This window comes from Haliotis rufescens, unplaced genomic scaffold (genome assembly GCF_023055435.1).
Source record: "Haliotis rufescens isolate VD_foot unplaced genomic scaffold, xgHalRufe1.0.p SCAF_17, whole genome shotgun sequence".
NCBI lineage: Eukaryota > Metazoa > Mollusca > Gastropoda > Lepetellida > Haliotidae > Haliotis > Haliotis rufescens.
In genome coordinates this window covers 8,278,491-8,350,579 of record NW_025963857.1, presented here as the reverse complement: position 1 = coordinate 8,350,579, position 72,089 = coordinate 8,278,491, and the positions used below count along the sequence as shown (strand labels likewise).

The window sequence follows — 72,089 nt, the reverse complement described above, 5'->3', positions numbered from 1 at the left end:
GGTACACTATCAGGTGTAATAACCTGGTTTTCAGCCAGAGAGGGGGTTGAGGGCGGAGAGACAGACTGGGGCAAGATAGGGGGAGAGCACTTACAGATCTAGAGAAGGCAGGATAATGAAATAAAAAGAGAAAAGGTAGTTACTGAAAGCAATGATAGTACGAGAGAGAGGTGAGGTGAGGTGAGGTGAGGTGAAATTGGGTTTAACGTCGCGTCCAAGATTATTGCACTTATATAGCGACGTGCCTGTACGCGTGTGTGTTTGTGTGGCTGCTTGTACTAGTCCGGACTGATGCCGATATATAGTGCTAGCTCACTAAGATACCATGCCGCAGTTAAACATGAATACCCCACTCAGACACAGTATACCGAGCGCCAGACAGGGTAACAACAAGTACCATCTTTTAACGTCTTTTGGTATTACGCGGCCGGGGATCGAACCCCGGACCTTCCGCTCTCCGGGCGGACGCTCTACCACTAGGCCACGGAAGCGGTCGTACGAGAGAGAGAGAGAGAGAGAGAGAGAGCGCGCGCGAGAGAGAGAGGAGGAGGAGAGAGAGAGAGAGAGAGAGCGATATTTTATCTTCATGGTCATCCAACAAAGTAAATGCAGAGTCTCGGCCAAATCATAATATTTTTCTGAAATGCTTGTTGCATTGTTTACGTCTGTTCCATGTGATGACTATAAAATATCAGTTATGCACTCCAGGAAATCATATAAGAATCACCTTTTTCAAACTGAATCAATGTCTTTCCAAACGTATGGCTTTACAATGCTACGTATTTTGCATACCACAGTTGTCGGGTATAGTGAAAAACAAGATCAGTAACAAGAGCAGATTAAGCATCAATATAATTGTAAATTGTTCCTAATGGTATACAAGAACGTATCATCCTCACGTATCCAGGGTATTATATCTCCATTGTATTTCGATGCACACCTCGAACCTATTTACCACCTCAGCGTCACTTCGTAAACGCCTCTAAAACAGCACAGAGTTTATCTCGCTCGTGGGGGTAGTTTGATTGGACGGCTATTTACAGTATCGTGTTATTTGAATCGGACTCAAAACGAAGCTATGGATGTATACTGGATAATCGCGTATGGAGATAACGATGTTGTGATATATTGTTATTATAACCTGTCTTAAAATGACTTCATAAACCCATCACCTAATCGTATTTTTTATCAAGGATGAGAAATCTTACCAAACATTATTATCTAGACATTCCATCACAGCCGAAGCAAATTTGTGTGCCTAATTTATTTACTATCACAAACATGGAGCGTGGCCCTGGCATATATCAAATAAGGCGATTGAGAAAGTGGGTGAGGCTTTAAACAACCTTGAACTGAATTCATACCACATAAACATGGCGTACTGTGATTCAGCAATACCATCCACAGAGGCAAAGCTACCCGTGGTAGTGCTCGAATATTGTGTCTTTTCTTTGCTTAACACTCTGATGCAGCATGGCCTTCGCTGAAAGTGGGGCCTTCGCCGTGACGATGTGAGACATTTGACTCATGCTGCACGGTGATCTACTAAAACAGCATGGCCTTCACTGAAAGTAGAGCCTTCACCGTGACAATGTGAGACATTTGACTCATGCTGCACGGTGATCTACTAATACAGCATGGCCTTCACTGAAAGTAGGGCTTTCACCGTGACAATGTGAGACATTTGACTCACGCTGCACGGTGATCCACTAATACAGCATGGCCTTCGCTGAAAGTAGGGCCTTCACCGTGACAATGTGAGACATTTGACTCATGCTGCACGGTGATCTACTAAAACAGCATGGCCTTCACTGAAAGTAGAGCCTTCACCGTGACAATGTGAGACATTTGACTCATGCTGCACGGTGATCTACTAATACAGCATGGCCTTCACTGAAAGTAGGGCCTTCACCGTGACAATGTGAGACATTTGACTCATGCTGCACGGTGATCTACTAATACAGCATGGCCTTCGCTGAAAGTAGGGCCTTCACCGTGACAATGTGAGACATTTGACTCATGCTGCACGGTGATCTACTAATACAGCATGGCCTTCGCTGAAAGTAGGGCCTTCACCGTGACAATGTGAGACATTTGACTCATGCTGCACGGTGATCTTCTAATACAGCATGGCCTTCACTGAAAGTAGGGCCCTCACCGTGACAATGTGAGACATTTGGCTCATGCTGCACGGTGATCCACTAATACGGCATGGCCTTCGCTGAAAGTAGGGCCCTCACCGTGACAATGTGAGACATTTGTCTCATGCTGCACGGTGATCCACTAATACGGCATGGCCTTCGCTGAAAGTAGGGCCCTCACCGTGACAATGTGAGACATTTGTCTCATGCTGCACGGTGATCCACTAATACGACATGGCCTTCGCTGAAAGTAGGGCCCTCACCGTGACAATGTGAGACATTTGTCTCATGCTGCACGGTGATCTTCTAATACAGCATGGCCTTCACTGAAAGTAGGGCCCTCACCGTGACAATGTGAGACATTTGTCTCATGCTGCACGGTGATCCACTAATACCGCATGGCCTTCGCTGAAAGTAGGGCCTTCACCGTGATAATGTGAGACATTTGTCTCATGCTGCACGGTGATCCACTAATACGGCATGGCCTTCGCTGAAAGTGGGGCCTTCACCATGACGATGTGAGACATTTGACTCATGCTGCACGGTGATCCACTAATACGGCATGGCCTTCACTGAAAGTAGGGTCTTTAAATCTTGCTCCTATAGCGTGAGATACACGATTTACGAAACACAACCAGAGCGAAAATGAAAACGAAATGTAAAGAACAAAGATATCGAACGAAAATCAGATTTCCCCAAGAAATCCACAGCTAAGTCAACTATTCCCAAGTTGAAACGATTGTAATTTTAAAATTTCCAAACAGTATATCTTAATGAATTTCTCCTGTTTTGTTTCACGTGATAGATGGCGCGAATACCGTTAAGCCTCTTACGTTTTAATCCTAAGGATCAATTACACTTGAATAACCACAAACCCCCGCAATGCAGCACAAAGTTGTATCACTGCTCAGTGTCACAACCTCTTCGGCTTCTCTCCAGGGTCTCAGGCAGATAATGTTGATCTTTGCATACAGAGTATGACACAAAACGTACCTTTGACGTAGTTTCGTGAGTAATGATACGACACTAGAACCCATGCGCTGTGGGGGTATGCTAAGAGGGGTTTGCACCACAATCGGCATATCGCGGCTATCAGTAGCAGGTTCGTCCATTCAATCACTATTTCAACCATTCATGACCAACTCGTGTTATTCCGGGACAAGCCGAATAGCGACTCGTGCCCCTCTCGTGGCCATTTTTGCGACCGGGATCCGTCTTAGCGCAAACGGGTATACCTAAAACAATTGTCAACTCGATGCGTAATGGTTCACATATATTTCCCCATATATTATATATATTTCAGATGCAATTTAAAGCACATCGGGACGTGCGGAATTACACATTATGATTGAACACATTTAACTGTGTTTTGGGTATATTTTTAGATGCAAGACATATGTAGAGTCAAAAATTATTTCTGAGGGATTATTTGACAAAGAACTCGAAATCATTCGCGCATTCTGATTGGTTTGTCGTATTTTCGCACATAACATTCATCGATAGGGGGACGAGTCTTCTTGCAGGTCACGGAAAGGGGCGAGTGGTGACGAATGTATTTCAACCACAAGTAACGAGGTAGGATAAGGGTCTGTTTGTCCCAATGGAAATGTTAAATTTCGAAAATGTTATGGAAAACTTTATATGAAAATTATTAGACACTCACATAAATAAATTACAAGTGGTTCCGCTGCATTTGATCGGCTAACCAAACTATTTTCTTTGCGTTCACAAGTCATGAAAGTATTTAGGCCCCAAACGGAGTGATGTTGTCTAGTAGTATAGGTAATGATGGTTCTGCCGCAACTCCACTGGAGCTGGATTTATATACCGATACTGCTACTACAGGAGGAATTTTTTATGCCAAAATGATGATGCGATTCAACGATAGTCATAAGATTAAGTTAAATTGGCTCTAGGTGGAGTCAATGATATAAATTTTTATAGGTAATGATGGTTCTGGACCACTACCAATACCTGGGGCCAATCATTGCTTTAGATGAGTCTAAATGGTAATAAAAATATTCTTCAAGAAGGCGTCTTTTTCTTGTTCAGCACCCCTGATTTCGGCACCCCTACAATATTTTTTTCCACTAGAGCAATAGGATGTGTCCAAAGCATACATCTGTGCCCAACGAATTTCCAATTGAACATTTGTGCCCAACTACAGTATAGAACAAAAATGGAAGAAGCGAAATATACAACTATGGAGAGCATGGGAATACGCGCAGAAATGTCTATATTCCAACATATACTAGTGGAGAATGCATACGAAGACAACTTGCTACCAGATATATCCAAGGTAGACTATTTGGAAGGAAATCTGGGTAGAACACATCTAGAATCTTTGGATGGCCTGCCAACATTTGTAGACGATATGTATGTATTTGGCTATCTAGAAGAAAACGATATAGTATCTCTACGGGGATCTGTGTCTTGTACAACTGGAGAAAGTGGATCTGCAAAACGTATACTACAAGAAATACAAATAGCAACGCAGAAAGTATACGGATGTCGCGTGCATGCTACTATTGCAAATACAATTTCCTATATAGGAGGCTCTGGGAGCAAAATACGAGACACAATACAACGAATACAAAAACAAACAGAATACAAAGCAAGGAAAAAATGGATGGAAAGATTTTCCAACGAAGAACCCAAAGGTATATTTGTGTGCAAAATAGATGTCTCCGAGTTGTCCCTAGAGGAAACACAAAAAGGGTTGGATGCACTACACACGCAACTATATTCCTTTGGATACGAGATATATTCCATAGACTATACTAGAGACTTTTCTGGTGTACTAGATAGGAAAAAACTAGTGGAATACCTACAAAGCGAGGGATACTTTCTACAAGGTATACAATACGATTGTGGAGAAAGAGAAGGAACAATTCTAGACAATACAGCGTCTGTGGGAGAACATGTATGTACTTGGGTATACAGTAGGAACAATAGAACATTTTCCGCGAAGATATACAACAAAGTTGTTTCCAATTTCGAAGCGGGGGACGTTCGGAATCCAATAGGAGCACATCTTTGCGAATATGTAGATTGTCCAAATAGACACCTACGAAAAACATTTTTGCATCCAGACGTACAGAAAAGAGGTTGTTCTCGAATAGAAGTATCTGTGTATGCACCAGACGAAGACATAGGACCTTGGGTTGTAGACGAAATTCTAGAGTTGGTATCCCCCAAAGAAGAACCACTATTTCTCGAACAACCACCAGAAAACCAATGGAGAAACTTGGCAAAGAAATTGGATAGATGTTGTATAGTCGCATCTAGACCTCTTGGGAAGATATTTGTAGCATGGTATGCACACACAAAAACTAGGAGAATAGCAGGGATACATATACATCCGAAAAAAGAGACAGTAGAAGATACGAAGAAATGGGAAAGAGCAGTAGAATTTGCAATTGGAGACTTTGGGTTTCGCACTTGTCCAATATTTCGTATAGACATCCTATCTTCCACAAACGAAGGTGTAGAGTTTGGACCACTTCGATGCTATACAAAAGCAAAAGATTCCAAAACTATTCTTGCGCCATCCAAACAACCAACAAAAATATCCAAGGCAGATACAAACCCTTCCATGCTTCTCCCAAGCACAGAACACATAGAATGGATATTCCGGAAAAACAAATCCCAGAGAATAGGAAAAGAAGTTTCCCAATTCCAAGCAATAGAAATGGAAACCAAAAGACAAATATCCACTCTTTCCAGATCCACTAGAGAACAAAGATTGCAAGACATAGAAGACTGGTTGGATAGCAATCTATGGAAAGAAAATATTGCAAAAATACACGAACAAAGAATACAAAAAGAAAAGGAGGAAAGGAAAAAGAGAGAACAAGAAATAGAAGAAATACAAAAAACATACAAGAATATAGAAGAATATAGAACTGCATCTACAGATACCAAAAATATTGTAGAACAAAATTTGGGAAGCTGGGGTAGAAAGGTGTCCGAATTTTCGGGAAAAACTATTTCTATACTCAGATGGAAAGGAGAACGGGTTGTAGCTAGATGTATCGAAAATGTAGATGTATATTGTTTTCCCGCTATTTGGCAAACAAAAAGACTGCGAAAGATACTAGAATTGCTAGAAACAGCTGTACAACACACAAAACCGGATAGATATGGAAAGTCTATGTATTGGATCCCAATGGTAGAAGGAGACGAATTGTCTTTGCACGTGGAAGAAACAAAAATGTTCTACAACAACGAGAACGAGAAATGCTTGTAGCAAAATATAGCAAAATATAGCAAAATATAGCAAAAATATAGCAAAATATAGCAAATCTTATATTTTGCTATATTTTTGCTATATTTTGCTATATTTTGCTACAAGCATTTGCTTGCTTTTCCTAGGTACAGGATTCTTGGTGCGTGGAATTTCTATGGATAGGATTCCTATTGGAGACAAGATATTCTAGAATATATATACGATGCCGCAAAAGAAAAATCTATCCGAAGAAGAGTTGGAAGAAATTCGTGCCCTTCGTGGGAGCATCTCTGTGGAGGATGCGAAAAGAAAATATGGTATTGGAGCTGGGAGGTTGTATAGAATATGGAAAAACTCGGAGAACCCTGTAGAAAGCACGACACAGGTGGAACCATACAACCCTATAGAGCGTGTGTCTCGCGAAGATATATTGGGAGATATATATAGAGTATTGTTGGATATACGAAACAATATTGCGAAGGAGAAAGAAGAATTGGAGACCTTGGGGAAGGATGTGGAGGATATAGAAGAAGAAGTAGAGTCCTTGGAAAAGAATGTACAGAAAGCGCAATGGTTTGCCAAATACACGAATATAGCGGGATACATTCTCTTTCCAATTGTTGTACTATGGAAGCTACGGAGAAAAAAGGAAGCTCCCATTGTTCCACCGCAGGACCCTCCCACAAAACAGGATGCTTTTCGAATGCTATAGATTTTCCATTTGGATATATGCTATATATAGTATAGTATAGAAACAACGATCGAATATGTCCAAGAAAATGGTATGCCCAGAAGATTTTGTGTAGAAGATTGGAAGAAATACGATTTTGGAAATGCCAAACATGTATATACTGCAAAAGAATACATAGAGAAAAATAGAAAGCATCCTTGTGGAGAAGGGGGATGGGAAATAGATGGATACCTTGGAGAAGGAGAGGAAGAGAAAGTTTGGGGTAGGGAAAAATATGGAGGAAAGTTGTATATTGCTACAAATAGAATAGGGCACTCTAGACTTGTTTTGCCTTGTGGTATGTTTGCGTACTAGTGTTTTGCAGATATAGATACCAATCTATCTTTCTTCCTATGTATTGTTCTCTTTTCTCTTACTATTTTGCATAGTATTGGTGCTGTATATGTATCCAAGGGATCCAATTTTGCAACTTCTTCTTGCAAAAATGTTCCATATACTGGAATTTCCGATCCATCTGTTGTTTGTAGAAACAGAATAGTCCTTTCCAATCCTCGAAATATACCTTTGGCAAATTTTCTACATGTATATTCTCCTTCCAAATCCAATGCTTTTGTACATTCTTTCCATGCTGGCGCTTTTTCTATATATTGTATGGAAGAATTTTCCACTTCTTCTTCGAATTTGTCTATCTTTGTATTTGCTGCTAGTAGTTCTTGGTTTGGTGTTTTTTCTACAACTAGTGGATTGTATTCTATTTTTTTGTTCTCGTTGTTGTAGAACATTTTTGTTTCTTCCACGTGCAAAGACAATTCGTCTCCTTCTACCATTGGGATCCAATACATAGACTTTCCATATCTATCCGGTTTTGTGTGTTGTACAGCTGTTTCTAGCAATTCTAGTATCTTTCGCAGTCTTTTTGTTTGCCAAATAGCGGGAAAACAATATACATCTACATTTTCGATACATCTAGCTACAACCCGTTCTCCTTTCCATCCGAGTATAGAAATAGTTTTTCCCGAAAATTCGGACACCTTTCTACACCAGCTTCCCAAATTTTGTTCTACAATACTTTTGGTATCTGTAGATGCAGTTCTATATTCTTCTATATTCTTGTATGTTTTTTGTATTTCTTCTATTTCTTGTTCTCTCTTTTTCCTTTCCTCCTTTTCTTTTTGTATTCTTTGTTCGTGTATTTTTGCAATATTTTCTTTCCATAGATTGCTATCCAACCAGTCTTCTATGTCTTGCAATCTTTGTTCTCTAGTGGATCTGGAAAGAGTGGATATTTGTCTTTTGGTTTCCATTTCTATTGCTTGGAATTGGGAAACTTCTTTTCCTATTCTCTGGGATTTGTTTTTCCGGAATATCCATTCTATGTGTTCTGTGCTTGGGAGAAGCATGGAAGGGTTTGTATCTGCCTTGGATATTTTTGTTGGTTGTTTGGATGGCGCAAGAATAGTTTTGGAATCTTTTGCTTTTGTATAGCATCGAAGTGGTCCAAACTCTACACCTTCGTTTGTGGAAGATAGGATGTCTATACGAAATATTGGACAAGTGCGAAACCCAAAGTCTCCAATTGCAAATTCTACTGCTCTTTCTCATTTCTTCGTATCTTCTACTGTCTCTTTTTTCGGATGTATATGTATCCCTGCTATTCTCCTAGTTTTTGTGTGTGCATACCATGCTACAAATATCTTCCCAAGAGGTCTAGATGCGACTATACAACATCTATCCAATTTCTTCGTCTGGTGCATACACAGATACTTCTATTCGAGAACAACCTCTTTTCTGTACGTCTGGATGCAAAAATGTTTTTCGTAGGTGTCTATTTGGACAATCTACATATTCGCAAAGATGTACTCCTATTGGATTCCGAACGTCCCCCGCTTCGAAATTGGAAACAACTTTGTTGTATATCTTCGCGGAAAATGTTCTATTGTTCCTACTGTATACCCAAGTACATACATGTTCTCCCACAGACGCTGTATTGTCTAGAATTGTTCCTTCTCTTTCTCCACAATCGTATTGTATACCTTGTAGAAAGTATCCCTCGCTTTGTAGGTATTCCACTAGTTTTTTCCTATCTAGTACACCAGAAAAGTCTCTAGTATAGTCTATGGAATATATCTCGTATCCAAAGGAATATAGTTGCGTGTGTAGTGCATCCAACCCTTTTTGTGTTTCCTCTAGGGACAACTCGGAGACATCTATTTTGCACACAAATATACCTTTGGGTTCTTCGTTGGAAAATCTTTCCATCCATTTTTTCCTTGCTTTGTATTCTGTTTGTTTTTGTATTCGTTGTATTGTGTCTCGTATTTTGCTCCCAGAGCCTCCTATATAGGAAATTGTATTTGCAATAGTAGCATGCACGCGACATCCGTATACTTTCTGCGTTGCTATTTGTATTTCTTGTAGTATACGTTTTGCAGATCCACTTTCTCCAGTTGTACAAGACACAGATCCCCATAGAGATACTATATCGTTTTCTTCTAGATAGCCAAATACATACATATCGTCTACAAATGTTGGCAGGCCATCCAAAGATTCTAGATGTGTTCTACCCAGATTTCCTTCCAAATAGTCTACCTTGGATATATCTGGTAGCAAGTTGTCTTCGTATGCATTCTCCACTAGTATATGTTGGAATATAGACATTTCTGCGCGTATTCCCATGCTCTCCATAGTTGTATATTTCGCTTCTTCCATTTTTGTTCTATACTGTAGTTGGGCACAAATGTTCAATTGGAAATTCGTTGGGCACAGATGTATGCTTTGGACACATCCTATTGCTCTAGTGGAAAAAAATATTGTAGGGGTGCCGAAATCAGGGGTGCTGAACAAGAAAAAGACGCCTTCTTGAGATACCTTAGCCGTGGTGGCTAATTTTTTTATTGCTCCTACACCTTTCCAATATCCTCGTGGGCTATAGTAAATTTTATCCATTATTAATTAATATTGATATTTCTTTTAAAACGACTTTCGTTGAATCACATCATCATTTTTATACTAATTGAAGCAATGATTGGCCCCAGGTATTGGTGAGCTAGAGCCAATTTAACTTAATCTTATGACTATCATTAAATCGCATCATCATTTTGGCATAAAAAATTCCTCCTGTAGTAGCAGTATAGGTATATGAATCCTGCTCCAGTGGAGTTGCGGCAGAACCATCATTACCTATACTACTTGTCTTATTGTGTGACAATAGAATGGGCGGGGCTTGTTCGTCATTTTGTGCTGAACGAGCTCACTGAGTTCTTATTGTTGTCTTCAGGTTTGAGTGTGTTGATGATTAAATACGCAGTCTATGAAGTTGCTATTGTTGACGTATTTATTTATAAATATTTCAATATGGGTTTTTTCTTTTATGGACGCAATATATATTGACGGATATCCTCTACATAATCTAGCAAGTGCTGACATAAAAAAAGGTCAAATTATCCTTCATATCTGATAACTTTCTCAACGAATCCTTAAAGGTTTCTTCAATTCTCAAATTATGCAGATCCAGCTGATCAACTAACGGCCCTTATCTTACCCTGTTCTGTAACGAATTGTTTGTTTGTTTGTCTATCTGTCTGTCTGTCTGTCTGTCTGTCTGACTGTTTGTTTGTTTGTTTGTTTGTTTAACGACGCATTCAGCAATAGTCCAGCTATATCACGAGGGTCTGTAAATAATCGAGTATTTATCGGACAATCCAGTGTTTGATATCATGAGCATCGATCCATGCAATTGGGATACGATGACTGTCAACAGCTAACAGCAACCAATTCTTGGAAAGGCCAGTTGACATGTGGAATAAACAATTAAATGTTTACAAACATCAATATGAATTGTTATTACGTTTTTGAATGGGTATATTTGTGTTTTATTCAGTATGTTTAACTATTAATTGACATTTCGCAGCTTTTCGTTAAGAGATACAAAAGATATCAACTCTTTTCTTGATCAGAGGTGTTTGTTCATAATAGACCAATCAACGTGGGCCAGTAATAGTCTGATGATAGTAATAGTTTCCTATATATAATTTGTAAATTTGTACCGGGACATGTGCTTCATGATCTGAGTTGCCAAAGACGCTCAGGAAGTATATCCACACAGTGCACTCACGGATGTTAAAGTAAATAGTTCTTGAATATCTATTGGGTATGGGCCCACTTGCACAAAGCGATCTTAGCGCTAAGACTATCGTAAGCCTATGTTAAAGTACGGGAGTTAAGATCATCTTAGTGCTAAGATCGCTTTGTGCAAGTGGGCCCAGGTAATCAAAACAATTTTGTTCAGACATGTTAGGTGCTTACGTCCTTGGACAGGGCTCAAGTAGGTCAGGTCGGCCGTCTGTGTCTTAACGTTGACATGGTTAGTTAGACCCCTCGGTTAGATGCCTGTTCCTTGCGGACTAATCTGTATATAGCCCGACTTAATTCAACTACAGAAGCACCTACTTCAATAATAGTGGTGGCACGTGGTCCTGTGCACAGCGCACAGATCACAAATTAGGCGAAGTTAAGCAACGTCGGTCTCGGAGAGTAGTTGGATGGGTGACCACGTTAAGCAGCTTGACTCCTGAGAGTTTCTAGGGCTTCGGTCCTGCCCCCCACTGAAGCACATGTACCACTTGTGGTGTCTCCTTAGGCAAGTGACTTTGTTCGAAATGGTACCCGGTAGGATGAGATGGTAATGTGGCTGTTAACCTTCTAGCGCCTCACAGGCAGCTTGGGTTGTATACTCCCCAGGGAGCTGAGAGTGCTCACTGATCCATTGACCGGGGTAATAATAGTGTAACGCTATGAGCATCCACTTGGTGAATGGAATCTGGCGCATATAAACGCACTTATTATTAGAAATGCACTTATTAATAGCGACAAAACTATTCCGGTCCAGACATCGATTATTTACAGACCGCCGTCTGGAATATTGCTGAGTGCGGCGTTAAACAACGAACCGAAAAAAACATAATATCATATGTTAATGAATCACTATCAAATGGTTATGGTACAAGGTTTTCGCGAAAGATGAGCCTCACCGGTGACACAACACAAACACCTGCGAAGGCAAGTCAATTGTTCGCCTGTAAAAATACGGGAACATATTGCTCAAGTCAAAATGGTGAATTGCAGCGGACATCGCTTTGTGTCGCTGATCTGTCAAGTTTGGAAATGTCCTCAACATGTCTTTTTGAAGGCTTTACTCAGGCCTTAAATGTTGTAACCTTGATCAAACAACTTCTGAGCACGGGGGGGGGGGGGGGGGGGGGGGGGGGGAGGGGGATGTTTTATAGAAAACAGTTTTATTTGAATCAAGTTGGGGACAAGTGATACATGTACAAATATTTGCCCCCCTTGTCAAAAAAAGTTAACTACGGCCTTTGTATGACGCTCTTGATGGATTGAGGGTGCTCGATTGTGACTCAAAATATAATATAAAAATAATATATAAACACCAAAGGCTGGAGCTGCTAGGATATTGTTATGATGTCGTTAGTAGTTTATCCGGCATCATCAAAGCAGACACCGCAGTAGTGTAAAGCAGCTCAGTAGAGATAATATTGTAATGAGGAAGGAGACGCGCCACAACAATGGCCACACAAAATCTTACAACTATATATAACAATCTAGAACCACCGACATCTTCATGGAACACAATGAAACTGATATTTCACTATTTCATTGAGGGACTAAGAGGACGTGTGTGTGGCTTCTTGATTTATGGTTATGGAACTACGGGAACATTCTCAATGCTGATTGGTCAGTTGACGTCATTTAAGAACTGAACGTCAGTTTGGATGGGTTCATTGAAGTGTTAACGATTTAAAAGCGCTGGTTAAACTGTTTAACCTCCGAGCTCACCTCATGAACCATTCCGGCAAAAGTTCGCACGATCAATTTCACAAACATTGTTCACATCGCGTGAACCTTTCAGTCCGTTCACAGGCGTGTAAACTCCAAATATCAGATAACGTGACTACCCATTCAGTCAATCAGCATGAAAGAAACAGTGTAAACTTTAAAGTATGAAATTATAGTGTATTTATTGTTGGGGAAAATACTGTATGACGTAATCTATTGTTTACATTACATAATGTGAACAATAGGTTGCCTTCAGTGACGTCACACTGTGGGGTTGACATTTCATATTTCTTACCTTCATTTTCTCTATAAAAATATCAATAAGTAATAAACAGAATAACCTATTGTCACGGAGCTGTGCTCAAGTTACCAGGGGTGTCATTAAACGTGAGAAAGTAATAATGAAGACGAGGTAATAGGTTCACGAGTTAATTATTAACAACTAATTGTACCAACAGATGACAGTTAAAGGGATCAAATAAACCCAGTCTGCGCTGACGAATATCACTGATTAATCAAATCAGAGCAAATACACAAGTGGCTTAGCTTAGCAACTGTATTCAATATAATATAATGAGAGAAGTGTAAACAACTCTTTGAGAAGATACAGATGGATACCGCCAATAAAGTCGGCTGCGACCATTTAACACCTGAGTTAATTTACTCAACACTCTAATGTTTTTAGTACATTTTATTTATTTATTTTTTTTTTTTTTTTTTTTTTTTTTTTTTTTTTTTTTTTTTTTTTTTTTTTTTTTTTTTGGGGGGGGGGGGGGGCACTTGTAAGCTACTTAATGAATCGGTAAGTATTACAGTTTGGGGTTGTTTGTTTTTAGAGTATTGTACAGTGTACAGTGTAGATGGCCATCAACTCCGAAGTGAAGATTGATTGGCCATCGGGGAGCCTGTACGCCTTGTTCGTTGGGTGCCAAAGTTTCTAAATTCTGACCTTAAGGAAACAAGAACTGACATTGCCAGAGAAAATTTAGAGCTAATTGAGAAGCATTTCGTCAAATACAAAAGAGATTAGTTGCCGGTGTTGAAACATGGGTCTACCGCTATGATCCCGAGTCAAATCGTTAATCCATGGAAAGGCGCCATTCCACTTCTCCGGCATCAAAGAATTCAAGTCTTTAAGATAAGTGAAGAAAGTTACGGCCACTGTATTCTTTGATGCAAAGTTGATTACTTAAAAAGTCAAAAGAGGATTACCGGTGCCTACTGTGCTGATTTGATTCATCGCCTGAGAGATTCTATCAAAGAAAAGCGGCAAGGAATGCTGACTGCTGGAGTTCTACCACTTCATGACAATGCCCCTTTTCACACCTCTCGACTTGCAAAGGTTGCTGTGTGACCATGTGGGTTCGAAGAGCTTCCTCACCCTCCATACTCGCCAGACCTGGCACAGAGTGATATCCGATTCTTTCATATGACTATGCTTAATCAGCCATGAAAGAAAGCAATAGAGCGAGAAAGCGAGAAGGAGATATTTTCCATAATGCCGTACATTAAAAAGTTTTGCTGATATTCAGTGATCCATTACTATAATTATCACTGCCATTTTGTCTTTTATGCCCAGACCTTGCAACATATTGTAGTAGATAAATATGTTAGATACAGATACAGCTAGAACGCTATCTCGTTTACACGCATGTGTCAATTTTCTTGTAGTGTAGTAAAGATAGGAACGTTTCTTATCGAAATTTTAATGCGTTTTGAGAACTTTGTCTCTGCAGTTTAAAGTTTTTGAAAGCTAAAGGTAAATTTGCACAAGTTTTTCCAAATGATGAACCACCGAGAAGAGGTCAATATAGCCATGTTTTGTCTACAGCCCTCATATTTCCATAGTGAGAAAATTTGACGAGTCATCGCAAGTAGACAAGCAGGCGACAGGCGTCGCATCGATTTACAGCGTCTGATTTTATTATTTTATTATTTTATAAGGGTTGCATTGAGGTTAACAATGAATTGAATGCTGAATATAATCTATAACTTACGTTTGATAAGCATTTACAGGTGCAAGCGATCGAAAGGATGTGGGCAGAAGATCAAAGCTGCAGGTACCGTGATTTCTCGTTATGCACCGCGAGAATTATAATCAAAATATGGCGGATTTAAGTTAAATGTCGATCGAATTTGTGTCACTTGACAATACCGTAGATAGAACATGTCAAAAAGAGTGGTTGGTCCTTAAACAATCAACACATTCTTGCAGTGAAAGTTTCTATGAGTGTTTTGCGGTAAACAAGAAATGATAACTTATGATCTTTCTTATCCTGTCACCTCGTTCACAGCCAACCGTACACAGTAACCCTTTCAAAAAGGCGAAAATTCATATATCGGCAATTACTGTTAAACTCATGCTAAATCATATTAGTTACGTATATGACAACGTTCGGAAGTTTGCATGCTTCAGTCACATTTATAGGGACAGTTTAAGGTCACATCGCGATTTCATGTGACAATAATTTCTCATGGATTCGTTGAGACATTTTTCATAACGTAATCCATTTATCAGTTGTGCGGTTACTGGAGGCAAGGATGGCCCGGTGGACTTACTCATTCGCTTCACTTGTAAGCGGAGAAATTATCTTTAATATACATTTAGTTAAAGTTCATCTTGAAATTCGACAAACCACACCTTAATTTGATGATGGCTAAAAATGGAGAGAAAAAAAAGGTTATTCGAGAGTGGTGTATTTGATAAGGGTATCATATTTTGGGGGTCTTAAGTTTGCAGCCTAGTAACGTTTTTGATAACGTTTGTTATTTATTGGTAACATTCAGTTTTTAAGTGTATACTTTCTTTTGCCCTGACGGGTTAAATGGAAAAGCTAATGTGAAAAGGTGAGGGGAGGTGAAATTGGGTTTAACGTCGCGTCCAAGAATATTGCACTTGTATAGCGACGTGCATGCACGTGTGTGTGTGACTGCTTTTACTAGTCCGGAGTGATGCCGATTTATAGTGCTAGCTCACTGAGATACCATGCCGCAGTTTAACATGAATACCCCACTCAGACACTCAGTATACTGACTCCGAGCTGACCAGTCCTTGTTTTAGCCCCTCAACAACAAGCTAGGGTAACATCGAGTACCATCTTTTAACGTCTTTTAATATGACGCGGCCGGGAATCGAACCCAGGACCTTCCGCTCTCCGGGCGGACGCTCTACCACAAGACCACGGGGGCGGTCCTAATGTGAAAAGGTTAAAGCCCATAAGAAGAAGTGGAAATGTCCATTGAGTACAATTTTTACTTTTTTCCACACGATAGGGGGCACGTGTGGCAGAGTTGCATCCCTTGGGTACGCCAGAAGCATATGATTGTGGGTTCGAATCCCGGTTCGCCCCGATTATGTTTATAGGATTGTCAGCACCATAACCGTGCTCCTGGGTTTCATCGAAGTGGTAAACGTCTGAGACCTGCATCACTTTAGGCTTTCCTCCCACGTTAAGCTGACACGCCGTGATATAACTTGAATACTGTTAAAAACGGCGTTAAACCAAACTCACTCACTCCCAATTTCCACACGATAGCGATGTTTCTTTTCTTTGTGTGTACCATGTCTGAGATGCGGCTATAAACATTATTTACTCACTCTCTTATTTTGTACATTTGAAAATTGCATGTCAAAATTTGTCAATACGGTTGAGTGTCTCTGGACAAATGGATTTTCAGAATTTAAAAGGGGCGTTTTGTGTTTTATCTCTTCCTGAAGAGAAGATATTTATGCTACAAAATGCTGGAGGCACATGAACGAGAAGTGTTAGACACGGTACTCAGACATTCATAGTTATATAATTTTTCAATTTGGTTACACGATATACGGCTTTTCCATTGGACGAAAGGTCGGTCACGTGACCGCGATATTGGCGTCCATTATTGTATAAAGGACACACTTTGACATTCATACGTTTGTCACGAGACCGCATTCTTGAAATGACGTAAACACTGGGAATTTCCAAGCACGAAAACATACAGACGCGTTCTGATCATTCAGATACTTTAATCTTGAGCTCGGCGTTTTAGAATACGTTGAGAAACATCAGAGAGTTTGTCTGTATGATCGTTTACGAACATCCTCGCTACGACCTATCCTAATTAACAATACGAAGAAATGCACTTCCCAACTATCGTAGTATCGATTCAATCCGTGTCTGAATGACAGTGACAGCCAACAGCAATCTACGAATTTACCTTAGTATCTACTCGACACATCTTTAAAATCACCTTTCAATGATCGGCCAACTGATCCATGATGACCAACACATGTAACCGCCACAGGTTCAGTAACAGCTTCGGAAATCTCTCCTGTCAAGTTTATCGTGTCGGCCATTTTGACGTCTTGCATTTGATGTATATGTATTAAGACGTGCTGTCATTGTGACTGACTTACTGAGGTCGTACTTAACACACCTTTTCATCCAATAATGATGCTATTTGAATACATTGGTAGACACAAACTACAACAAATGTTCCAGTAGAGCAATGAGCACACATACTCTCACGTCAACTCTCTGAGGAACTATTTTATTCCGCGAATCCAGATGGTTGTTGTATGGCTGTCAGTGTAAACATGAAGTCACACGTACTTAATAAAATTGTGTCTAGATATAGGCCTATGTCATTCCAGGTACAAAATAGTGATATAAAAAAATAAGAATTGACTCACTTGTAACAAGCAAGCTCCGACGTCGATACAGTTTGGCCCTCACTCTATGGAGGTTCATACTCGAATTAACTGACACAAAGTGAAAGCAAATTCTTAATACTCACTACCAACACATAATATTCCGCAGTCAGATAGACATCAATGCATTAAAGTTTCTGTAAAATGATTCCATTTTAATAACCTATTTTTTAAAATTATTTTCTAATCACTCTCAAAATAGTCTTTGATGTACATGTATGCAAGGCAAACATAGTATGATAATGTTCATGTTTCTTCTTCTGAGATGATTCAGAAGAACTGAACTCATACCTCCCTTTCCTGAACTGCCTTTGCATTGGGTTGAAACTAGACGAAACAGGTATTTTAAATAATTGTATGCAACGTATTCTTTTCCATTCCCATTTATATATTGTACAGCAGTAAAGAGGACACAGAGCTATTATTTCACCCCGATATTTTCAGTTGTTTGATTTTTATTGAATATATTACGTGATGTTTTGGGAACTTTTCAAGCCACTATAAGGGGACATAAAGAATACATTAGCTGTTAAATGAAGTTGTATTGCATCCTATGCTTCCTAGGCCGAGGAAGACTTCAAAATATTTCCGTTAGACCGAGATTTCTATGCACTCGTAAATCATCACTGCAACTTCATTTTAACAGTTATTATTTTTAGTATATGTATTTGTATCTTATATAGAGAGTTGTATGTTGTATTTTTATATGTTATATAACTATTCTGCTCCATAACCCAGTTCGAATGAGTATTTGTCTGTAAATGGGTCATTGTCTGTGTGATGTTTCACCCCCGTTATCGCGCGGGTAATCGCGACAAAAATGGCCGTCCGAAAACGTGTGACGTCCGTAAACCTATGATCCGACGTGGCCACAAGGGCATTGTGATCTGTACTTGCATAGATAAGCGTATGTAATGTGTGTGTTTTTAGGAGCGTTTATACGTGTACACGTGCTTAACAATGACTGGATGATACACAATACATTTAACTATTCTATGTTACTGCAATCTCATTCAAATCAGATCTGAGGACATCCCATTACTAGTCACGTCAGACCGACCTTGCGCGAACATTGACCGAAAAATGGAATGACTGACAAGAAGTCGACATTATCCAATCAGAAGGCAGCTTTCTCGTGCTTTACGGCATTAATTTCAAATTTGCCACTACGCTTCGAAACATATTTTGACAAGTTCTCGATCAAAAAGAAATGAAACCTGAACAAAAGATCATTCTGGAATTGCTAATAGATGGTCTAGATTGTATGGATTCACTCGTTAAGCCTGTAACTATCGTTCGGAATACCCAGTGTTAAAGTTTCGAGGTTGTATGATTAGAAATCACATTCCGACTGTCACTTTCATGATCTGGTAAACGACGCTCTGTTTGGTCGGATGAAAGGTCGTTCTGACGTGACCCCTAATGGGATGTCCTCAGATATTTGTTTAGCGAAAACGAGAACTAAGGTCTGATTTAAATGAGATTGATGTAAGTTACTGATACTCAGATAATGCTTTCAATACAACGTGTACATTGTTGTCAGAAATGCACACAGATTGGTCCCGTAATGGGTTGGTGTGATATCAAAATACAGTCACCCAGGTTCTTTGTATAGACTTTTCATAGCTCTGTTGTCTATTCCTCTTTAACTGATTAGATGCGATGGGAAACATTACGTTGAAAATGCACTGTTTGCATGGTCCCTACAACCAGTGGAATCCGTCTTTAGAATTCATTTGAAAATAATAATGGACAAAACATCGATGTGCATTGATAGACCTTTTTCACACTTTGCCACTTCCGTTTTGAAAGCGAGGCTTGGTGTGCATAAGATGAAGGCTGGATAGCTCATCAGAAACGTTGATGTCAACAAGGCACGCGAGCGGGACAAACGGTGACAAATTTGTTATCTTAGCCAAACTATCCCGTCATGTCTGGCAAATGAGCCTGGTCGTTCTGTCGTGATTTCAAATTTACAAATCCATGACCACATGATAACTCCCAGTGCAGTAAAAACTGAAAACCGACTGGCAGTGGATGATGAATAATTGACGGTATCGCCACCCTTCACCCAAGCTATGTATTTAGTGGTTTTAATTATGTCTGAGTTAAAACAAATTCAGTATTAGACGAGTTGTATTTGAAAACAGGTAGTTCTGTTTGGAAAGTTCAGAATCGTGACTATTGTACGTCTAGACAGATGTCAGAAATTAACTGTATTGATATGTTGATTTTATCCATCATATATCATGTTTGTTTGTTGTTTTTTAACGCCGCTTTCAGCGATATTCCAGCTATATGACGGCGGTCTGTAAATAATCGATTAGTGATTGACATCACGAGCATCGATCCACACAATTTGGATACGATAACATGCATCAACCAAGTCAGCGAGCCTGACCGACCGATCCCGTTAGTCGCCTCTTAGGACAAGCATACAGTAAAGTACGGTTATAACGAACACGCTTATAACGAACTGACGGATATAACGAACTTACTTTTTTGGACCCGACTATTTTCTGTAGTTATGTTGTATATATGTTTATAACGAACTACGGTTATAACGAACTAAAAATAGTAGTCCCTTTGAGTTCGTTATAACCGTACTTTACTGTAGTCGCCTTTTACAGCAAGCATGGGTTGCTGAAGACCTCATTTAACACAAGATATAAAAATAAGATATTTAGGACATATGTCTTTTCTAGTCAAACTAATCATTCATGATAACATGTAAATACTCATCTCATCTCGTGATCTGATAAAGTTAATATGTTCATTTCATTTCATTCCAGTAAGGTGTTGATTTTATCCTTTAGGATTTCGTCATTTATGCACAATAAATAAATCATCAAAACAAGAGTGAAATGTGTGTGTGTGTGTGTGTGTGTGTGTGTGTGTGTGTGTGTGTGTGTGTGTGTGTGTGTGTGTGTGTGTGTGTGTGTGTGTGTGTGTGTGTGTGATTGATATAATCAATGAACAGTATATGCATTACACTTTGTCATTAAATCAATGCATATGTTGTGCACACATACAAAGAACAGGCTGTTTGAATTTTAGACACAGCAGATAAATTGATACCTTTAAAATGTTCTAAACCTTCTCTGTTTCTGCAAAATACTGAAACAAATAATTACTTGTTTAATTAGAAACATTTAGAAAGATAATGAATATACAAGATTCAGGACAATTTGGTAAAAATGAAAGTAGACGTCATCTAAAGTTCACTGAGAAGACAATGTATGTTTTGTGTTGGAATATATTTGTACACAAAACGCATGGTTTATAACCAATAAATGTTTAAGAAATGATAGTTAAGTCTTTACCCGTCACTAGCTGATGTTTGTATTTTTATCTTCCTCGCTTGTGTAACTGTTTGACTGAAATGTGTGGATTAAGTTTAATGGTTCAAGGGGGCACGGGTGGCCCAGTCGTCTAAGGCGCCGCGATTCGCTGTGCAGAGTTGCGTCCCTTGGGCACGCAGAGAACCTATGATTGTGGGTTTGAATCCCGGATCGCCCCGATTATGTTTCTAGGTTTGTCAGCACCATACCCGTGCTCGTGGATTTCACCGAAGTGGTAAACGTCTGAGACCTGCATCACTTCAGGTTTTCCTCCCACATTAAGCTGGCACGCTGTGATATAACTAGAATACAGTTAAAAGCGGCGTTAAACCAAACTCACTCACTCACTCACTTAATGGAGTCAGTTGAAGGTCGTCCTGATCTTGGATCATCTTCGAACGTCTCTCTTTCCCTCTTTTACTTCACTGCCCACCTCTTAACAGTGGCAACTGAAGGAGCATCATCCTCTCAAGATGACACCATGTCCGCGTTGATGCCTGTTGGAGTTAGCCCTTTCAGTTGGAGATACTGGATGACAGCACGGTAGCCAGTTTTGTCCATTTCCATCAACAGACAATACGTAGTCACCTTGATGCCTGAAGAAATATGCTGCCTGGTTGTGTTTTAATTTTGGTTCAAATGCAGCCTGTAGGCATGGAAAATATTGTACTTAATACTTAATACTTAAGGGTGTAGTATACATCCTTTGTTGTTAGGATCAGAACGTTTCAGCCATCCCTCGTACATGATTCATGTGAAATGATAAAACGTTAGCGACAGAGCACCTGCCTTTATTCATTAATACTTGACACAAGTCTGACCAGACGACATATGGCACACACATTATCAATTAGCACACAGGGTGCTGAATCACTATACCAACAAACACAACAATGACGTCAGACATTACCACTTTGACAAATAACATATTCCTGTATGTACCACATACAGGTGCAATGACGAACAGAAAGTATCTTGAATGTTCTATTGATACAATGCTACTTAAACACACGCCATTGATTGCTTTAACTCCTCGTCCATAGAATGTTACACAAATATTGACTTTAAAACAACAGGTCATGCTGCTGGTGCAGGTCAGCCTCTTCCATCTCATTTGTTCCACTGTCGTTTACACGTTGTTCAAGACCCGGTTGTCTTAAACTTTAGTGACACATTAACTTGTAAATAAGCAAGCCGACTAGACAAACAAGTGATTGATATTATGAGGTGAGGTGAGGTGAAATTGGCTTCTGCAAATGTTCCACACAAAGCAAAATGTTTCCATGTATATGGCGGTCTGTTCATTCAGAGAAGACTTCTGATCTGATTCCTCCTTCATGGATAATGAAATGGGTAAAAAGCAGAAAATATTTACAAGTTTTCAAGCTTGTCCTTTTAGGGCAGACCTCGAATCTTTAACTTTCCAGAAATATCGTGAAGAGAAAAAAACAGCAAGTGCCCATTGCCCAACCATCACAATTGTTGAAGGGGCGGTCGGGTAGTCTATTGGTTAAAGCGTTCGCTCGTCACGCCGAAGACCCGGGTTCGATTCCCGACATGGGTACAATGTGTGAAGCCCATTTCTGGTGTCCCCCGCCGTGATATTGCTGGAATATTGCTAAGAGCGGCGTAAAATCATACTCACTCACTCATTTGTTGAATCGCCTTGTCATACGGAATGCCACTCGCCAAGTTCTACAGCAGTCCAGCAACAAATACCCTAACTTCTCTTTTTCATCCTTTGTATGATAATGTAAATAAGTTAGTCTAGGTTTGCCAAGTCATGTGTCATCAATACGGTTGCTTAACATTGCTCTCCGTCACTCAATCAATAGATACTGGAACAACGAACGCCGCCGTTTTCACAAGGATAACTGTGTCCGTAAGTGCCTATTGTGAATCGATGCATTGTGGATTACAGGTCACTAATGCAATGTTTAATTGAGATGGATGCTGAATGGGTGTGTTCAGCACTTGGGCAATATAGATTAAAGCTATCTATTGTGGACAATGTTACCCGTTTGTTACCCTGGGTGATGCCAACCAGGTACATTATCTGATTTTGGAGTTGACTGCAAAGAACGACCTGGGGGAACTTTTTAAATAATTCTTCTTCAAACATCAAACAGTTTACTCTGACAGGGCATATGCAAAACTAACAACTCTTTGAAATATTATAGAAAATGTGCTTGATAAAGACGGCTACTGGTTAATAGTTTGTACATCATTTGTGTTGAGTAAATTGTACATTACTTGGCGATTTACGTATGTATTTTCTAAATGGGGCAAATGTTTTTTTCTTTGGGAAGCAAAGGCATCGCAGATAAACAGAACATGGAACTCTTCTTCAGTTGACCCAGACTTACAATATGTACAAATAATATATAGTCTTTGTCTTTGTTCTTCCTAATATCTTGTATTTAAAAATACAATGAAAAGACATTCTAAACTTACACATCACTCGTAGAAGGGATTTGTCATTTAATGTTAAGTACGAGGGGTGTTCATTAAAGACTTAGGGTTATCATATTTGGTTGAAATTTCACATGTGTAATGATACATGTATCTATGGGTTATGTCTGAATTTGCAGCACCGAACTATTAATCTTACCACTTTTACAGGTGTTATGATCGAGTAGGGTGTGACAATGGAGCCAGTAGAATACCGAGCAGTGATTAGGTATTTATACTTGAAAAGTCGCACACCAAAAGAAACCTTCGATGAAATGAAAGCAACTTATGTGGAAGATGCCCCATCATATGACGTTGTTAAACACTGGCATCGCCAGTTCAAGTGTGGTCGGACATCTGTGGAAACCGCTGCCATTCCTGGTCGCCCCCATTCAGACATTGATGAGGACACTATCCATCAAGTGGAGACCGCCATTTTGGCAGACCGACGTATAACTGTTCGCCAGTTAGCACAAGATGTCAAGATCAGTGTAGGGTCTGTGGAAAAAATCATCCATGACAATTTGAACATGCATAAGGTGTCTGCACGATGGATTCCCAGGTTGCTCACACCTTTCCAAAAGCAGGAACGAGTCAATTGCTCAAAGGATCTTTTGGACATGTGCCAAAAAAAACAGGCAAACTTTTTTGACAGACTTATCACACAGGATGAAACATGGGTCCATCACTATGATCCTGAGACTAAAGTTCAGTCGATGCAATGGAAGTCACAACCCCCAAAGAAGGCACGTGTCCAACCCTCTGCAGGCAAGGTCATGCTCACGGTGTTTTGGGAACAGCACGGAGTAGTGATGATGGATGTCTTGGCAAAGGGTACCACAATTACAGGAGATTATTATGCTTCACTGCTGCGGAAATTGCGGGATGCTATCAAGCTTAAGAGGCGTGGCATGCTTGCACCATCTGACTTCCACCTCTTTCCAACCATGAAGTCATTTTTGAAGGGAAAACGTTTCACAGATAATGAAACACTGATTACTGAAGTCAAGTCCTGGTTTGAGACGCAAAATGAGGGCTTTTACAAGCGAGGTCTCCATAGTTGCATAAAACGATTGGAGAAGTGTGTAACTCTTGGTGGTTCCTATGTGGAGAAAGACTAATACCTGTGCCAAGTTTCATTCCACTAGGTCCATCGGAAGTGGGTCAGGGGAAATCTTTAATGAACACCCCTCGTATGTCTCATGTTCAAACACAGATTTAATGGAAGCATAATGTAAAAGCGGTCAGATGATATATGATGGGTAGGTTTCTCGGCAGGATAAAGCCAACGGATAAAGACGATATCCGTTGGGGTCATATGCGGATAGAGATGCAAATATCAAAGGTCAAGTAGGGACTACTTTCACTGTTTATAAACAAACATGGCGTCGCCCTCGTCATTCGGCGATCGAGTCAGAATTAACGCAGGGGTTAAGCTAGAAATCGTTCCTTTCAGAACTAGTGAGTGAGTGAGTATGGTTTTACGCCGCTTTTAGCAATATTCCAGCAATATCACGGCGGGGGACACCAGAAATGGGCTTCACACATTGTACCCATGTCGGGAATCGAACCCGGGTCTTCGGCGTGACGAGCGAACGCTTTAACCACTAGCCTACCCGACCGCCCCTACATTTGATTACTTGTGTTGGGGTAAACACATGCGTACAATGCGTGAAGCCCATTTCTAGTGTCACACGCCGGGATGTACCTAAAATCGGCGCCAAACTACACTCACTGATTAAAGTGACTTGCCTACGTAACAAAATCAGTAATCTTGATATTTGTTAATCAGGACGAATTCCTGATACTCGGTACCGTCCGGATTAACGAGGTTTCACTGTTCTCAGATTAGAAACTGTGGCGACATAAAGTCTAGGAATTCGGAGATAAGGATAATGTTGGTCGATAGCACAGCAAAACAATGTCTGGTCGTGAATCAGGTGATGATGATAATGCGTAATCTTCGTATATGTTTTATCCAATCGAACGGTAGATAGTGGTGGTATGTTAGCGATCTGGCGTTACACAGTTTAGTGTGAATACGCGCATTGGTTAACGACACACTCCGAGTGAAACCGAGTTAAACATCGCTATAGTTTTGGAGCAATGTAACTGTTGTACTAGTTAGTAAACACTACTGTTTGTTTGTTGTTTAACGCCGCACTCAGCACTATTCCAGCTATATGACAGCGGTCTGTAAAAAATCAACCAAGTCAGCGACCCTGACCACCCGATCCCGTTAGTCACTCTTACGACAAGCATAGTCACCTTTTACGGCAAGTATGGGTTGCTGTCAACTTGCTGAAGACCTATTCTACCCCGGATCTACAGACCGCCGTCATATACCTGGAATATTGCTTAGTGCGGCGTTAAACAATAAACAAATAAACAAAACAAACATAAACATTTTACGAAATGTTGCGGAAATGTTTTCTTCACGTGACACTGTATGGTTCCAGAAACGTTTTAGAAACATTTTCCGGAAACATTTGGTTATAACATTACAAAAATGTTTAGGTAAAATATTTCAGAAATGCTTTTGAAAACGTTTTATTCATGTGATTTTGTATGGTTCCAGAAACGTTTTACTATGTACAGAAGATTCGGTAATCCGGAAACTTGTTTATCTGGACGATTTCTATGGTATCGGTACCGTCCGGATTACCGAGGTTTCACTGTTCTCAGATTAGAAACTTTGGCGACAGAAAGTCTGGGAGATTGGAGATAAGGCTAATATCGGTCGATAATACACCAAAACAATCACTGATAGTGAATCAGGTGACAATGTTATACGTAACCTTCTTGTGTGTTTTATCCAATCGAAAGCAAGCTCTGATCTAATGATCACAACCCTAAACAAATGTTGTTTTTGGCCGCCGGGAGTTGCGTCCCTTAGCAGTTCCAGGGTCCTCTGATAAGCGCTGAGCATGATCCTTGATCTGTCATCACCATACCCAGGCTCGTGGGTTTCACTAAAGTGGTCTGCATCAACGAACTTGGAACGGTCCTCCCGCGTTAAGCTGATATGTTCTGATATCACGGAAATACTGTTTAAAGCAGGGTTTGCCCAAACTCACTCGATCACTAAAAAAGCATAATGTAAATCATAATATCAACAATATATAATATAACAGACTTCTAAAGAGTAGAGTCTGTAGAATATGCTGTAGAATAACGTGTCAACATACAGACAAAATAAGTAAATGATTCGGTGTTTGAAAAAAAATGAAAATTAGCCTAGCTTGAACCATTATCGTGAAGGTTTACATTGCATGTTATAGCTGAACTCGCGAGTGCAGTATATATCACAAAAAATAAATTGCAAATGATTCCATTTCATTTGATTGGCTAACCAATATATTTTATGCATATGTTTCCATAAAGCTGTAAGAACTAGGCCACGCCGACTAGCGGACTACTTTTGTGTCTTGTGTTGTATTATTGCGCTGAACGATGTCAATGATTTCATATCCCTGTATTCGTCTGTCTTCGAAGTTACTGTTGTTGGAATATTTATTTATCCTAATTGACTTCAATAATCTGTTGCGTTCAAGACGTTTAAACCAGCGCACACACGTACTGTGCACATCCGTCCATGAACGGGATACTGCGACAAATGGTTAAAACTACTCGAAGCGCTTGTAAAATAACAAACCTAAACACATCCAGAAATCTGAACCAAATCTATATAGTTTACAAGATAACTTTGATCCAGAGTGAGTGAGTGAGTGAGTATGGTTTTACGCCGCTTTTAGCAATATTCCAGCAATACACGGCGGGAGACACCAGAAATGGGCTTCACACATTGTACCCATGTCGGGAATCGAACCCGGGTCTTCGGCGTGACGAGCGAACGATTTAACCACTAGGCTACCCGACCGCCCCACTTTGATCCAGACGATTAAAACGGCGCAAAGAAACTTTGTAGCATACCTACCTATACATACATACCTACAAGTACCTATACTATCACCAAGGGCACATACGAAATCCAGAAGGCGAAACAAATTGTAATTTGTATGTGGTACCTTTCGCAATCAGGAATGGGAATGTGGCACATCTGAGTTTTAATACATATGTAATATAAATATAGAAAAGAAAAATATCATGAAAACCAGTATTATGTTTTCACATAAGTGAGTGAGTGAGTTGGGTTTAACGCCGCTTTTAACAGTATTTCAGTTATATCCCGGTGTGTCAGCTTAATGTGAGAGGAAAGCCCGAAGGTATGCAGGTCTCAGACGTTTACCCCTTTGGTGAAACCCATGAGCACGGGTATGGTGCCGACAAACCTAGAAACATAATCGGGGTGAACTGGGATTCGAGCCCACAATTTTAGGTTTCTGGTGTGCCCAAGGGTCGCAACTCTGCACAGCGAATCGCGGCGCCTTAGACGACTGGGCCACCCGTGCCCCCTCACATCAATCACTTCTGAAACATTTATTATTCTTTTCAAGGAACAAGTGGTATTGAGCTGACACAATCATAGTGGAAAACATAATAAATGTTTAAAATTGTAACCGAATAGAATGACATAACACACTTCTGTTGGCACAGTATGTTAGCAACATGTGTTGCATTGTCTAGAACAGAACGAACAATTATGACAGTGACACAATAAACAATGTTTGTAGATCTACAGTGGTAAAATTATTAATATATTTCATAATTAATATTTTCAAAGTAATAATTACATTGTACTATAATTTAATTTATGATGAACTAGTTCAGAGGAGACCTGCAGATATTGTTACAATTAAAACCCACAATGTTGTGAGTGCGAAGTTTTTATACAACATGAATCATACTACTCTATGAGAATAACATCCTTGTTTACTCCTGTTAATCATTCGCGCTGTACGAAAGCGCTCACACCTCGCTACCCGGCAACTGGGTCAACGTGTCCCGCCTCTCCCCGTGACAGAGCTTTCTCTCCCTTCGATTATTGGGCCCGACTATCACAAACGTGTTATGTGTAATAATTTACTGGTAGGAATGATTACAAAAATATTTTCATAATGATTTCCGCATTTCGCACGCACACATATCATTATATATCTGTGAGACAGAGACATCTTTTTAAAATCTTAATTTGTTCTCTCTAACAATTATTCATCCGCATGTAACTTTCTCAAAACAAAAACAAATAAAGCACGGCGCATAGCGCCATACAATGACTTAATATGGTAAAACATCTTACCATAACTAAAAGTTGAAAAGTCAGAGTCTTAACCTGCGCTTAATGAATACATGCAGATAGGAGTAACGTAGAGATTCTTCGCAGTTATTGAGCTGCGATATGACAATCAAGATTTTACCCCGAAATATGGGAACCTGTCTATCCATAAAGAATAAGAGGAACAGTTAGCTAACAATATTAGGTGTAGTTTACACTGGCATAATATAACCAAAATGTCAAACCAAAAGTTGTTAATCGCAACTAATAAATAAATACGGCAAAATCCTTTCCGGGATCATACGATCACCTTTTTGCGAACAGCTAGCACTTTTGGATAGTTTCATAAACACATTTTTTTCTATAGTCGGAATCGTACATTGAACTCGGCCTTTATTAGACTTTTCGTTTGATTGTGGAACAGTTCTCTATGCTGTAAAAAATCCATGGGGGCGTGTGGGTGAGTGAAGTGGAAATACAATTTTAAAACATTCAAAGTGAGGGGCACGGGTGGCCCATGCAGTCGTCTAAGGCGCCGCGATTCGCTGTGCAGAGTTGCGTCCCTTGGGCACGCCAGAAACCTATGATTGTGGGTTCGAACCCAACCCACTCACTCACTCGCTCAGTCATTGAAAGAGTGGTAATATCCTTTGGTTGAACCTGAAGCGTTCTCTTTTGGCAAAACTGTTTAAACCATATGAATTTAGAGCCAGTGAGAATTACTGTAATACCTTGTATATTTTTCATCCTTAGCATATCTGTTATTATTATTTGGGCTTTATTCTTTTCTTTTTATTTAACCGGTTTGTTGGAATAATAACACATAAGAACCAATATTGCGTTGTTACTCGAAATAGCCGGCGTTAAATAAAGCGTCTTGTATCTTGAAAGGGTGAGTTTGGTTTACACCGTTATTCCAGTTTGATGTAAGAGGAAAGCCCGAAGTGATGCATGTCTCAGATGTTACCACTCTGGTGAAACCCACGAGCACGGTTTTGGTGCTGACAAACCTAGAAACATAATCGGGAAGGTTACTGGCGTAACCAAGGGACGCAACTCTGCACAGAGATTTGACATTTTGACAACTCGGACGCACGCACTCGAGTGAGTGAGTATGGTTTTACGCCGCTTTTAGCGATATTCCAGAAAATATCACGGCGGGGGGACACCACAGAAACTCGATGATAGCGTATATAACATAATGTTCGTATAGAAAAACATCACACCCCTCTATACATCTAGATAGTGGTGTGATTTTTTTTCTATACGAATATATTATGCTGAACACGCTATCGTCGAGTTACTGTGGACACACGTCGCCCCGTATCTTGAAAAAGGAAAGAGTGGCTGCACTTAATTCAAATTCTGAGATCAGTGTATTTGGCAGTTTAACGTTTCTATAGTCACGTTACACTGCATATGGTGCAATCGATTGTGTAAGTACTTTGCTGGTCGTTTTTAAATAATATTTCTGCATTTATTGGAACACAAATATAACACGTTTGTCTTGGAACCAAGGTTTTCTTGTTCAGCTTGTTCTATTTAATGGACAGTAAGGACATAGTGACCTTGCTAGACCTAGTCACAGGTACATGTGAAGTCGACGGCAGGCTCGTCGTTGTATAACTGGATCACATAAAAATTAGTCGGTTGCTGAGTACGTCAAAAAGGTCATATTTCAACTTGTCATTGACAATGAGGGCACGTCATAGTGGTGATCGTGGGATTGTCCTGATTAAAAACTTGACCATATGTCAATTATCCCTCAGTAGGAAAATATTTTGGTTGTAGGATCTAGATAATACTGTTTGTATTCAACACCTCGCTCGAGTACTTTAGCCTCGTAATGTGATATGTGCAGCTATGTTTTGTTTGTTTGTTTGTTGATTAACGCCGCACTCAGCAAAAGTCAAGCTATATGACGGCAGTCTGTAAATAATCGAGTCTGGACCAGACAATCTAGTGATTAATATCATGAGCATCTATCCGCGCAATTGGGATCTATGACATGCATCAACCAAGTCAGCGAGCCTGACCACTCGATCCCGTTAGTCGCCTTTTACAACAAGGTAGTCGCCTTTCACGGCAAGCATGGGTTGCTGAAGACCTTTTCTATCCCGGAATCTTCACGGGTCTGCAGCTATGTAATATATTATACCGAATAGGATAACAATATTTGGCATGGGATTAAAAAAGGTGTTTGCTGACGATACGACGGCTGCGGGCCACGGAGTGCATTACGTGGGATTGAATGTATATTGATATGCAATATGTTCGGTTTGTTTGTTTGTTGCTTAACGCCGCACTATTCCAGCTTCTCTTTCGGGGGTCTGTAAATAATCAAGTCTGCACCAGACAATAAAGTCATTGACATCATGAGCTGGGATTTTGCGTGGAGAATGGATATTTTCTCAGCTACGGCTGCAAAACCAGACATCTTTAATTAAAACTATAACCTGAATGTTTGAAGAAAAACATCTTGCAACATTTTGTTGGTTCAGGTTTTTCGTAAGTATATAGCATAATTATATTTCTCAAGCATTTTCTGGGACAATATAATTTTTACGATAAAATCCCCGATTATGAAATATTCGGTCCCCACGTGTTTTTGTGTGTTCCCCGGGATAGTGTGATTGGTGACACGCTGTTCCGTTGACCAGAGTATTGTGTAGCGTTAATGAAAGCAATGGAGAGGAAAATAGATCTGGTTGGGAATGAAATAGAAAAAAGGGAAAATAAATTATTTGAAAAAAAACCAAAACACACATATTAACAAAAACAAAATCATTGGTTATTGCTGATATCCCTCAGAATACCAGCGATCACCGCAGGGAGAGTAAACCATGAGGGGTAGCAAACATGGTTTACAATCAGTATCTTTGCTGAGGGTCCTGTCTGCCATGTCCGGGGGAGGGTCAACTTGATCCGCGTTAGGGTCTGTATGCGATTTCTAGTCCGCGGTAGGCCCTTTCTAATCGCCTCCGCCTGCACCATCCACACTCTGCCATTATATCCCACAAAACATCATTGTTTGTTAATCTTTCCTTCGAAGGTGGTCTGAACATGATAATGGTAATGTACACTAACATCCGTCGATCAGTTTCACATCTCGAGTAATCACTACTGAAGTAATTAATGACATATGATCATATAATAAAATTCAAATGAAGGTGGCGATACGCATAATAATACGCGCCTGTGTCTCAATAGGCGAAATACTACAACCAAGATAAGGAACCAAGTTCTTGGTCACAGGTCACAAATGTTGTTAGTCCTTAGGAATACAGCCGGGCTTTCCATATTTAGATCCATTCCATTCGTCACGATCCATTCGTGACCAACTCGTGTTATTCCGGGACAAGCCGGACTGCAGGCTACGGAAAGAGGCGAGTGGTGACTATTTGAAGGCGTGTAAGAATAGCGTTATTTGATTGGCTAATGTCTTCTTCCGGATTTTTGCTCGTGGATGTGAATGGTATGTGATTTCGAGTACACACAAACATTAGATAAGCGCCTTGTCTATACGGTCTTGCAAAACGTCCAACATATCAAGATGTCAAACGAAGTCAGCGGAGTCGAACACAGTGAAAATGATGAAATGAGAACAAAGAGTCTTCTGACCAGGTAACACACTAACAAGAAATTAATTTATTTGCAGACACACGAAACGAACGTACATAATATGACGTGGTTCCGCTTCAACAACCATCTTTACACGTATACAATATTGTTCATCCCCGTGAGAGTTTTTGTAACATGATCTTTTATGTTGTTATTTTGTCAGTGCATTTGTTGTGTATTATCACGCGTGGGAAATAACACGCGTTTCACACCGACTGATTAAATAAATAATTAAACAGCTTTTGTTACGATAACATGCTCGTTGGTTATCCATTTTCGATCAATGATCGTTCTCATTTTCCCTAATGACAGATGATCGGTTGTGTTTTTTTACATAACATAACTACAAAATAAAGTATATAAACAATTGGAATTGTCATTATATTGTTGTGTTCATTCTCGACTGTGGGGTGTGTTTTATTGAGACATATTCAAAAGGTGCTTAATTCGTATTAAATACAAAAATGATCCTAATTATTATTTTTAAATTAAAGTTTTATTTGAAATTTAACATGTCTTACTATGAATTTGTGATGGCTAAATGAAAATGATTCAATTTATTCTCAAAACGAAACATGCCCATTCATGTATTTCAGAATGTTATTGGTTTGAATACCACAATATACTTGACAATGCTGACAATGACCCTCGGTGTGTCTGTTATAATTATACAACGTGTGATGACGCCTTGGATCGGGTTGTCACACTCGCTGACCTGTTTGATTCATATCACCATATCCCAAATGAGTAGGTCGAGGCTCATGATGTCGATCACTGGATTGTCTCATCCAAACATGATTATTTACAGACCGCCGTCATATGACTGGAATATTATTTAGTGCGTACTTAAACCACAAACACTAACAAAACATGGGATGAGCATAAACAATCTGCCTCTACACTGATTTTGTTATTATCGGGAAATATATTTCAACACTGACAATGAGGTCACAAGAGGTCGCAAGTATTTCAGCTAGCCAGTCCTGTGGTCTGGCTGAAATTTTGGGGAGTTTCATACCCTGCATATAGCTGGATTATTGCTGAGTGCGGCATTAAACAACAAACAAACATATCAGGGATTTTATGTGATGCAGAAATGTGCATCCAGTACGCACAAATGTATAGAAGGGAATCAGAAAAAGAATATGTTGCTTTCAGGGCAAGCACAGTAATATTAAATGTACTGAATTCTTGGTCAAGAAATATATTGGCCTTTATTTAAAGTAATTACTAATTCTTGCTGTACACTACTCCACAACATTTCACCACTTTACAGGGCCCTTGAAATTATTTAGATAGGTCAAGATATGTTAACCACTTTCAGAGAAGGCGTTTTGCTCTTTTAAAGCAGGGGTGGTAGGGTAGCCTAGTGGTTAAAGCGTTCGCTTGTCATGCCGAAGACCCGGGTTCGATTCCTGACATGTGAAGCCCATTTCTGGATGCATTTGATCAATTAGGTTCAAAGTTAACCATGAAAACAGTTATTTTTTTGTTTCCTATTTGTAGTTGTATCTTTTGTATTTTGCTAATCTAACAAAAATAGAATGGTCAGGCAAATAAAAATGGATTGAACTAATTTTATTGTGTTTTCTGTGGCTTTTGTAGGAGTGAGTGAGTGAGTGAGTGAGTGTGGTTTTACGCCGCTTTTAGCAATATTCCAGCAATATCACGGCGGGGGACACCAGAAATGGGCTTCACACAATGTACCCATGTCGGGAATCGAACCCGGGTCTTCGGCGTGACGAGCGAACGCTTTAACCACTAGGCTACCCGACGGCCCGGGCTTTTGTAGGAAAGACATCAGGTTGAGAACTAAAATCTTTACTAGCCTGGGTAAAGATAAAATACCATTCTAATGTTAAAACAATTGGGAAATTGTGTGTGTGGTTTTTGCGGGTAAGACATCAGGGTGAGAGGTGGGGGCAGGGATGGCCCAGTCATCTAAAGTGACGCGATTCGCTGTGCAGAGTTGCGTCCCTTGGGCACGCCAGAAACCTATGATTGTGGTTTCGAATCCCGGTTTGCCCCGATTATGTTTCTAGGTTTGTCAGCACCGAAGTGGGTTTCACTGAATTGGTAAACGTCTGAGACCTGCATCACTTCAGGCTTTCCTCCCACATATAAGCTGACACACTGTGATATAACTGGAATACTGTTAAAACCCAACTCACTCACTCACATCAGGGTTAGAACTAAACCAAAAATCTTTACTAGCCCGGGTCAAGATAAAATATTAATAAATTTCTAATGTTAAAACGATGGGGAGACTTGGAAATTTGAACTAACCTGAAGGAATATGTACTAGGCCAGGGCTAGCAGGCTCGTGTTAATTTCTAACCTCGTAAGTCATTCCAAACCCCTAAAATATTTGTAGCCTTTGTGAGGGTGACAATCTGGTCTTCAACAGTATGACAAGATGTGTCTCACCTCTACTGCCTCAGTCATATGTATTCTGTGTGAATCCTTCCTGACCTGGGTCATAGATTATATCACTCCTGTCAGTGGTGTCTGGCCTCCTGCCGCCAGGTAAGTGTCATGGTGATGGATGGTGGGAAAATATCATTTAATTTTCATTGTGTTCACACTGTGATTTGTTTATTAGGTCGTATGTAGTCGACACAAACAACAATGATGACGGCACATCATGCTTGACCCTGAGGTAGGTTTTGTGTCGATGCTTGGGTTTGGTTGTCATGGTTATGTGGTTGTCATGGTTATGTGGTCAGGGCTTCGTGTCAAACAAACAAACAAACAAACAAAACACACATGCTTTTGTACTATGTAGTCAGTACTGCTCCTTGTACAGAATAGTTCCGTACCCAATGGCCAATGCTTCATAGTTCATATCAAATCAAACGTGAAATATGTATTCATTGTGTGAAAGGGCTTAGGCCCAAATACAGTTGAGTACAATTCCATGTTTGGCCATATGATACCTACCTACATTCGTCATATGTATCGCATAGATTTCAGTATATCTGTTTACACCCTTGAGGCATGGAATACATACAAACTTTATGCTGTATAATTCCTATCAAAGCTTGCCCTGAGCGTGCGCCTGTAGAGGGGAAGTCAGGCAGTTATTGCCCATCAACAATGGCAGGGTTAAAGTGTGCCCTGTTCATTGTGTGTCAAGGTGTCCTACGAAGCCATAGTACTGATTATTTACAGGCTGTTGAGATATGGTATACTCAGAATAAATCAATATTTCCTAACTGTGTTATAAGAGCTGAGTATCGCCTGAGATCTCACGATCTCCGTCAGTTTCTTTCCAGTTTTATCGTCTGTACCTCTGTACCTGATGTATCAATGACATCGTAGGTATCAGTGAATCATTACAGCCCTGTATGTTATGTTTTGGGTGTCAGCAAAAGACGACTAACGGGATCGGGTGGTCAGGCTAGCTGACTTGGTTGATTCATGTCATCGATCCCAATTGAGTGTATCGATGCTCATGATGTCAATCACTGGATTGTCTGGTCCAGACTCGATTATTTTACAGACCACTGTCATATAGCTGGAATATTGCTGAGTGCAGCGTTAAAAAACAAACTAACAAACAAACAAATTTTGGTGTCATCTTATGCAAGTCTCTTGTCTAAGGCGCCGCAGTTCGATGAGTAGAGCTGCATCCCTTTTGCACACAAGAAACCTATGATCATGCATTCGAATCTCGGTTCGCCTTGATTCTCTCTTACCGTGCTTGAGGGTTTCACCAAAGTGGTGAATGTCTATGACCTGCATCACTTCGGTCTTTCCTCCCACATCAAGCTGGCCCGCCGTGATATAACTGGAACACTGCTCAAAGCGGTGTCAAGCCCAACTCACTTCATCAATAATATCTTGAAAAATATTGCTGTGTTCCATAACGTTGCAATCAGTTACACCATGACAAAGCATTAGTAAGCATGGTAAGCTGTATCACAAAATAGTAAAAAATCTGGACAAATATTAATGAAAATACATTGTATCCACATGTTGGGTATAAGTAATAGAAACTTTTGAAAGTGTTTTTTAAACTAACTTGCAGGTTATCATGGTTATGTTTTGTTAATAAGTACTGCAAACTCTCAATATTGTTGGGTCTATTCAGTGACATTGTGTGTAGAAAGGAAAGATCACTGAAAGGAGCTTATGCACACTCAAGAATCCCCCAACCCTTTTGAGGCGAGGCGGCTAAAGTGTTCGCTCATCACACCAAAGACCCGGGTTCCATTCCCTGCATGGGTACAATGTGTGAAGCCCATTTCTGGTGTCCCCCGCCGTGATATTGCTGGAATATTGCTAAAAGCGGCATAAAACACCTTTTGAGGCTAGTCTCCAGCAGTAGAAACTAACAGTTTCAGTCCACTAGTCCTTATAATGATAACATATAGTAAAACCCCTAAAAATGGCAAATTTCTACTTGTCCTTATGATACCGTTACTATTGGGCAGTTTTGCAAGGACTACTGGACTAGTGCCAATTTCTAACCCTGGTCTCATGTCAACACCCCATAATCTGATAATAAAATTGCACACTCCAGCATGTGCTGTGGGTCACAAAACAATCGTCAGACTCCGCCTTTCAAAGAAAAAGATAAGATATATGGTTTGTCTCAAAGCACTAGGGAAAAAGATACGCTGTATCTAACAATAACTTATTGCTGAGCCATTTGAATGATCATTGGGAAAAAAACAGGTGTGTTCTAAGACGTCATAGGCACACCCTGTACATGTGACATTATGACTAACCTATTATGTTTTATGACTGATAACATATCAATGTTTATAGTTATGTAGGGGGCATCTGTGGCCCAGTTATCTCAGGTGCTACAAATAGTGGGTTTGAATCCTGGCTCGCCCCGATTATGTTTCTTGGTTTGTCAGCACCATACCTGTCCTCTTGGGTTTCACTGACGTGGTAAACATCCAAGACCTGCATCACTTCGGCCTTCTTCCTACTTTAAGCTGACTCACGCTGTGTACGAAATAACTGCCTGCCTGCCTGTGACTAGTAACTTACCTGTTGGGCTGCAAAAAAAATTCCTCAATCTGCCATACTGTTTGGCAGATCAAATCATGTGAGCACCTTGATTAAAAACATGAAAAGATTAGGAAAATATCTATTGATGCCGAGTTGGCAGTACATATGTTTTGCAAATCCTGCAATCGACCAAAATCTGCACTGCGGTTAACGAACTGGATGTCAATTTTGTAACGCTATCTTGACTGGACTATGCATTCGTTTTTAGCCCAGCCAAAATATTAGTGCTGGGACAATAAACCCATGCATCAATGTATCGCGATTTTTTATTTCTTAATACAAGTATCGATCACAGTCACACACTAAGTAAAAAATAGCGAATCTGACCTTAAATGTTTGCTATAACACTTATCAGTACTGCGAGTTAATAGTGAAAACATACATATTTTCCTTTGTCGTGCCATACTTCACTCTGCCAGCTGCAAGTCATCTGTGTGCCAGGTATACGGCATCCTCTCTATGTAAAAGATGGCTTTCGCACCACGGATAAGAGCACATGCAATCACATATCAGAACGTGAGGAAGGTATCGTGATAAGTATCAGATCGCACAGCTGGTGAATCGTCCCAGCCCTAAAATATAACTCCATAATTACAGCCTAGTTCAGCTAGGATTGACACATTTATATTCAGTTAACTCCCTTTCCCGGGAAGATTAACTCCTCGTAGATTCTCAAGTAATTGTTAGCATTATTTCAACTGAATTAAGACGCAATTTGGCTCTTATTTTTTGTGTAATTTTTCAATATTTATAATGAGCCTGATACATATTCATTATTATTGCAAATTGTTTTGTTTGTTTTTTAATGCCGCACTCAGCAATGTTCCAGCTGTATGACGGCAGTCTGTAAATAATCGAGTCTGGACCAGACAATCCAGTGATTAATATTATAAACATCGATCTTTGCAATTCGGATCGATGACGTGCATCAACCAAGTCAGCGAGCCTGACCACCCGATCCCATTAGTCGCCTTTTACGACAAGCATATAATGTACAATGATATGGTTTTCAGTAGTTTATCCAAAAAGAAATATTTTGTGAGTGAAAATGGCCTATGTTGTTGAGTCAGCATTGTTTAATTTGAAAGTCAGCAATATTCTGACTGATAATGGCTGCCTGTATATAATCAAGTGGTTGATAGCATGAGCAAACAAATACCCTCGCTACAGACTTTGACCTCCAAGTCTTCTGTTGAGTTAATGTTATGATAAGCTGGAGGTACTGGGAACTGGGGGTATTCTCATACAATGAGGCGATTCATCTCCTCTTCGTTCATCTTGTGATGATAACATATCAGTGCGTCTGGGTCAGTGTGCTTCAGATTGCGGTCAGTGACCCTGTAAAGCACTGGTCGAACATTCTCCTAGCTTACCAAGACAATATTACACAGTCACTTTATTTAAGCCTATTGGACATGTTGATACTTTAATCCATCGTTTGCCTTTTGTATAATACTTCTCCGTATTCATGATGGTCAAGGAGGTTAGACATTAGGGCTGGGAAGGGTAACTCGGGTTCTCGGGTCCGGTGGGTCCGGAGTTGGACCCGGGTTCCCACAGTCCTACCCAGACCCATGGTTAGTCACGTGATATTGTTTAATGACAATATATTGTTTATAGCTCTGTCATAGCGACTGATTTATGACTACCATTGTCTGCAGTACATTTGACTCCAAGGGCAAATTACCCTGTAGCCATGTCTCCATAACTTAATTGTCATTACGTTTTAGGCGCTAATCCCTGTTGTTAATCCTCACCAACATTTCATTGTATATTGACTGTCAGTCAGCCTGGACTACCATATCACTTCCCTTTAACTACTGCTTTTTATAGTATGGCACTTATTGCCCTAATTGATCATCCCATGAACTGTGTCGGTTCATCACGCCCATATGTCCAATGTCCAAAGCAACGTCATTGTCTCTTTGTCTGTCCATTGTTGTTCATTACTATATATGTGCTACCATTACACAGTTACTACGGTGTTAGTAACCTTGGTATTGCGAGTGCTGGCATAGGGACGACCTCGAGCAGGATGTGCCGCTCGTAGGAAACGCCCAGAGGTGAGCTAGAGATCCGCTCACCTCTTGTACGCCTGAGCTGGAAGGTCCGCTCATCGCTGTGTTTGTGTTGTCAGAGCAGGTATTCCGCTCATTGTGCAATTGTTGTTTATTGTTTACATGTTGTGCATAAAGCGTTCTGGGACAGTGATGTCGATTTTGTCCTTTATTCCCCCAAGAGCTAATTCCCCGTCAACACAAGCCAGCTCCATGTTACACTGCAAGTCACTAATGTTCACATTTCTTTCCAACTATGCATGCAATACTTCTGACTGTCACATGTTTGAATACAGATAAAACTTCAGTCAACCTCAGTGTGTGCATGGCCAGATCGTGTTATAGTGTACCTAAATACGTTTTTAAGGGCTACTGTCAAACTAGTCCCAATCGGACATTTTGAACTGGTATCTCTTGAGACCTACAGCGGGTACCCGGGTAGAGTCAGGTAATATGGGTGTGTGTACCCGGGTAGCAAATCTTGACTCATCCCAGCCCTATTAGACATGACTAAGCACTCGCTGAGACCATAAAATGTTTTTGAAAACTGCCATAAAAGTGCCATGAAATATTGAATGGTCTCGGTCTTAGGTATAGAGGAATACAAATAACTCACACAATATTTGTCTCTACAAACGATATTTACCAAAAGTATATAAAACTAGTCATACATTTATTGATAATTATACTTTTTACCTTGATATTTTTAATTCTAGCATCTTGGATACTTATGGCTACTTATGGCTGACTAATAGCCTTTTTCTTTCTTACACTTGGAAGATTCTATCTGGCCACTGAATACATAATGAATACTAAAATGTGTGAAGATGTCAGTATTTTAAACTTCCGACCTATAATCTGATGATGAGGCTGTGTCTGTGACCCCAGATCATTTGCTTACCATTTGCAGGGTATGAAACTCCCAAAGATTACTGAAATACTTGCCAGCCCTGACCAAAACCTGCCTGCCCACGATAATCATATGTTTCTCAGGATAATTTAATTAAAACTTTAAATCAAATTCATTGAACATGAAGTAATGCAAGAAAAGAAATAGCAAACACTTTTTAGGTCAGATTTGTATTTAATATCCTAGAATACATCATGTAAATATCCTTATTCCTAAATAGGGCCTAAAGTTTAGGTTGTCTAAAAGCTAACAGGGTTTCTTTTGGGTTACATTTTATCATTCATCTTTACATGTGAATTAATGCTTATCATCGGGAAATATTTAGAATATTTTCATATATGAAATATAATCCGACCGTCGAACATGGGGATTTGACAATCTGGCAGCCCGAGTTGAAATCAACCCGTCTCGGACGGTCGGGCAGGCAGGTATTTCGAACGCTGCATTTGTTTGTCATGTCTGTTCTGTCCTTGTTTACATTTAAATAGAAAAACAGTTTGGTTCAAATTCTTGCTCATGTTCAAATGTTAGAAAGTACTTTTCTGAAAATCTCTAAAATTATCTTTTTTAGATATTTGAGCTTTACCCATCATGCCCATGAAGCTAAGAACATGCCTATGATTAGTTGTGTTTAGAGTAAACAACATGCACACGTTGAAGTGAACAGTCTTTTTATAATATCATTAACATGAATAGTGATGAAGACATTTTATAACTTTTACAACAATTTCTAATTTTATGCATATTTCTCAACTGATAAATATCCATTTTTTTAACATTTGAGCCTTACCTATGTTACCTCTACCATATATACTATAACCGTATTCAACGTAATAAGCGCCCACAGCGATATTTGCTAATATATTACAATTGACTTGTGAACAATCCCAATTAGCACCCCTTCCGATTGATCAATGTACACAAGACTTATTTTTCGTGTATAATATGTGTGTTATGTGCATCCTTAATTATGGGAAATTAAGTTCTGGAAACATATATCTGTCGTATAAAAACATTTCAGGCTGACAGCATAAACCACAAAATCTACGATCTTTTAACTCTGTTGTTTTTCACCAAAATAATATTCTAATAAGAGCCCCCTATTTCTAATTTTGAGAGGGCCCTGGGCGCTTATTATGTCGAATACGGTAGTTATGTTAGACGTTAACAACATTAACATGAACACATTTGATAACATTTATATAATTTTCCATACTTGTTCTTTTCTCCTTTCTTAAGTAATACATAGGGACAAACCAATTGATATTCTGGGGGTGGCAAACCAATTGATATTCTGGGGGTGGGGAGGGGGAAGAAAGGTGAGGGAGAGGAGGGGGTAACTGGGATTTTGTCTGGAGAATTGATATTTTTCAGCTAATGCTGCAAAAACAGATAAATTAAAACTATGTGCCTGAATATTTTTTAAGAAAAAAACTTGCAACAATGTAATTTTTTTGCAGACATATTTCTTTTTGTTTCAACATTCTGAAGCATAATTATATTTTTCACGAATTTTCTTGCTCAATTTATATTTTTCGATAAAAACGCAGCCCCAACCCCAGAATTTTAAAAGGTCGGTCCCTTATCGTGGGTTGTGATCCCGGGTATGTTTCAGATAAACATGACAAGTGCTCAAATGAGCTATCAGTGGGCTCATATCAAGACGATAATGTTGCAGGATCACGAGAAGGTATCTCAGGATCTTGTTGCATAACCTTGGTGATCCTGCCCTAGATTTTGAAAAATGGAAAAAAAGTTATTTTACTACTTTAGACATATGTTTGAGTGAGTCTATTTTTCAAACATGTAAACATGGTAAAACAATTTTTTGTCTGTAATTTTGCATTTGCCCTGTTGTCCTGTTGATAATATGCTGAACAGGCATGTTTTATAGAACAGGAAGAAGTTAGGCCAGGTCGGTTAACTGTTCAAGGCTGAACTCATTTATCAAATTCATAGACACCTCCCCTGGCCAGAGCTCCAGATAAGCTTTTGGTGTTGTGGGTATTTTACCCATGCATTTTAAAATCATTGGGTATCAGTAATTCTATCTGGGTATTCAAATTTCTGTTACCCACTTGTTTTTACACATGTGGGTATTTAAGTTAACTATTTAAAAACACTATTCATCTAGTCCCTGCAAACTGGTGTCGTGTGGGTTTGAGAGATTTATAGTACTCAAAAATACCACAATACTTCCATAAGAAAGTGTGATGGCATATGATCATGATGTAACTGTCATCATGGAGTTTGGCAAGGTTGACGGAATGCCCGTTTATAATTTCAAAACAAGTTGCTGATTTGCTAATCAAATACGCAGGGTTACTTCACAATATTTTGATGATACACACAAGTTTTATTTTTGTAGCGTATCTGTAATGTTCGTTGCGTATTTGATACGCTTGGATTTTATTTTCCTGCGTATTTCTGAACTTCTGATGCGTATTTCACGCAGATACGCAGCTTATCTGGAGCTCTGTTTAATTAATATATGCTCTAAGGTCTGTATGAAACACCATACAACATTCTGAGCTTTTCAATTTGAAGAAGTAAGATTTTTGAGATTTTTATTCAAGGTACTACATAGATTTTCTGGAAAAAGTTTTATTTTTGTAGCGTATCTGTAATGTTCGTTGCGTATTTGATACGCTTGGATTTGATTTTACTGCATATTTCAGCATATCTGATGCGTATTTTACGCAGATACGCAGCTTATCTGGAGCTCTGCCTGGCATAGCATATGAGTTTGCAACACACATGGCTGCTCTGGCTTTAAGTTCTTAAATACCTTTATGATTGTAATTCATAAAATAATACCGCATTCGACGTAATAAGCGCCCAGGGCGATCTCAAAATTACAAATAGGGGGCTCTTATTAGAATATTATTTTGGTGAAAAAAATCAGAGTTAAAAGATCGTAGATTTTGTGGTTTATGCTGACAGCCTTAAATGTTTATATATGACAGATATATTTTTCCAGGACTTAAATGCCCATAATTAAGGGTACATATAACACACGAGTGCGTATTATACACGAATAAATAAGTCTTGTGTACATTGATCAATCGGAAGGGGTGCTAATTGAGATTGTTCACTAGCCAATATATTAGCAAATAACGCCGTGGGCGCTTATTAGAGCGGGGCGCTTATTATGTCGAATACGGTAATACATTATATATACACATGATGTACATAAGCATGGTGACCGGGTAATCACTAAATCTAACTGTAATGTTCTAAGTCACTTGTGTGAGAAACCACGATCTCTTTACATACATTGTTCATTGCCCGTTGCTATGGCATGCTGTGAAAAAACAACCTCCTACAATAGTATTGTCTACAGCTCCCAAGAGCCTCAGAGGGCCAAGTATCATATACAATAGGTGGTGTCACTTGCTTATCTTTTGTCGTGTGTCAACAGGTCAAAAGCTCTAAGTTACATGTTCAAGTTTACCTGCACATCTTGACTCCTGGGCCCACTTGCACAAAGCGACCTTAGCCCTACAACTATTGTAAGGCTATGTTAAAGTATGGGAGTTACGATCATCTTAGCATGCTTAGTGCTAAGATCGCTTTGTGCAAAAGGGCCCAGATCTGCTAATCCCTTGTGGCAGAGTGATATGATACTTTGATAGATACACTGCTCAAAAGAAGTTTTTTTTCATATTACTGTAGTGAAACACACAGTTATAAGTTTACAATCTAAGGTGAGGGGAGTTGGGGTTTAGCATTATGTCCTTGATTATGGCACTTATTTTGCAATGTGTATGCATGTATGTGTGTGTGGCTGCTTGTACTAGTCTGGACTAATGCCGATTTTTTATAGTGCTAGCCCAGTGAGATACAATGCCGCAGTTTAACATGAATACCCCACTCAGACACAGTATACCGACTCCAAGCCGACCAGTCCCTGATTTAGCCCCTTAATGCCCAGCGCCAGAGAGGGGAACAGCAAGTACTGTCTTTTAACGTCTTTTAGTATGACATGGCCAGGGGATCGAACCCCAGACCTTCCGCTCTCCGGGGGGATGCTCAACCACTAGACCATACAATCAAATCACAATGGCAATATAATGGGCCTCATGAGTGCCAGCAGCACGGGATCGGATGGTCAGACTCACTCTCTTGGTTGCTGCATGTCATCACGTCCAAGTTGCGAATTCTATGCTCATGATGTCAATCACTGGATTGTCTGGTCCAGACTTGATTATTTACAGACCGCTGTCATAGAGCTGGAATATTGCTGAGTGCAGCGTCAAACTACAAACAAACAAATTATCCAGTTTACACTCCTTCCCAAATTCCCACGTCTAAGTTTCCCAATGGCTCTTACTTCAGTCTACTTTGCAGCAAAGAGCTATCCAAGAATTGCAAGATAACGCCTAAAAGACCAGTTCGTGTAATTCTACTTAGCGTGGTGAAACTAGTGCACTTGATAATTTACCCTCACCCCACTCATCATTGTTTTTTATTCATTTGGGCGGTCGGGTAGCCTAGTGGTTAAAGCGTTTGCTTATCACGCCGAATACCCGGGTTTGATTCCCGACATGGGTGCAATGTGTGAAGCCCATTTCTGGTGTCCCCTGCCGTGATATTGCAGGAATATTGCTAAAAAGCAGTGTAAAACCAAACTCACTCACTCACTTTTATTCATTTACTGTGACTTAACAAAAACAAACTTTTTTCCAATCTGTCACATGAATGTACTGATACAATGATGGGGGACGTGGGGTAGCTGAACTGCATCAGTGCTTGCTTGTCACGCTGAAGGCCTGGGTTTGATTCTCATCATGAACACAATATTAATGTGTAAATCCCATTGCTGGTGTCAACTCAGAGGGAATAAAACCTCAGTCTTCAGAGTGATGATTACATACTTTCACAAATAGGCTACTCCTCAACCACCGCCCACGAACCAGTACATGCGGAGAGGTGTCAAATATGATATATCATACAAGTAAAGATTTGTCAAAGATAACCTAATTTATATGTTGAGATGGTCAAATGTTATAAAATGTACATGTGGAGATGTTAAAAAATGATATAACATACATGTGGAGAGGTGGCAAATATGATATTTAACATACACATGCAGAGGTGGCAAATATGATATATAACATACATGTGGAGAGGTGTCAAATATGATATATAACATACACATGGAGAGGTGTCAAATATGTCATGTAACATACACATGGAGAGGTGTCAAATATGTCATATAACATACACATGGAGAGGTGTCAAATATGTCATGTAACATACACATGGAGAGGTGTCAAATATGTCATGTAACATACACATGGAGAGGTGTCAAATATGATATGTAACATACACACATCCTTCACCCGATATTGAAAATGTACAAGATCGTTTCTGTAAACTTGTTCTGAGCTTGAATAGAAACACCCCTAACATAACTGCAAGAGGTATTGTGAATAGAACATCAATCAATGTTTTGCATTACATAAAAATTATAAAATTCTGGTTAAGGTCATTGTCACAACAGGTTAATGTTATCACGAAAGGTTCTTATGATCTTCAGTATAGAAGGGCAGAAAGTGGTAAAGCTTGTTGGGCTACTAATGTTAAATCTTTGTTATATACATATGGCTTTGGGGAAGTTTGGTTACAGCAAGGTGTTGGAAATAAAAATGCATTTCTATTGTGTTTTAAGCAAAGATGTAAAGATATCTGCCAACAAACATGGAATAATAATTTATTAGGTTGTTAGGTTTAGCTGTTCTAGTCATAATCTATTGGTAGAGGCAGGTAGGCATTATAAAATACCAAGGCCAGAACGTCTTTGTCCGTTTTGTATTGTGCCATATATAGAAACTGAATTCCACTTTTGTCTCGAGTGTCCATTCTATTCGAATTTAAGGGAACAGGTACTTCCGAAATATTATTGCATAAGTCCAACTCTGGATAAACTAAAACAATTATATAGCTGCAACCTCTATGTTAAAAGAAGATTTGCAAAGTATGTATTTCTCGCTCTCAAGAAAAGGAACACTCTTCTTAAAGATGTGCCTGTTATGTAGCACTATGCCATTGTAACAATGTGAGACTGATTGTTGCCAGTGTGTGCAACATGTGTTGGGACCCGATCCACGGGCGTTTGTGGGTTATGATCGGCCTCAGTAACCTTTTGTGCATCCTTCTCAGCACTCCGATGAATGTTGGCCACTTGTTCGTGGCTCGCGTTGTGAATCGGTTCCCTGATGTAATAATCAGCGCTCTCTGTACATGTGAACTGATTAATCCAATGTACCTTGTATAATGGGCCGGTGGCCCCTTTACGGAATAAACTCATTCACTCATTCACTCATTCACTCATATAACATACACATGGAGAGGTGTCAAATATGATATACAACATTTACATGGAGAGGTGTCAAATATGATATATAACATACACATGGTGTCAAATGAGGGCTTACCCTTAGGGTAACAACAGGCATTGAAACACCAACAATTACATGATAGTTTGTTAACATGGTTAAACAATATTTACTCTACTTCTTGACAATGTCTGAAATTATGGTGATGAGTTGGAATGGACAAATAAACAACTTTCATGCCATTTAAGAGGAATCGTTGTTTTCGGATTTATATCTATCATGATCTATATTGTATTTCATTGGTATGATTTTGCAGCAAACAGATTATAGATTTAGGGAATCAATCATGATTTTATGAATGCTTCCGAAATTGATAACAGGATGCACAATGTTCTGTGGATCAATATGTACTGCATTGTAAGGTCAGTGATGTTACAAAAAAACAGGCCAGTTAACACTGTGGAGATTTCGGCCTCAACATTTTAATTAATTTATGCTCTACTGATGTTAGAAAAGAAGAAATTTCAGCCTCAACCATTTTACCCTATACTTGCTCTACTTATGTAGAAAGAAAGAGATTTCAGCCTCAACCATTTTACCCTATACTTGCTCTACTTATGTAGAAAGAAAGAGATTTCAGCCTCAACCATTTTACGCTATACTTGCTCTACTTATGTAGAAAGAAAGAGATTTCAGCCTCAACTATTTAACCCTATACTTGTTCTACGTATGTAGAAAGAAAGAGATTTCAGCCTCAACCTTTTTACCCTATACTTGCTCTACTTATGTAGAAAGAAAGAGATTTGAGCCTCAACCATTTTACCCTATACTTGCTCTACTTATGTAGAAAGAAAGAGATTTCAGCCTCTGCCATTTTACCCTATACTTGCTCTACTTATGTAGAAAGAAAGAGATTTCAGCCTCAACCATTTTACCCTATACTTGCTCTACGTATGTAGAAAGAAAGAGATTTCAGCCTCAATCATTTTACCCTATACTTGCTCTACTTATGTAGAAAGAAAGAGATTTCAGCCTCAACCATTTTACCCTATACTTGCTCTACTTATGTAGAAAGAAAGAGATTTCAGCCTCAACCATTTTACCCTATACTTGCTCTACTTATGTAGAAAGAAAGAGATTTCAGCCTCAACCATTTTACCCTATACTTGCTCTACTTATGAAGAAAGAAAGAGATTTCAGCCTCAACCATTTTATCCTATCCTTGCTCTACTGAGGAAGAAAGAAGGAGAGTTCTACTCTGGCCATTTTATCCTTTCCTTGCTCTACTGAGGGAGAAAGAAAGAGATTTCAGAGTCGACCATTTTATCCTTTCCTTGCTCTACTGATGAAGAAAGAAAGAGATTTCAGAGTCGACCATTTTATCCTTTCCTTGCTCTACTGAGGGAGAAAGAAAGATTTCAGAGTCGACTATTTTACCCCTTCATTGCTCTACTGAGGGAGAAAGAAAGAGATTTCAGAGTCGACCATTTTATCCTATCCTTGCTCTACTGATGAAGAAAGAAGGAGAGTTCTACTCTGGCCATTTTATCCTTTCCTTGCTCTACTGAGGGAGAAAGAAAGAGATTTCAGAGTCGACCATTTTATCCTTTCCTTGCTCTACTGATGAAGAAAGAAGGAGAGTTCTACTCTGGCCATTTTATCCTTTCCTTGCTCTACTGAGGGAGAAAGAAAGAGATTTCAGAGTCGACCATTTTATCCTTTCCTTGCTCTACTGAGGGAGAAAGAAAGATTTCAGAGTCGACCATTTTACCCCTTCATTGCTCTACTGAGGGAGAAAGAAAGAGATTTCAGAGTCGACCATTTTATCCTATCCTTGCTCTACTGATGAAGAAAGAAGGAGAGTTCTACTCAGGCCATTTTATCCTTTCCTTGCTCTACTGAGGGAGAAAGAAAGAGATTTCAGAGTCGACCATTTTATCCTTTCCTTGCTCTACTGATGAAAAAAGAAGGAGAGTTCTACTCTGGCCATTTTATCCTTTCCTTGCTCTACTGAGGTAGAAAGAAAGAGATTTCAGATTCGACCATTTTATCCTTTCCATGCTCTACTGAGGGAGAAAGAAAGAGATTTCAGAGTCGACCATTTTATCCTTTCCTTGCTCTACTGATGAAAAAAGAAGGAGAGTTCTACTCTGGCCATTTTATCCTTTCCTTGCTCTACTGAGGGAGAAAGAAAGAGATTTCAGAGTCGACCATTTTATCCTTTCCTTGCTCTACTGAGGGAGAAAGAAAGATTTCAGAGTCGACCATTTTACCCCTTCATTGCTCTACTGAGGGAGAAAGAAAGAGATTTCAGAGTCGACCATTTTATCCTATCCTTGCTCTACTGATGAAGAAAGAAGGAGAGTTCTACTCTGGCCATTTTATCCTTTCCTTGCTCTACTGAGGGAGAAAGAAAGAGATTTCGGAGTCGACCATTTTATCCTTTCCTTGCTCTACTGATCGAGAAAGAAAGATTTCAGAGTCGACCATTTTACCCCTTCATTGCTCTACTGAGGGAGAAAGAAAGAGATTTCAGAGTCGACCATTTTATCCTATCCTTGCTCTACTGATGAAGAAAGAAGGAGAGTTCTACTCTGGCCATTTTATCCTTTCCTTGCTCTACTGAGGGAGAAAGAAAGAGATTTCAGAGTCGACCATTTTATCCTTTCCTTGCTCTACTGATGAAGAAAGAAGGAGAGTTCTACTCAGGCCATTTTATCCTTTCCTTGCTCTACTGAGGGAGAAAGAAAGAGATTTCAGAGTCGACCATTTTATCCTTTCCTTGCTCTACTGAGGGAGAAAGAAAGATTTCAGAGTCGACCATTTTACCCCTTCATTGCTCTACTGAGGGAGAAAGAAAGAGATTTCAGAGTCGACCATTTTATCCTATCCTTGCTCTACTGATGAAGAAAGAAGGAGAGTTCTACTCAGGCCATTTTATCCTTTCCTTGCTCTACTGAGGGAGAAAGAAAGAGATTTCAGAGTCGACCATTTTATCCTTTCCTTGCTCTACTGATGAAAAAAGAAGGAGAGTTCTACTCTGGCCATTTTATCCTTTCCTTGCTCTACTGAGGTAGAAAGAAAGAGATTTCAGATTCGACCATTTTATCCTTTCCATGCTCTACTGAGGGAGAAAGAAAGAGATTTCAGAGTCGACCATTTTATCCTTTCCTTGCTCTACTGATGAAAAAAGAAGGAGAGTTCTACTCTGGCCATTTTATCCTTTCCTTGCTCTACTGAGGGAGAAAGAAAGAGATTTCAGAGTCGACCATTTTATCCTTTCCTTGCTCTACTGAGGGAGAAAGAAAGATTTCAGAGTCGACCATTTTACCCCTTCATTGCTCTACTGAGGGAGAAAGAAAGAGATTTCAGAGTCGACCATTTTATCCTATCCTTGCTCTACTGATGAAGAAAGAAGGAGAGTTCTACTCTGGCCATTTTATCCTTTCCTTGCTCTACTGAGGGAGAAAGAAAGAGATTTCGGAGTCGACCATTTTATCCTTTCCTTGCTCTACTGATCGAGAAAGAAAGATTTCAGAGTCGACCATTTTACCCCTTCATTGCTCTACTGAGGGAGAAAGAAAGAGATTTCAGAGTCGACCATTTTATCCTATCCTTGCTCTACTGATGAAGAAAGAAGGAGAGTTCTACTCTGGCCATTTTATCCTTTCCTTGCTCTACTGAGGGAGAAAGAAAGAGATTTCAGAGTCGACCATTTTATCCTTTCCTTGCTCTACTGATGAAGAAAGAAGGAGAGTTCTACTCAGGCCATTTTATCCTTTCCTTGCTCTACTGAGGGAGAAAGAAAGAGATTTCAGAGTCGACCATTTTATCCTATCCGTGCTCTATTGATGAAGAAAGAAGGAGAGTTCTACTCTGGCCATTTTATCCTTTCCTTGCTCTACTGAGGGAGAAAGAAAGAGATTTCAGAGTCGACCATTTTATCCTATCCGTGCTCTATTGATGAAGAAAGAAGGAGAGTTCTACTCTGGCCATTTTATCCTTTCCTTGCTCTACTGAGGGAGAAAGAAAGAGATTTCAGAGTCGACCATTTTATCCTTTCCTTGCTCTACTGAGGGAGAAAGAAAGAGATTTCAGAGTCGACCATTTTATCCTTTCCTTGCTCTACTGAGGGAGAAAGAAAAAGATTTCAGATTCGACCATTTTATCCTTTCCATGCTCTACTGAGGGAGAAAGAAAGAGATTTCAGAGTCGACCATTTTATCCTTTCCTTGCTCTACTGAGGGAGAAAGAAAGAGATTTCAGAGTCAACCATTTTATCCTTCCTTGCTCTGCTGAGGGAGAAAGAAAGAGATTTCAGATTCGACCATTTTATCCTTTCCTTGATCTGCTGATGAAGGAAGAAAGAGATTTTAGCTTCGGCCATTTTGCCACATCCAGGGAGTGGAGAATCAGGCCACGGTACTGCCCTTGTATTTATGAACAGACAGAAATATTTTACAATAGATATAGACACAAAGGGTTATCAACTGGGAGGACTGTCTGGCTTTGGGGAAAGCTATATGTGTTCTACCTATAATAATAGTGTATTAAACAAAGTCAATGGCGAATAATAACGCACTCGATTCGTCTGGTCTCGGTTATGTTTACGTCAGTTGGGAACTAAAATCTGAATGAACACAATCCAAAGAACACAAGGTCTTTGAACATGTTGAATGTTGACAGTGCAATATCATACCAGTACTCGTCAGTCCTGCAAACGAGCAGAATGTTAATAATTGGTTTGAATAAATATTGGTTGGTGCATGTCTTCATTTCCCAACTGCCTATTGCTACGGTTCATTATTTTTTATGGAGTTGGAACATCAAGCCATTTGAGGATTCAACATGTTCAAACATGGTTGAGGTCAGAAATGGTTTTAGAACACTCTGGGACACACCGGGACACGCCAATTTCGCAGTGGCGATGTCCTGCAAGCACTTACTAACTTTTGATGTTGTTGGTACAAGCAAACCATTTGAGGATTCGAACATGGACAAGGTCGGAAATGGGTTAAGAACACCCTGGGAAAACAAGGCACATGCCAATTTTGTAGCCCTGTTGTCTCGAAAGAGGTGTCTAACTTTTGAAGGTGTTTGTACAAGCAAACCTTTTGAGGATTCAAACATAGTTAAAGTCTGAAATTGGTTTAGAACATCCTAGGACCCATTGGCACCCGCCAATTTCACGTTGCCTTAATTTATATTTATATTAGTACAGGCAAACCATTTGAGGATTTGAATATTGACACGGTCAGAAATAAGTTTAAAACACCCTGGGACACTCCAGCAAACTCCAATTTTGTAGCAGTGTCTTACTTTTGATGACAATGATACAAGCAAACCCTTTGAGGATACAAATATGGACGAGGTCGGAAATATGTTTAGAACATGCTGGGACGCGCTGGGACGCTCCGGCACATGCTAACAGAAGCATGGAAAGCTGGCTTTATCATGTTCATGTTACAACAAGCTGCTAATTTTTTTGACTGTGTGGTTTGTGCATGACAGACCTGTACGTTAGGTGAAAAGTTCGTTTGACGTTATTTAGTTAATAGTCAAGTCAGTGCTACAGTTGAACCACATACATCCATTATCATCAGCCAGGAGTCAGAACTGGGGATGAGGTAAGGGATTTAACAGATTACTGTTTTATGTTATTAGATAGTGTTATGCGTGCGTGCGTCCGTCCGTCCGTGCGCCCATTGTGCATGCATGTATGTATGTATTCTGTACCATGTTCATTATTCAGCCTTGCTTGACACCAGTATAAGGATCTATATCAAAACGTCACCTTTACAGTAAAATTATAGAAGTTGTTATCCATAAATTGTGTCTACTTAGCGAGGTTATCAAACAGAGTAGACTGCCTGGCGTATGTTTGGATTACTCGGTGTTATGTCAACAACCTAACGAGATATGGCAGGTTTAATGAGGTTTGACAATTTGGACTATTGACACAGATGTGGGAGATTATCCTGGCTCGTTTGACAGGTTTGTTTCCAGTTCCTCAAGCTCAAATGCAGTCAGTTGTAACACAGGTGTTAATGGGCTGAACAGTAGGGGGTATCATGGTTACCGTATTCGACATAATAAGCACCCAGGGCGCTCTCAAAATTAGAAATAGGGGGCTCTTATTAGAATATTATTTTGGTGAAAAAGTTGAAACATCGTAAATTTCGTGGTTTATGTTGACATGTTTATATACGAAATATTTATATACGACAGATATATTTTTCCAGAATTTAATTTCCCATAATCAAATATGCATATAACACACATATTATACATGAATAAATAAGTCTTGTGTACATTGATCATTCGTACAGGGTGCTAATTTGGGATTATTCACTAGTCAATATATTAGCAAATATCGCCGTGGGCGCTTATTAGAGCGGGGCGCCTATTACGTCGAATACGGTATACATGTAGTATAGTCCTATTCCCGGACCTGTGGTTAGTCACGCGATATATTGTTTAATGACAAAAGATTATCTAGAACTCTATGGTTACACTATAAGTGACTAATGTTTGCATTTCTTATTGACTATGCACACATTCTTTCTGACTTTATATGGATGAATAAAGGTAAAACTTCAGTCAACTTCAGTTTATGCATGACGTGTGCATCGTGTATCTAAATACATTTTGCCAGGGCTACAGTCAAACTATCCCCTGTCGGACAATTTATCTCTTGAGACCTACAGCGGGTACCCGGGTAGGGTCGGATAATAGGGGGGTGGGTACACGGGTAGTCAAATTTGGTAGTAAATTTGGACTCGTCCCAGCCCTAACCTATTTAATCCTTTTCAACACCAAGGATTGTTTGTTAGTGTACATGTACTTCCTTGTACACTAACACAATCTCATGCTGTTCATTGAAACTGTATATAATGTACCCGTGAAGATCCGGGGTAGAATGGGTCTTCAGCAACCCATGCTTGCCCTAAAAGGTGACTATGCTTGTCGTAAAAGGCAACTAACAGGATCGGGTGGTCAGGCTCGCTGACTTGGTTGATGCATGTCATCGCTCCCAATTACGTGGATCGATGCTCATGATATCAATCACTGGATTGTCTGGTCCAGACTCAATCATTTACAGACTGCCGTCATATAGCTGGAATATTGCTGAGTGCGGCGTTAAACAACAAATCAACCAACCAACTGTATATAATGATCATTGAGATCTACATATCATGTATATTTCATTGCAGTACTGTTCAGCTTGACAAATGGTGCATGTGACAACACCCATGTGCATGGTTTTGTTTTGTTTATGTGCATATTGTATGTACGCAAGGGATTGATTTACGTTTCTACATGTAGTTAGAAAGTGTCATAGGCTTGGAGTATATGCAATTCTACTTTACACCAAACCTATGTGAAGATCTGGGGCAATCCATGCTTGCAGTAAAAGGCGACTATGCTTGTTGTAAGAGGCGACTATGCTTGCTGTAAAAGGCGACTATGCTTGTTGTAAGAGGCGACTATGCTTGTTGTAAGAGGCGACTATGCTTGTTGTAAGAGGCGACTATGCTTGTTGTAAGAGGCGACTATGCTTGTTGTAAAAGGCGACTATGCTTGTTGTAAGAGGCGACTATGCTTGTTGTAAGAGGCGACTATGCTTGTTGTAAGAGGCGACTATGCTTGTTGTAAAAGGCGACTATGCTTGTTGTAAGAGGCGACTATGCTTGTTGTAAGAGGCGACTATGCTTGTTGTAAGAGGCGACTATGCTTGTTGTAAAAGGCGACTATGCTTGTTGTAAGAGGCGACTGTGCTTGTTGTAAGAGGCGACTGTGCTTGTCGTAAGAGGCGACTATGCTTGTTGTAAGAGGCGACTAACGGGACAGGTGGTCAGGCTCACCGACTTGCTTGATGATGCATGTCATCATATCCCAATTGTGTGGATCGATGCTCATGATGTCAATCACTGGATTGTCTGGTCCAGACTCGATTTTTTTTCAGACCGCTGTCTAACCTTCCCAACTCGATTTGCAAGGGCAGAGTGCCAGATTGTAGTTCAGTAAGAGCACAGTGCTGTGTTCTATATAGAGCAGTGACATATGGTTCAGCTGTTATCGTATCCTTAGACAGGCGATATGAACAAAGTTTGTTGCCATCTGTTTGCCATCTGTCATTCCACAGCTGGTGTAACCAATCTTAATAATCTTATGATATTAAACGTGTTTAGCATGATCAAATTCAACTGATGAAATATTGAAAATATCTGCAACAGTGCAATGGGCAGTTTGCCATGAAATAATTAAAGAGACAGCATGATTATATCAAGACTCTCCAACATTTTGGGACCATCTGCTAATGGCACTAAGCATGCTAAGTATTCTTGCTTCATCAACAGAATGCATCCAGTGCCAGAACTGTAAAATATCAACTCTTTGTTTTGTTAATGGAAGAGTCCAGCCCATGTCACCTCAGACAGACAGATTGGGGACCCGTGAAGACCCGGTAGACTAGGTCTTCAGTAACCAATGCTTGCTGTAAAAGGAACTATGCTTGTCGCAAGAGGCGACTAACAGGATCGGGTGGTCAGGCTCGCTGACTTGGTTGATACATGTCATCATATCCCAATTGCGTGGATGGATGCTCATGATATTAATCACTGGAATGTCTGGTCCAGACTAGATCATTTACAGACAGCTGTCATATAGCTGGAATATTGCTGAGTGCGGCGTTAAACAACAAAGAAACAAACAAACACGATAGATTGGGGGTTTTACTGTCCATGACTAGAAAAAATCAGCAGGCACGATTCTGAATAGAATAAATACAGTTAAACTACCTTGTTCCCCAAGTCACCGACCCATACGATAAAATGGGCTGCACTAAATTTTCACACACTTAACATTACAAATAGTCATGATAATGACACCTAGTGCACATCCTGCCGACTAAACTATTTCATTAGCTGTGAAATTCAGATCCAAGTTCTCGTGAAACCAAAGGTCAAGATATTTATAATCATGGCTGTAATCTGCGAAAACAGGAAGGGCGATAATGTACAGTGTTAGTTTTCTTGGTATTAACCAGCAGGGGCCATCACATACACCAGTCAGATACACAGTCTAACATTCACTGTCTACATAATTCATCAGGAACCAAAAGCACATTGTCATCTGCATTTAACAACAGGCTTAACATGGTGCCATCGGCATATATGCATAGTTTAAATTATTAATTTCTTTCACAAGATCATTAATGTAAACTGAAAACAGACGAACACATGTTATTACCACAGGTTCAGACCTGTGAAGATTCCGGGGTAGAATAGGTCTTCAGCAACCCATGCTTGCGGTAAAAGGTGACTATGCTTGTCGTAAAAGGCGACTAACGGGATCGGGTGGTCAGGCTCGCTGACTTGGTTGATGCATGTCATCGATCCCAATGGGGTGGATCGATGCTCATGATATCAATCACTGGATTGTCTGGTCCAGACTCAATTATTTACAGACTGCCGTCATATAGCTGGAATATTGCTGAGTGCGGCGTTAAACAACAAACCAACCACCCAACCAACCAACCAACCACAGATTCATAAACAACTTCAGAAATCTCTCCCATCATGTTTATCATGTCGGCCATTTTGACATCTTGTGCTTGATGTGATGAGTGAGTGAGTTAAGATTTAACGTCATAACTTACTCACTCATTCACATCAAGTACAAGATGTCAAAATGGCCGACGATGTGAATGTATTATGACGTGCTGTCATTGTGACTGACTCACTGAGGTATTTCTTAACAGACCTTTCTCATCTATGACGATTTTTTTTGACAATTTTAGTTGTAAACAAGCTACAAAAGATGTCACTTTAGAACACTGTGAGCATACAACACGCTCACGGCACCTCTCCTTTTGAGGAACTACTTCATTATGCAATACAGCTGGCTGTTGTTTGTCCGTCAGTGTAAACATGAAGTCACACGTACTAAATAAAACTGTGTATTGATCTACATCTTTTGAGGTAAAAAATAGTGATATCAAAAATTATAAGAATTGACATTCATACAGTTTGGCCCTCACTCTATGAAGGTTCATACTCCAATGAACTCACACAAAGTGAAAGTCCTTTTGAAACTTCTTTTGAATATTATAAATGCCCTGGGCTTATTCAGAGATACTTACAGTAGATGTACAATACAAGGTGACAAGGATTAACATCATTGCACCTGTTCAGCCTTGAGGCGTAATTAGTAGTAATTGTACATAACAGTATTTACATAAAGGCTACACGGTAGTCATGGTAACGGTAATGTAGACAATAGTTGCTGTCATGGATAGGTTGATATATATAACAAGTGCCTTGTGTTACAGCAAGCAGCTAAATTATTTGACTCTGGTAGGACAGACAGCATTGGGGGAAATCTAGTTTCACGTTAACTAGGTAATCATGAAAGTCATTAGTGAAGTACCACACAAATGTCCATCATCATCCGTGGAGGCGGAACTAAGGAGAAGGTAAGGGAGTTATCAAATTATCTTATTGGGTGTATCTTATTGGTAAATGACAATATTACCGTATTTGACGTAATAAGCGCCCAGGGCGCTCTCAAAATTAGAAATAGGGGGCTCTTATTAAAATATTATTTTGGTGAAACAAAAACAGAATTGAAAGATAAATTTCGTGGTTTATGCTTACAGCCTGAAATGCATACTAGTATGTACGGCAGATATATTTTTTCCAGAATTTAATTGCCCATAATTAATGGTGCATATATCACAGGAGTGCGTATTATACGCGAATGAATAAGTCTTGTTTACATTGATCAATCGGAAGGGCTGCTAATTGGGTTTGTTCACATGCCAATATATTAGCAAATATCGCCGTGGGTGCTTATTAGAGCGGGGTGCTTATTACGTCGAATACAGTATGTTTAATTTGAGAGTATGTAAAAAACATCTGCAAATCTAGGATAGTGTGATCATGATAAATGGCTTATATGTATTTTTCTTAAAACCTAGTTTACCAATTTATCGACTCCAAAAAAATTGAAATGTGAAACAAGTAAAAGGAAAAGCTGTGGGTTGTTTCGTATTCCACTGACCAGAAATAAGTGAATGTTAAGAAAGAGTAATACATTTCCTAATTGAAGATATCCACATAACAGACTGAATTATTTTATTGAATGTTTGCTGTGGATATTTAGATTTTTCATATTGTAATTATTATATGATTTGGACCACACATACAGACATATGTTCTTAAAACTAAACAGGTCGGAAAGATTCCACTTGGCAAAATAAATCAAATTAAACTTGCTGTCCTATACCATGTTGCTCCCTAACACTCATTAAATTAACCACATATCAGAACCAAAAAGCAGAGTCAGTATTTTTATATATTAGATATTTGTGCTTGTCAAAACTCCTTAATGCACACGAGATCTTTGTTCGTCGCCTATGACTACAATGTATGTTGAAACTTTCATTATACATGAAGAGCCATTGAACGGCGAAAGATCTTGTGCGTGTGTGCGTGCGTGCCATATATATCATATACCATATTCGACGTGATAAGCGCCCTGCTCTAATAAGCGCCCACGGCAATATTTGCTAATATATTGGCAAGTGAAAAATCCTAATAAGCACCCCTTCCGTTTGATTAATGTACTCGAGACTTATTTATCCGTGTAAAAATATGCAAACATATCTGTCGTGTATAATATGCACGACTTTTCTTTTGTATCATTTCAGGCTGTCAGAATAAACCACGAAATTTACAATCTTTTCACTGGTTTTTTCCCACCAAAATTATTTCTAATAAGAGCCCTCTATTTCTAATCATGAAAGCGCTGTGGGGGCTTATTACATCAAATATGGTAGTTGGAATATTGCTGAGTGCAGTGTTAAATAATAAACAAACAAACACATGATACGCTTGAGTCATAGATTCAACCGGAGACCATATACAGTAAATGTGGTGAAACAGTAGACAGCCGCAATGGGTTGTCATTACTTCGCAAGAGATTATTAATGTTTGCTGTGCCAGTCATTTGTGTCTTTTCCATTATTTCAGAGTAGATCAAGTTTCCTAATTTACAAATATGAACATGATGAAAAGAATTAATCGTGTTATTACTGAACATGCTATATCACAACACATTTATTCCGCGTAGCGTTTGAAATAACCGAGTTCATCAAGTTTGTATGTACACTTGTGCAAATATCACATCACCATGTTCACATGCACCAGTGTACTGTTTACATCATCCGAGCAGCTTTGTTGACGTCATTTGGATGTTATTGTGGCGTAATGTCGGATTGACGTCTAGAATGATGTCATAGCTACAGATTCTTGGCATCATTCGAAAAATGTGGTTTTCTTAGACAGCGATCATGATCGTTGCAATTTTATAAAGAGGATCTCAGAAATAAGAAATTAAGAAAGTAATAATGGGTTATAAAGAAGTTATTACACTCATGTGATTCATACTGATTTTTACGAAACTAGTGTAAGGATTCAGGTATTACCCTCGCTCTCACTCAATAGAAACAAAAATTCTGACACTCATTTCTTAACTGTATGAACGTCGGAGCTTGCAAGAAAGGGTCATAATGATAGCAAATCCCTTCATCAGAAATACTGATTTCTTCTTGTCAGGTACAATGTGTGAAGCCCATTTCTGGAGTCCCCCGCCGTGATATTGCTGGAATATTGCTAAAAGCGGTGTAAAACCTTACTCACTCAATCATTTTAAGACCCAAAAATGTTTTAGTTTCATGTTTAATCCCTGAATACAGAAAAAACCCTTGCATAACCGGAAATACAGTACCAGTCATGGATGTTGATTTTGTGAAACGTTCTCTGATTGGACTATCGGTATGTGTAAAGAACAGGTGTTGTACATTGTCAGTGATTATACTCAAGTGCTCATGATACATAACACTGAGATTATGACAAAGAACACTTGGCTTCTTTGACTGATGCTGGTGGGAATGGTTTTGCAGCATCAGAATCCTGATTCCAAGTACTCACTCACTCTTTCACTCACTCACTCACTCACTCACTCACTCACTCACTCACTCACTCACTCACTCACTCACTCACTCACTCACTCACTCACTCACTCACTCACTCACTCACTCACTCACTCACTCACTCACTCACTCACTCACTCACTCACTCACTCACTCACTCACTCACTCACTCACTCACTCACTCACTCACTCACTCACTCACTCACTCACTCACTCACTCACTCACTCACTCACTCACTCACTCACTCACTCACTCACTCACTCACTCACTCACTCACTCACTCACTCACTCACTCACTCACTCACTCACTCACTCACTCACTCACTCACTCACTCACTCACTCACTCACTCACTCACTCACTCACTCACTCACTCACTCACTCACTCACTCACTCACTCACTCACTCACTCACTCACTCACTCACTCACTCACTCACTCACTCACTCACTCACTCACTCACTCACTCACTCACTCACTCACTCACTCACTCACTCTTGTCAGGGACTCTGGATAACTCTTGATATTAGGATTGATTTTTGTGGTTCCGAGATCCATAAGTTCATAGATTTTACTGTATTTAACATGCCTATGATGAGGCATAAAGACTTTTAAGACAAGAATGGGTAAGAGTACATCTAAATAGAATATAGGTGTGTTTTATATAGAGGTGTGTTAAAGTCAAAGTCTGTCCACATTTGATATTCTTTGATTTACTTTTTGCAACAAGATACATCCTGATTTCTCTTGTGTCTCCTAGTTACCATGGAAATACTATAGGTTAATATAGATGATTTTACCCTTATGACTCTGACAGACAGCCTATCCATTTTGGATACATTCCAAACACGATCAAATGATGTTAGTAATTTATATGCAACTGAAAATGCTGAATTTGTAAGTTTGCATTTTGGCAATTCTGTCGAAAAGCTGATCTGTGTTGCATAACAATGGCCTTGCCCAGGCACTTCTTAGTGCATAAAGGGTTAAAAGGTTTAGTGCGGCAATATTGATCATCACTCTCCTCGTTGTCATTACCGTTGCTGCAGCATGGCTGACAGGTAACGGTGTCTACCACACCAGCACTAACAAGCAGCACAACTAGCAAAAATAGCACATTAATTGCACATTAATTGTACAGTAAGCTACAACAGCACAAATTAGCACCCTGACCTTGAAATAATTTACTGTGTTGACGTTATTTTCTGTTGCTAGGAACGTATGAGGTTGGGTAAAGTTACCATGGTTACAATGAAAACTACCATTGAAGTGTGGATAATGATGCAATTGTGAACGATCCAGTGTGACTTCTGGGTTGGAAGCAGACAGTTGTCCTGACATTGACCTCAACAATGAGTTTCAATGGTTTGGGTGTCCATAGAAGTAGAACTTGCGACAATTTGAAGGTTTTCTCTGGATGCATTGATAAGTATGATTAGTGACGGAGATTATTTTTAGCAGAAAATAACGAAAGGGTTAATTTTTTATCAAGATAGTAACTGGACCCATGCAAGTGAATACTAACTTTTCAGGTCCTTGTTGATCGGTATTCAGTTGCTAAATCTTCATATTTTAAAAGCGCTTTGTTCCTGATTAAACCAGTAATGTGACTATGAGGTGACTCCGCGCCGACTAATACTTGTTTTAGCCTCTCAATGCCGAGCACCAGGCAGGGTAACAACAAGTGACATCTTTTAACGTCTTTTAGTATGATGTGGCCGAGGATCAAACTGACCTGCTCTCTGGGCAGATGCTCTATCCACTACATCAGACTCTGTCCCCAAAACTACTAGCTGGAACATGGTTCTCAGCATCAGTTTTAGTAGAATTTAGGCTCATTATGTGGACTATCACGATCACCAGCTTACTGGACCGAACAGAAGTTTACTTGACTCGGGCTTTGGACTAGTGGATAAAAGTTCAAACTGATACACCACTATGTGGCTATGAACACAAACAGAATAACTTGACTGGGTTTACTAGGAAGTATGTTTCTGATGATTTCCAGCAAATTATTAATTGTCCCTGTATGCCATGTATACATGATACCGGCCCGTGAAGATCCGGGGTAGAAAAGGTCTTCAGCAACCCATGCTTGCCGATTACGGCAACTATGCTTGTCATAAAAGGTGACTCATGGGATCGGGTGGTCAGGCTCGCTGACTTGGTTGATACATGTCTTCGTATCCCAATTGCGTAGATCTATGAACATGATGTCAATCACTGGATTGTCTGGTCCATTATTTACAGACCGCCGTCATATAGCTGGAATATTGCTGAGTGTGGCATTAAACAACAAACAAACAAACAAACAAACAAACAAACATGATACCCCTGTATATGACAACAAATACATATTGCTATTGTGTACATGGTGTACCTCTGTTTCAGTTCTGAAGTCTTGTATTTTCCTGATTATGGGGATGAAGTCACAATTAATTTCAGCAAAATGTCATCATGTTCTGTTATATTGAACAGAAATTCTGTAACTAGCTCTGTGATTCCAATGGAGTTCTTCATCTACTTAGTGTAATATTTACAGATGACAGAAAAGTTGATTGGATGGCCAGTGTGGTGGCTAAGGTTGGACAGTTCCAGGTGGTGTGGTTACTTGGGAAGACCATTTCTCCAACTGATATTTGCGCTAGTCTGCTTCATTAATTTGAAGAGTGTGATGAAGTGTTAAATTCTAATCTCCCCCCACCCATTTTATGTAACTTTATTTTCATGCCCCCTTCCCTCCCCTCCCCTCCCCTCCCAATACATGTAACATTTATTTTGCCATGACCCCTTCCACCTTAATAAATTGATAAATGACCAGTCCCTAAATAATGTTCAAATTAATAGTTCATTAATTTGAAAAAAAAAAAGAACTGTGTCATATATTCACCCCCACCCCCACCCCACCCCACACCCCATGGTTCTGATAAATTTTGCTGCCCACCTCTTATTGTTATTTCTTTCATTACCATCCCCCCTCCTACCCTCAAATCTCTTCCCCACCACCACCCTTCCCTGCCACCCGCAACCACCCTTCCCCTATAACATAGCCCCTTAGCACCAAGACCCATTTGTGGAATAATCCAAGGTGTCAGCAGTACTTCACTGTTTCAATGGTACACAATGTTATTTCAACAATATCTGTTTCAGTTATACATACAATGAAGTGGAGGAAATCGCTAAGAGCATCCTGGGCAGAGTGACATGCCGACCGACTCTGGGAATTATCTGCGGCTCCGGGTGCGGCAAACTGGCCGATGGAGTGGAGGAGAAGGAGGTGATCAGCTACAAGGACATTCAGGGCTTCCCCATCAGCACAGGTGAGATACATGCATTACCTGTCACACCCCCTGGGGGCTTCCCCATCAGCACAGGTGAGATACATGCATTACCTGTCACACCCCCTGGGGGCTTCCCCGTCAGCACAGGTGAGATACATGCATTACCTGTCACACCCCCTGGGGGCTTCCCCATCAGCACAGGTGAGATACATGCATTACCTGTCACACCCCCTGGGGGCTTCCCCGTCAGCACAGGTGAGATACATGCACTACCTGTCACACCCCCTGGGGGCTTCCCCGTCAGCACAGGTGAGATACATGCACTACCTGTCACACCCCCTGGGGGCTTCCCCGTCAGCACAGGTGAGATACATGCACTACCTGTCAGACCCCCTGGGGGCTTCCCCGTCAGCACAGGTGAGATACATGCACTACCTGTCAGACCCCCTGGGGGCTTCCCCGTCAGCACAGGTGAGATACATGCACTACCTGTCAGAACCCCTGGGGGCGTCCCCATCAGCACAGGTGAGACACATGCACTACCTGTCACACCCCCTGGGGGCTTCCCCGTCAGCACAGGTGAGACACATGCACTACCTGTCAGACCCCCTGGGGGCTTGCCCTTCAGCACAGGTGAGATATATGTACTACCTGTCAGACCCCCTGGGGGTTCCGGGTCAGCACAGGTGAGATACATGCACTACCTGTCAGACCCCCTGGGGGCTTGCCCGTCAGTACAGGTGAGATATATGTACTACCTGTCAGACCCCCTGGGGGTTCCGGGTCAGCACAGGTGAGATACATGCACTACCTGTCAGGCCCCCTGGGGGCTTCCCCGTCAGTACAGGTGAGATACATGCACTACCTGTCAGACCTCCTGGGGGCTTGCCCGTCAGTACAGGTGAGATACATGCACTACCTGTCTGACCCCCTGGGGGCTTCCCCATCAGCACAGGTGAGATACATGCACTACCTGTCAGGCCCCCTGGGGGTTCCGGGTCAGCTGGTCCCCTGGGGGGTTCTAGGTCAGCTTGATCCCTGGGGGGTTCCGGGTCAACTGGTCCCTAGCAACCTATGCTGGTTGTAAGAGGCAACCAAATAGATCAGGTGGTCCTGGGTGACTTGGTTCATTGCATGTCATCATGGGGCGGTCGGGTAGCCTAGCGGTTAAAGCGTACGCTCGTCACGCCGAAGACCCAGGTTCAATTCCCGACATGGGTACAATGTGTGAAGCCCATTTCTGGTGTCCCCCGCCGTGATATTGCTGGAATATTGCTAAAATCGGCGTAAAACCACACTCACTCACTCACTGCATGTCATCATACCCAGATGGTGTGGATCACTGGATTGTCTGGTCCAGATTGCTGCATATTTATTGAATGAGTATATATTATGTTGTTCCACCATCTTGTTTTGTTCTATTTATGACCTTCAATTCATACCTTAATGTTACAGCTTGCTTCTGAATTCAAAGTTTAGAATTATACAGTATATTGTGATACGTATCTCGATACAGCCATGTGCATTTCAAAATATTGTGATACACCTAAACCCTAGTATCCACTGTCTGTCCACAGTTCCTGGCCATGAGGGGAGGCTGGTGTTTGGGAAGCTGAGGGGCAAGGCTGTGGTCCTGATGCAGGGGCGAGCTCACTGCTACGAGGGCTATTCTCCCCAAAAGGTAGGAATTGAAAACAGAAGAATATTATATTATATAATTCTTTATGTTATGTTATTTTATGTTATTTTGTATTTTATTCTGTCCCGTCCATACCATTCTAATCCGTTCCATACCATTCTGTTCCATTCCATACCATTCTGTTCCGTTCCATACCATTCTGTTCCATTCCATACCATTCTGTTCCGTTCCATACCATTCTGTTCTGTTCCATACCATTCTGTTCAGTTCCATACCATTCTGTTCTGTTCCATACCATTCTGTTCAGTTCCATACCATTCTGTTCCGTTCCATACCATTCTGTTCCGTTCCATACCATTCTGTTCCATTCCATACCATTCTGTTCCGTTCCATACCATTCTGTTCAGTTCCATACCATTCTGTTCCGTTCCATACCATTTTGTTCCATTCCATACCATTCTGTTCAGTTCCAAACCATTCTGTTCCGTTCCATACCATTTTGTTCCATTCCATACCATTCTGTTCAGTTCCAAACCATTCTGTTCCGTTCCATACCATTCTGTTCCGTTCCATACCATTCTGTTCCGTTCTGTTCCATGTATTGTAACTCAGTGCACCTACTGATGGATATTAGGTGCTATATAAAATCATATATCAGCATATTCAGCCGATGTTCACTGTCTTGCCACAATGCCTAAATATTTTGTTCATCTCATACACTTTTCCTATTCAACATCTGTATTTATCTGGCAGAAATGAGTGTGATGAGAAAGTGCACAATATCAGAGTAGAGTAGAGGTAGAGTTGGTCCCTACAGAGCTACAGATAAGCAGCGTATTTGCGTAAAATACCCCCAAAAGATATTCAAAACCCTATGAGGCTTTTTCAGCATGCGTACAAAAGAGCTGATTTCCGAAACACAATTACGAGCTAATTTACTTTCCGAGTCAAGCCTGTATATTTAGAACAGTTATGTACATCTAAAACATTATTTCATCTTTTTTAAATCTTAAAATGTTCAATAATTTATGGAAAAACCCAATAGAGTGATGAATAGATGAGTGAAAAAATATTGGTTACCCAATGAAAAATGTAATAACCTAATTAAAATAGAAACCCTAGAGTAAAAACTCAATTGCTCAAAAAGTTATCTGGAGCTCTGTCCCTAGAAACCTATGCTGGCTGTAAGAGGCAACCAATAGGATCAGGTGGTCAGGCTCGGTGACATGCAACAGTGTCCTGCAGTGTGTGCCTGTCTTTCTGCCCTCTAGTGAGTAATGCATGCACCAGGGGTAGACCACCCTGTCTGTTTTGGTTGATAACGTGTCCTCGGCATGGATCATTGCCTACAGTATCGATCACTGGATTGTCTTGTCCAGACTCAATTATTTGCAGGTCACCCTCATATAGGCTTGAATATTGCTAAGTGTGGCCTTAAACAAAAACAAAAAAAACCCTTGTATTAACAGATCACCCTCCTTGAATATTGCTAAGTGTGGCATTAAACAACAACAAAACAAACCCTTGTATTAACAGATCACCCTCCCAGTGCGCACGATGAAGTTGATGGGAGTAAAGGTGTTGTTTGTCACCAATGCTGCTGGAGGGATCAATGACAAGTTCAGTGTGGGGGACATCATGATCATCAAAGACCACCTCAACCTGGCTGGATTCGCTGGCATCAATCCGTTGGTTGGAATGAATGATGAGAGGTGAGTTGGAAAATCAGTTGAAAATTGAAAATACCTAGATAGGACAATACATTGAAAATACCCAGATAGGACAATGCATTGAAAATACCCAGATAGGACAATACATTGAAAATACCCAGATAGGGCAATACATTGAAAATACCCATATAGGACAATACATTGAAAATGCCCAGATAGGACAAAACATTGAAAATACCCAGGTAGGACAATACATTGAAAATACCCAGATAGGACAATACATTGAAAATACCCAGATAGGACAATACATTGAAAATACCCAGATAGGACAATACATTGAAAATGCCCAGATAGGACAATACATTGAAAATACCCAGATAGGACAATACATTGAAAATGCCCAGATAGGACAATACATTGAAAATACCCAGGTAGGACAATACATTGAAAATACCCAGATAGGACGATACATTGAAAATACCCAGATAGGACAATACATTGAAAATGCCCAGATAGGATAATACATTGAAAATACCCAGATAGGACAATACATTGAAAATACCCAGATAGGACAATACATTGAAAATACCCAAATAGGACAATACATTGAAAATACCCAGATAGGACAATACATTGATAATGCCCAGATAGGACAATACATTGAAAATACCCAGATAGGACAATACATTGATAATGCCCAGATAGGACAATACATTGAAAATACCCAGATAGGACAATACATTGAAAATACCCAGATAGGACAATGCATGGAAAATGCCCAGATAGGACAATGCATTGAAAATACCCAGATAGGACAATGCATGGAAAATACCCAGATAGGACAATGCATTGAAAATACCCAGATAGGACAATACATTGAAAATACCCAGATAGGACATTTATCAACAAAAGTTTTGATTGTAAGTTTGAATACCAGTTTGCCCTGATTATGTTTCTAGGTTGGTCAGAAGGTGAACCATGTGTAACTTTTCCTGTTGTCAGGTTTGGTCCCCGCTTCCCAGCACTGTCAGGAGCTTATGATGACGAACTGCGGAAGATTGCCAAGGAAACGGCAGCTGACATGGGTATGACCAAATTCTTCCAGGAAGGCGTCTATAGCATGATGGTAGGACCATCCTTCGAGACGGTCACAGAGTGCAAGTTCCTCCGACTCATTGGTGTTGATGCTACAGGTAACAGCGTTTATGTCCCAGTGTATATTGTCCTCATATTGTCCCACCTGTCTGACAGGGATATTGTCCTCATATTGTCCAACCTGCCAGTGATATTGTCCTCATATTGTCCCACCTGTCTGACAGGGATATTGTCCTCATATGGTCCTACCTGTCTGACAGTGATATTGTCCTCATATTGACCTATCTGTCTGACAGTGATATTGTCCCACCTGACAGTGATATTGTCCCCATATTGTCCCACCTGACAGTGATATTATCCTCATATTGTCCCACCTGACAGTGATATTGTCCTCATATTGTCCTACCTGTCTCTCAGTGTACATATTGTCCTCACATTGTCCAACCTCACAGGGATATTGTCCTTATATTGTCAAACCTCACAGGGATATTGTCCTCATATTGTCCCACCTCAGGGGGATATTGTCCTCATATTGTCCCACCTCACAGGGATATTGTCCTCATATTCTCCCACTTCATAGGGATATTGTTCTCATATAGTCCACTCACAGGGATATTGTCCCACCTCACAGGGATATTGTCCTCATATTGTCCCACCTCACAGGGATATTGTCCTCATATTCTCCCACCTCACAGGGATATTGTTCTCATATTGTCCCACTTCACAGTGTATATTACTACATTACTAACACCCCCATTCTTCATCTCCAGGAATGAGCACCATCCCTGAGGTGACCGTAGCCCGTCATTGTAATATGAAGGTGTTCGGCCTCTCCCTCATCACCAACAAGTGCATCATGGAATTTGAGTCTCAGAGCTTTGCTAACCACGAGGAAGTCCTGGCAACAGGGGAAATGAGAAGCAAGGACCTCCAGAGATTTGTTGCGGAAATGGTCTCCAAGATAGACGTATAACAAGTTTCACCCCAGCCATATCACTGATTACATCCACGTCTCAGTCTGTGTCAGACATGTACCTCTTGTATACATGAGTATACAGCAGTAGTAGCTTGTATGCTGGTCAAGAGTTATATCCTCAAACACAGTTCCGTGTTATGGTGAAATGGCCAAAATGTCAGAGTTTGGGGTTCCAGTTACATTATTATTGAAATTTAAGTCAGTTGATAAAATAATTAAAGGTTTCTATTTTAATATTTTATGTACATATTTAAATATTCTTAAGTTCAAAGAATTTAATTAATTATGGTAATGCTGCCAAATTGTATTATTGTAATCTAGTCTACGATTTTTTATAAATATTTGTGGGTTTACAATTAATATTTTCCTCGTCAATGATATTCACACCATTCTGATCACTGTAACTTATTTTCATTTTCGAATATTCCCATTTCAATCTAATGTCTTTTAGATGGTACTCCTTTTTTCACAAAGTAGGCTAGGTAACTGACAGTTTGTTAACTGCCATGGAGTAGAGAGTTGGCAAAAAACAGTCTGGCAGACTGGTTCTCTTGCACCATGATAGACGTAACAAAAGTAGTATGTTGTGAGAGGGAGGTTTTCATTAAGTGTCCTGGTGAGATAAGAGTATTATCATTGTTGTTTTCATGTATCATTGTATCAGTTTTAATCCTATTGTTGTTTCTAGTTAAGAACAATGTGCCATATTTGCAGAATCTGTTTTATTGTCCTTGGACCAAAGGAGGAAGACATATACCGTATTCGACGTAATAAGCGCCCAGGGTGCTCTCAAAATTAGAAATAGGGGGCTCTTATTAGAATATTACTTTGGTGGAAAAAACAGAGTTGAAAGATAAATTTCGTGGTTTATGCTGACAGTCTGAACTGTTTATATACGACAGATACACTTTTCCAGAATATAAATCCCCATAATTAAGGGTGCATATAACACACGAGTGCTTATAATACACGAATAAATAAGTCTTGTGTACATTGATAAATCGGAAGGGGGGCTAATTGGGATTGTTCACTAGCCAATATATTAGCAAATATCGCCGTGGGCGCTTATTAGAGCAGGGCGCTTATTACGCCGAATACGGTATTCACTAAATTCAGGATTGTAATAAGTCTAGGGATGTCATCGTATATCGCGATATCGATGTATTGATATAAGATTTATGTCAATGCTGTACAGATGCCAATAATGAGTGAGTAGGGTTGTATGTCGCTTTTAGCAATATTCCAGCAATATCACGGCGGGGGACACCAAAAGCAAATTTATAATTGTCACTACCAACTTAATCATTCACTGCCACAGAAGCGTTACGTTTATTAAGACTACCATGGTAAAGATGGACAACGACAAGGCAGAAATCTGAATTTTAAACATTTGCTCTGGTTAACAGCCCCGCCAAGTTCATATTTAGCTTTAAATTGATGTGGGTCTACATAGATAATATTTATTTATACAAATGCAGAAGAATTATTTTATTATTTATAAAAATATTGTCATATTCTTGAATCCATATACATCAATTCTAAAATTTCCAATTAATGATATCTCTACAAAAAATATTCCAGATTACACAGTAAACAGTAGATGCAGATGTGTCTCATTAAAACAGTTTTTTATTGTTTTTATTTTGATTTAACATGGAATGTAAGGAGTGAATAAAGGAAAGAATGAATGAGTGAGTGAGGAACAGAAATCTCACCATCAAACACAGAAGACATAAACGTGAATGCAGCAGGAGCATCCACAAACACCTTGCTGTTAACTTGGAAGCAGCTGCCACATTTTAATATTCCTTCTCATAGAAACTGTTGCCATGGTTACAGTATGGAACAGTTAAGGCTATGGGACTCATTTTAGAGAATGACCATAGTGCTTCGACCATTGTACCTCGATCTCACTGTTTAAGAAACCCTTACATAAAAAATTATTTTATGCATTCAATTAATTAATATGCCATTATCTCCATTAAATTCGTCACCATGGTTACACAGCTTAGATCTGTTTTAATATGCATTCCTGTTGTTTAACAGTTATAAGGACAAACATCATCATCATAGATTTTTTTACTCTTTGAAAAATCTGACAAATGTCAGGTCACCTTTGAATGGGGGATGTCACAGGCTGAAAATTATTTCACCTCCATGGATCTCGTGTTTTTTTGCAATCTAATTAAAACCAGATCATAGTTCTCGCTACCGCTAAACAAAGATCTGAGGACATCCCATTAGGGGTCAAAACCTATGATTGTGGGTTCGAATCCCGGTTCGCCCCGATTATGTTTCTAGGTTTGTCAGCACCATACCCGTGCTCGTGGGTTTCACCGAAGTGGTAAACGTCTGAGACCTGCATCACTTGGGGCTTTCCTCCCACATTAAGCTGACACGCCGCGATATAACTGGAATACTGTTAAAAGCGGCGTTATACCCAACTCACTCACACCCATTAGGGGTCACGTCAGACCGACCAATGGAATGACCAATCTTGTGCTTTATGGCACAAATTTCAAATTGGCGACTACGCTTCGAAACATTTTTTGACAAATTCTCGATTACAAATTTGAAACCTGAACAAAAAAACATTTTGGACTGGCTAATAGATGGTCTAGATTGTAAGGATTCAGTCATTAAACCCATAACTATCGTTCAGAATACCCAATGTTAAAGTTTTCGAGATTGCATGATCAGATGAAAACGTCTGTGAAATATGTAGCGGCGCAAAAGAATTTTCAGGTCTGTTTTCACAATGTGTCAATCCTTATTTGCTCCTATTTGTCCAAAGTAAGTATGTGATAGTGTTGACTGTCTCATTTCTGTTGTTTACAGTTATATTCTTTAATGATACTGTTATTCCCATTTGTATGTGGCATAATTCCTTGCCAGTATTTTGTATATCCAAGGCAACTTACAGTCTTCTCCCTGACATGGACGATCATCAAAAAATGATCAATTCGGTTTGATCTAAACAATCTTATTGAGGGGAGGATATTGATTAAATATCTTTACTCAACATTTATTAAAATTTCAGCCTCATTTAGGGATGCATGAGAAATGGTTACAACATCCACTTCATTTGCCTTGAAAACTGACTTGGATATATTTTCACAGAAAATTGTGGACAAGGGACACACAGTATAGTGAGTTGGGTTTAATGCCGCTTTTAACAGAATTCCAGTTGTATCGCGGCGTGTCGGCTTAATGTGGGAGGAAAGCCCGAAGTGATACAGGTCTCAGATGTGTACCACTTCGGTGAAACCCACGAGCACGGGTATGGTGCTGACAAACCTAGAAACATAATCGACGACTGGGCCACCCGTGCCCCCGAGTACATTATAGAATGTTTGGTTATTCTAGGATGTTGCCTGCAGCACTGCAACACAGAAAGTGTCAGCACCACACAGATAACTACCATGCATGTTGTTGGTGTACAGGGGGAATAGGTGGTCCACTCATCTCAGGCTCTGTGCTGTGCAGAGTAGTGTCCCTTAGGAACGCCAGGACCATATGATCGTGGTTCAAATCCCAGTTTTCCCTGATTATGTTGCTAGGTTTGTCACCACCATACTCGTGGGTTTCACCAATGTGGTAAATATCCTAGACCTGCTTCACTGCAGGCTTTCCTACTACATTAAGTTTAAATATTGTTCAAGGTGGAAAAAACAACCCAGCAGTGAATCTCCAATTTTCATCCCCTCTAGGGCTACCAAATTACCTCTCAAAAAAAACATACAAAAGTAATAATATATCATTATGGAATTCATCGAATACATGTTTGTCATCCAATCTTTAGCAAATGTTAACTGTTTATTATAACGGTGTGTTTTATGTGGTTGAAAATATTCTATGTATCGAAAGTTTTGGGGACACCAAAGAGCTTGGAATTTGGCGCTTTTCT

The 72,089-nt window shown here is 39.9% G+C and overlaps 1 protein-coding gene across 5 annotated transcripts; it reads left to right on the top strand.

The window, feature by feature from the left end:
• The first annotated feature begins 14,932 nt into the window (after positions 1–14,932).
• Positions 14,933–69,809, top strand: LOC124134620 (purine nucleoside phosphorylase-like). Of its 5 annotated transcripts, XM_048397505.1 has the most exons (7): positions 32,016–32,195; positions 34,795–34,851; positions 62,672–62,841; positions 64,380–64,483; positions 65,978–66,153; positions 67,114–67,304; positions 67,977–69,809. In XM_048397505.1, the coding sequence occupies exons 1-7, from the start codon at positions 32,044–32,046 to the stop codon at positions 68,177–68,179; spliced, it is 1,053 nt and encodes a 350-aa protein (XP_048253462.1). In that variant the 5' UTR covers positions 32,016–32,043; the 3' UTR covers positions 68,180–69,809. The 5 variants fall into 5 exon arrangements, with proteins under 5 accessions (XP_048253463.1, XP_048253462.1, XP_046355545.2 ...); XM_048397506.1 differs by lacking the exons at positions 32,016–32,195; positions 34,795–34,851 and adding an exon at positions 14,933–14,973; XM_046499589.2 differs by lacking the exon at positions 34,795–34,851 and having other exon boundaries at positions 32,017–32,195.
• Positions 69,810–72,089: the final 2,280 nt, after the last annotated feature.

Bases quoted from the DNA above. Each gene is read 5' to 3' on its own strand.
- LOC124134620 (XM_048397505.1), top strand. From the start codon at position 32,044: ATGGTATGTGATTTCGAGTACACACAAACATTAGATAAGCGCCTTGTC. The intron at 64,484-65,977 runs GTAGGAATTGAA...TTGTATTAACAG, and splicing joins AGGGCTATTCTCCCCAAAAG to ATCACCCTCCCAGTGCGCAC. The intron at 67,305-67,976 runs GTAACAGCGTTT...CTTCATCTCCAG, and splicing joins CATTGGTGTTGATGCTACAG to GAATGAGCACCATCCCTGAG.